This window comes from Anopheles bellator, chromosome 2 (assembly GCF_943735745.2).
Source record: "Anopheles bellator chromosome 2, idAnoBellAS_SP24_06.2, whole genome shotgun sequence".
In the NCBI taxonomy this organism is placed as follows: domain Eukaryota; kingdom Metazoa; phylum Arthropoda; class Insecta; order Diptera; family Culicidae; genus Anopheles; species Anopheles bellator.
Genome location: NC_071286.1, coordinates 48439740 through 48511828, shown reverse-complemented (window position 1 = coordinate 48511828; position 72089 = coordinate 48439740). Strand labels below are relative to the sequence as shown.

At 37.3% G+C, this 72089-nt stretch overlaps 1 protein-coding gene across 4 annotated transcripts; it reads left to right on the top strand.

The window, feature by feature from the left end:
- The first annotated feature begins 38680 nt into the window (after positions 1 to 38680).
- LOC131209244 (homeobox protein abdominal-A homolog) lies at positions 38681 to 59491 on the top strand. Of its 4 annotated transcripts, none has more exons than XM_058202262.1 (9): positions 38681 to 38776; positions 39348 to 39563; positions 39962 to 40130; positions 40196 to 40416; positions 41156 to 41191; positions 44061 to 44108; positions 55063 to 55286; positions 55433 to 55718; positions 57066 to 59491. In XM_058202262.1, exons 3-9 carry the CDS (start codon positions 40042 to 40044, stop codon positions 57074 to 57076), a joined length of 915 nt encoding a protein of 304 aa, XP_058058245.1. In that variant the 5' UTR covers positions 38681 to 38776; positions 39348 to 39563; positions 39962 to 40041; the 3' UTR covers positions 57077 to 59491. The 4 variants fall into 4 exon arrangements, with proteins under 4 accessions (XP_058058245.1, XP_058058243.1, XP_058058244.1 ...); XM_058202260.1 differs by having other exon boundaries at positions 55433 to 55756; XM_058202261.1 differs by having other exon boundaries at positions 38772 to 38824; positions 55433 to 55756.
- Positions 59492 to 72089: the final 12598 nt, after the last annotated feature.

Genomic DNA, 72089 nt, shown 5'->3' with positions numbered 1-72089 from the left:
CTACTGGGTTCGAAAACCTACCAACACAGTGAAGTTGTTCCGTGTAGCATACGATTCCGTATATAATACGTATATAATTGCGCTTGCGCTGTGTGCGTATTGCCCTTGCGTTTCAACCATCTTTAGAAATGGCCGAAGAAGAAGAAGAAGAAAAGAGAAGAAGAAGAGAAGAAGAAGAAAAGAAAAAGAGAAAAAGAGAGAAGCACTCACACTATTGCAATTGTCAATGGTTTTTGTCTGAACTTTGGTTGGAGGCTCGGATGGCGTTAGTACTTACGTTGTACGCTAGGAAGCGCTGTCAACCTGTCAACCGCATAATGCCAACCGCATAATGAAATAAATGCTTCGAAGCCGTTCGGTTTATTCGTTTATTCGTAAGTTTATTCGTTATCAAGCGGGATTTTACATTTCGAAACGGGTGTTTCTTGATTAGTAGAATGTTTCATATCTCGAACATCGAACTGAGTTTAAGGCGATATGCGTGTGAACAGTTCTTTGCAAGAATGTGCCATTTTGACTTTCGCGCAAACATGAAATCGATAAATTACTTTCATCTAACGTGAATTGCATTTGTTTTTCTCAATAAAGCATTTATAACTATGACGCCAAACGGAGAAAATGGAAATCGCCTCTGACAATTCAAATTATACAGAACTATGGGCCGCTTTAGGAGATTTGAACGATTAAGAGGAAAACTACAAGTTCTTTTGATAACTAATATTAATTTGGGCGAAACCACAACAATCTCCGCGCTATGTTATCAGGCTCACCAACCAGCAAGAACCTTTGATATTGCGATCAACGTATTGGAATATTAAGGAGTTCGGGTTATCTGAAGTATTCGAACCGCACAAATAATAGTGAAGTTTGGTAGGCAATGACGAGAAAAATGAAAATATTATGTATCGTTTCCTTGCTTGAAATTCCGCATAGATATAGCCAAGAGTGGTAGCTGAGCACATTTTGCGCGACTGTATGTAGGTTGTGTCCGGATCCCAATAAGTGGTTTCTGCGATGCGGATGGAAAATTTCATAACCAACAATCCCCTCTGTTGCCATCCTCTCGAGACCCAGTGGTGAAAAGCTAGTGAACGTCAAAGAGAAAGGCAAAAGAAATGGGCATTTTCTGCTTCATTCGCACTCTCTTGGTTGCTGTAAAAAATCCAAAGAAGAGAGACTTTCATGAAAGTGATTAGGTTGATGGTGGAGTATTGGGGGATAAGATATACGGAAAAAGACAAGTAACAGCAGATAGAATGTGTCGAAACCTAGGACGAGATGCTATAGTGTCAGTAACGACAATAGATATGGAATTATTATAAAAACAGGAAATAGAATATTATGTTTAGCAACTATTATAAGCTGCGGATAAAAACGCAACAATTAATCTAAGGCTTTGCTGTCACAAAATTAACTCGAACCGTTCATCGAATTGTATTAACTTTGGGTGGCGCGTTAGAAAACGGAGAGATGCCCTCTCACTTGCGTATCAAGGACGCTTTCGTTGCTCAGCAGGGAGTTTGAATAAAGAAAGCAATCCTTAATATGAATATTTCTAGCGGTCGATACTGAAACGCCCTGGCTGCTGATGTTCCTCCCGTTTGATTCTCACCAACCACACAGACACAGGTCAAATGAATGGCTTTGGCCGCAATACACCAGGTGGCTAGATTTTAAGGGTAGAATGGTCCTTTTCTTATTTGTTATGACCAGCCTCCTTTAAATCGGACAAGGCTGCAGTCTATACGGTTGAGTAGCAGACTTTCTGTTGGTTGTTTTGTATGAAGATTTTTAACTGAAGCGTTTGCATCCGTTTGCCCAAAGAATGAGAAAATGCGCTTAGGCCTGTAGAGGTTTGCTAAATGTGTTATACATTTGCTAAATATGTTTTTCTGCTTCTGTTTGATCTGATTTTCATCGCTCCCGCAAGATTTTTCACTCTTCTATCAATATCAGCAGAGCTCAGAGGAACAAATAAAGCTAATTGGAAAATGGAAGAATGTGGTTTCTTCGTTTTATGATTTATTTGAGAGGCAATTCCTTGTAGTTATCTTAGAAGCCGTAGTAGTTTATCGCTTGTGTTTGATGACTAGCATATATAAACAACTACATTATTACATTATTCAGCGTGTAACCTTTGAAAAAAATTTACAATATGTTTCCATTTAATCTGCGATTATGTACTGTATATGTTTATTTATGAAACACAACATAAGGGACAACAGATTAGCTTTTCTTATCAGTTTTTTTTTATACCAAATGTGAGCTGTTCAAAACTCTGATTTGGTTCCATTTATTTAGACATACATATAGAAAATACATCGTTACAAGGCAAATTAAGAAGAATGAATAACATATAGAGTCTGTTTGGTTTAATTGAGTAAAATAAAATGCTCGTATGAGACAAAATGAATGGAATGGGACGATACGAAGCAAAATATGAAAAATAGATGAACTTTTTGGATCATTTCACAGTTTCTGCAGATTGTTCTGATTATGTCGACAAGTACATTGATGCATAAAACATGGATGGATGGATACAAACATGGATAAAATTATATTAAAATTTTCTTCACTTCCATAAAAGTTATTGCATATAAAAGCTGATACTTTGTTAGTGGTAATGATAATGATCCAGGTAATAATAATCTATCTTTTTTCGGAAAGATTTATGTCCATAGAAAACAGTATAGTGAACGAATATTTCGGTAATAAGCTATAAGCTATACAGATATTTTTACTATCTCTGTATAATTATTTATCTTTTACTAGCGTTATATAATAATAATAATTAGTATTATTATTATTAATACTAATAGTATTATTACTATTAATACTAATAGTTTAGTATAATTGTTGCGCAATGCGTCTTTGTACTTATTTTCAAAAACAAATAGCTTGTAATTTTCCGAAATTAGCATTTTAGTATAACGAGTTTGGTGTTTTTCATCTATAAAAATATACCGAATCGTATACACACGTACTCCCTTCTGGTATGCTGTTCAACCACAAAAGAGAGCATCTTCTATAATTACCGATTAAGATGGCACAGGTGCTTGAACAGCAAAGTAAAAAAATATGGGCAGCCATGGAACTACGCTTCTTCTTTTTTACCCGTTTACTTCAATGCTGACGGAAACTGTCGCATTACACAATATCTATCTAATTTTTATCTTGGACGTATGATCGGCTTTGGAATAAGAACTATTTCTAAAATGAGTTATATTAAGTAGTACAATTTAACAATTCGGGGAGTGTCTCTAGGAAGTGCTTGTAAGAAATTTTTTTGTTCATTAGTTCTATGTGTTGGGGTACGCTGCTGCTGTGGATTTTTCAGGATTTTTTTCATTTTTGCATAGAAAAATGTTAGTCGTACAAATAAATAACAGTTCCATGTACTGCACTTGTTTACTTGTATTGACCGCTTATAAATCAATAATATGTACATGCAGATATGCAATATATATATATACATAACTTATACATTAAAATATAATAAATATTTTATGCAGTATGTCCGTAGTTTAGATAATGTACATGATAAAGTTGGCTGCGGTTTGCACAGAGCCCCTCTTACTATCAAACAAAATAACAGTTTCTTTATAATTAAGCTTAATCAAATAAAACATATTTTCGATTTTTCAAACTTTCAATTTTTCATTTTTTATCTTTACTTGGGTACTTGTTGTTATGCATGTGCTGTTCGTTTGTTTTGCAATTCGGTTTGCGTAATTCACATTAACATACAATTAACTCTTTTAAACGCTCTCACTTTTCTACCCTGTCACACTATCCCAGTTGTTGTCTTGTCTGGTCTGGATGTGTTTCTAAGTCGAACTGGTTAGGATGTAACGCACATACAACGGAAGTAGGATATAATAAGGATAACATATGACTATCTGAATCGCTGTCGAAACATTATAGAATATATTCTATAATCGGAAGAGCCTACTGTTTCTTGTTGATCTTTGATTAAAGAGAGTTTGACCTGCTTCATTGCTGCTTCATTCACTCCTCCTACTAGATTATGGAATGTACTTTTAGCCGATATTTTTGGAGAACGTCGTTATGCATCTGTAGCAGCAATGCAAAATTTAACTCTTATAGGCTAACAAAAATTAGTTAATATTCTACAAAATAAAATTAAAAAAATGTAAGAAAAATGTAGTTTTGAATGTAGTATAGTAGAGATATGTTTTAATCTTAGACGAGCGGACCGAGACGTATTTATGAGAAAAATGTAGGTAATGTGTGTCTGTAAACCAAAAAGCGTAAGTTTTCCTTCAAGTGACTGATAAACTATCGGATCGGTGATGTGTTTGTAGTTTGATGAATTTGATTATGTGGACATTGTTGCTTGAAGTATATTTAATTGATATTGAGGTTTATTAAATGTCATTAAATTCTTATTGCTAATACACAAAAATATAGCATTTCAACCTGCGCTCACTACCACTGGTGTTCTTAAACGTGTGCTCTTTGCACACCGTTTTGTATCAAAAGACACATGAAAATGGATACTGTGAACAACAGAGTAACATAAATTATACGTACTAATGCTCGTATTGCTACTGGTAAGTTATACTCTACTCGCGATGCGCCCCTTTTCAAAAACATATTTCTTGAAACATTGTATTGAATTTCATGCGTTTTCGGTTCGTTATACTACATACGAAGGTCTGTTCGTAGTGCAAGTCATTATAAAAGAGTGTCATAGTCCTAGCTTTCAAGAAACACGGCTTAGCCCTGCTCACATAGTTCTGGTCCTCAATGTTAAGAAGAGACCCCGATGACGTGGAATAATAAAACTATGAAAATTATTGACTACCATTTTCCGCGCAGCCGTACTGCGCTGTCGCGCGATGGCTCTTTTCTCGGTAGCACCATTTTGAACTTCTCTCGGTAGCACCCAGCAGTGCCTCGTTTTCAGTTTTTAAGTTATTACACCAGTCATTCGTTGTTGGCTTAGATGGAATAATAATACATTTCAAATTCTTTTGTTCTAAGATAACAACGTCCGACAGAAGTGCTGCAGGATACGGTCGGATTTCCATCCCATCTTATGTTCTCATTAATTTCATGTTTGACTTCCTTTCTTATGATTTCTGACTAGTTGTCTTTTATACGCCATTCCGACTTCGAGGTTTTAATTAGCTCTAAAGTATTACTATGAAGCAAACAAAAGCGTGAACTGTTCGAGATAATTCTTTGGATTGGTTAGAAGCGCAGCTGGTATTTGATCGCTAATTGGCGGACTTCCGTTCCACCAGATAATTGATAGCGCTGACGATCAGTATTGTGAACTCTATACAAGGTGATGTAACTTTAATTTCTCGACTGTAACTAGAGTACCTAAAATAAACAAATATAACTTGATTCAAACATTGTCCTTAGCATTTTATTTTGTTAGTTCAACTCTTGTTTGTGCAACAAGCAGAATTTGTCGAGGAATATTGCTATATTATTTATCGAATCATATCGTTGAACGTATCGTTGTTCGTGCTAGAAAGCTGAAGCATATGAAGCAATCGAATGATTAGGCGCAAACGAATGATCTAAGCATTATTCATCGACACAACGCCTAGATTTTACGGCATTGCCATAAGATGTTTCCGTGCGTGTTCAGATGCAATTCATGTACCGTTTTGAAGTTTCGAGCGATCCACCCTTGTGCTGTTCATGGGAATTTTGGCCCTTTCGCTTTCACCACGGGTTCAGCTATCTGGGACGTTTTTATAACATTACAATTGTTGTCTCCAATTCTTTCCATAGTTCTCAAGTCTACCCCTTTCCATACTTGCTTTTTTGCGGCTCGAACGGGAAGTTTCGGGTTATAAATCAATCGAGAACACCTTATACCCATAGCCACACTAGGATAATTCGCTACGTTGCCCAACAGTACACGAGTTTCGGTTTTCTAGATACCTGAAGGATGGATACTGTGTGACGGGTAGAAATTACGTGCATTACGAACATTGATGCGTCAGTCACAGCAGGGTAGAGGTATTTGACCTTGATGGTAGGGTGAAAGTGAAGAGTTTTTATCTGTTTCTCTGCAGTAAAGGGTTGCCACGAAAAATGCAGCTGAAGATCCTTGAGTTTGACTCTTCCTATATAAATTGTACGGTGAAAAGAAAGTTTTTTTTAAATGGTGAAATTTCTGTAGTGTTTCCCATCTTTTGCATGTGTCACTCAAATGTTTGCTGTTCTACGCAATGTACGTTGGTAACTCATTGAACCGCTCGACAATGTTTGATTAGTTTCTAGACAGACGATGCTTGTTGCAACTCTCACGGCATCTTAAAAGCACTTGAAATTGAATGCAAAAATGTTTGAAAAAAAGGCGCCGTTTGAACGCAATTTTTCTGTTTTTTAGAATAAAATAAAAATAAAAAGTATCATCACACGACATGATAGAAACTGCATTTCATTATTAAACAACGGCATTTTAAACTGTTGCACACCTTATCTGTATTCGTTCAAATAATGAAAGCATGACGTTTCTTTCCAAGATTGAACTGAACTGTTAGGCTTGTATTGTTGTATTGTATTAAAATCAAGTTGCTTCATGTCATGTCCGGTCTATTTGATGAGATGAGATGATAGAACCACAAATACTGATTTTTTATCAACATTCATTTATCTACAACTAGTCTATTAAGAAAAAACATCACAACGACAAATACGATGATGAGACGTATCCATTCAACGTGATGGACAGTAAATATTGAATGTTTTAATTGGGGATAAAGTTTGCTTCAGAGCTCAATGAATACTGTAGTGTTTTAAAGTACCCAATGAAACAGTATATCGGCGAATCTACAGCCAATGTATGCCAATGAGTGAAGAAATCCAAGGATACAAAAACATATTAAAAAGAATAAATGCAATATCACATTATTACAATATGCGCCGTTTTCACTTTCACTTCATTTCACTTTAATATTCGTTTTACTCTTTTTCCAGAAACTCAATTATATCGCAGAAGTCACGTTCAAGGACATCATCTTATTCTCGTTCATATGGATTTTTGTGGATTACTAGGTAAGGTTTTGTTGTTTTGTTTACTCAAGAATGTATATACGCTAAGCAATAAAGAATCTGTAAACATATCTGTGCACTGTTCGATTTCAGATTCGAAACAAACCAAAATTTTTACATGTTTTCCGAACAAAGTGCTAGTTCAATGTAGCATGACTAGTTATGAGTAAACCAGAAGGCCTGACTAGTTTGACTGACTTTAAAATTAAAAGAAAACCTTCCTCAGAAATAAAAACCCAAAGCATGCATAGTAAAATGTACGGTAAAAGATTTATTAGCTAATTTCAAGTAAGTAGCTATAGACAATATTTTGACTGTAAATGTTGGCGACAATCTTTGAACCATTTTTCTGCGTTTTGCAAAGGAATATCAAAATATTTAGTTACTCGTACAAATAATGTTAGAAGTTGGCTAGTCTACTAGGACATTGACTTCAACACCTCTGGTAGCTACAACAGAACAATCCTCACCACAACAATCGTCTTGTGTTGAAGAACTCTTGTGATGGGGAAACTTTCACGAATGTTTCGCTTTTTCATGCATCCTGCTTTGTTGTTTGTGAACTTACCAGAGAAGAGATGAATGGAATGAGCTATTACCGATTGTTGAAGCTTAAGTCTTACGTTTATCCTTTTGATCATGCCATTCATTTCTAATCTATATGACGATACATAAATCGATAGAACGATAACAGTTTTACAGAAACGCTTTTATTTAATAAGAATGAAAAAGAAACTAAGTTAGTACATGGTAAATAGAAAATAGTAAATAAGAGAGGATAAATACACTAAACATATCTAATAAGAAATAGTGGAAGAAAAAAGGAAATGTGTATAAGTAGAGGGCAGCAGAGAGACAACTAAAACCTATTCGAGGATGTAAGTAGGAAAAAGATTACGCGTCTAGTCACGGACCTTCAGTAATTCATTTTTTCTCTTGCTGATTCCACCATAAAACCAATCGAATGTTAAATGATCATGCATTAGTAGAGAGCATCTCCTAGTGGAGATTTTTATTCAATTAGGCATTTTGCTCAATGGTACAATGGCCAAGTTACTTTTCTGAGAGTTAATGTTAAGACCGGAGCAGAAAAGTTTTTGGGAAAAATATTGCGTCTCAAAATATTATTTTAGTAAACAATTTATTAACCAATGTTACAGCTAGGTTAAGCGTTTTCTAATAAAGAGCCATGGATGCACTAATGGAGAATTTGCAATGGGTAACTAAAACGTATGTGCCTCATATTATGCCATCTAAAAGGAATTCATGCATTTCAATTTAAATTTACGCTCAAAATTTAATCTTTAAAAGTACATTCAATATTTTTAAAATTTAGTCTTTTCTTATGGTACATTTTTTCATTAGATCGGTTTTATTCTACTATGCTTGTACGTAGGTTTCTAGCTTCTGAAGTCGGAATTGCACAGTAAGTTGAATAATCAATTAATATGCAAACAAGATGTTTGCAATGTTGTTAATATTTGATAAGATTCCTCTACGGACGATCAAAACACCAGTACGCAAGTACGCAACTGTTCAACTTCGTCCTTGGCTTCCAATGTTTCTGTCGTTTTGTAAGAAAGTACGCGGTCGGTGCCAGCAGCACAAGGAGTATCGGCTTAGAATAACATTTTTTATCAAGCTCATCACAATTATTGCCAATAAAGAAAAGAGTACTTCGGTTTTTGGGGTTTTTCGCTTCTATGTAACTCGAATGTCAACGTTTCTTACTTTAAAGTAAACTTGGAAATTATCGTTTCCATACGCCCAGGTTGGTCGAAGTAACCAGTTGCCAAGCGTTTCTTTGCAACTAACTTTCTCCTGACAACGGTTTTCAGCAGGCTGTACATTTTACTTATCCTTTCTGTTGGGTGAATTATATTGACATGCATGCCATACTTTAACTACTTTAAATGCCTTGCTTTTAGAAAGATTGCCACAATGATAACGAAGAGATGAGAATAGTAGTAATAAATCCCCTCTTTTCCTTCGAATATTAAAGGCATATCCGTAAAACGAAGGGGTAGCGAGTGATATTAAAGCTGTTTAGCTTGCATCGGCGGATTTGCTTAGCAAGAGATCTGAAATATCCTATCAGTATTGCACGGCAGATAAACCAAGCAAAGGACAGCGTAAACTTTGACGATATAACAATGAGCAACAATGCTGAGTGCGGTTGTGGAACGGGTCTTCCATGTGAAGAAACCAAATCGGACGCATACATTCAACAGACAAAATAAACAGTAAAAAACAGAGGAAACAAACTCAATCACAAAAATTTGTTATTCTAATTTACAAATGCAAACTAAAAGGCATAGGAGAAAATCCTGCAGATGTTGATAAAAAGTAGAAATATTTGTTTCATAGGGAGAAAAAGCTTAAAAGGGAATTCTACGGACTGTTTGAGATAATTGGAATATGGAATATCGGTATCAGAAACTAGACGAATATAGACCAGAGGGTACACCGAAAAACTGTCCCTGCAGAAGCATTTCGGGGCTGCGGATAGTCACATTACTTAACATTTGTGGTGAATCTCTTGTTTTTCATTTCCGTAGCTATAGCTAGTTCTTTCTGAGACTGTTGCTTTCTGTTTTGTTGCGATGAGCAACTTCAACGATTGCTTAATTTTCGTTCTAAGCTAACGCACACGTCTAAACATAAGTTGTTTGTTAATGAGAACAAGGCTCAGTAGCTCCAATTAAAGACGCTACTAAATTGACCGTGATTCCCTTACACCTCGAAGCAATGCTTTTATATCTTGGGATCGCTATCCGTAGTCAAAATATGAGAAAAAACGGTCTGCTTGCTATTGTTTTGAAAAATATACCTCAAATGGCAAAAAAATGGATTATTATTGGGGTGAAGGCAAATGTTCACTGGCAATGATGATGGTCAAAATCATCCCTAACCAAGAAGCTACATCTGCTTCTGGCTAAGGAAACATACTTACCCAACATTTTGCATTTCTATGACCAGAAACCGGGAGTGGTAGGGATACTTCATTGTTGCTGATGGATGCTTTTTTTCCTTGTTTTAGTTAGGCCTTGAGTTCCAGAAATTCATCGGTGTCAGCAAATGGACCTACTATTAGATTCAAAGAACAGCAGAGAAAAGAATGCGAATGGATAATGGTATAATTTAAATTTCTTCCAGTTTTTTTTAGTTTTCTTCTATACTGCAACCAACACAAAGTCTCTGGTAGAAATATAAATTAAAACAAAGTCTGACACTCTATTACTTATTCATTTTTCTAGCTTTGATTCATTATCCAAAGAAATGAAAAATGAAATGAAATTATACTGTTTATCAATAATTCAAACCTAACCAAAGTGTTGTTTTGTGTTTTTGAGAAAAATGGATGTGATTCACAAGCATGCATATAGTTATTTAAAAGTAAATTCGTTGGCCTAAGGAAATTGTGTTATTACATTTAGCTTGAGTCATTTTTTGAGTGCTGACTTGCAGCTTTCTTCTTTTCGACCCCATTTCAGATGCTACTGTAGGTTTCAAATCATTTAACCAAAACTACTGATCCTGTTCGTTTCATTCGTCTTAACAGTACAACAACTGTGATAAGTAACTAAACATTTAAAACACCCGATGCGAATGTTTTGACGCCATTACAATGCAAGAGAGTATTCGATTACACACGCTATGCTTTCTATCACAATAGTCCCTGTCACGTACTATCATATTATACTTTCGTCGACCTCCCTAGTGGTGAAGCAATGATTGCCAGCCATGTTCAGAAATAGGCGTAGTTTTGAGGCTCTAACGTTAAACTTCTCCCGTGGGTACCCCAGAAAGCATCTGTAGCTATTGAGCAGCAATAAATTTTACGAATATTCACCATGTCTAGGGAAACATATTGGTTCCTCCGGTTAGAACACATTGGCTGCCCTCATGTTTATCTCGCTGCTACACTGCGATGACTGAAGTCTTCGTGACGCTCTTATAGGTTTCTTGTCGTAGCACATAAATTTTCACTGCTCTCAGACGCATGTCGACAAACATTAACCATACTGGTTGAAACTGAAAAATCGATACAAACAATAATAATATGAGGCGGTTGTCGGAGCCCTGAAACCACATTTCGACATTTATCGAAGGAAAACCGAAATCACCGGTCAGTTAACAGTGCAAAAAATGTCTTCTCCTTAACTCCATTTTCAGTCGCGGCGGTATTCTTTTGGCGGTGTAGTAAAGATAGTTAACAAATGATATCATTACTGTCACCAAGACAAGAACGGCAAACATTAACCGAACTCGCCCTTCACGTGGATCACATTGGATATTATGTACGATGCGCTGAATTTACGTGACCTTGCCAGAATTCAAAAGGCCTGACAAGACTTTCTCACTACTCTCAAAATTGACGACAATTTCGAAACCGGTTATGACAAATTACAAATTACGAGCATTAAAAAAGCGATTTAACAGTGCGCAATTGAAGAACTAGCTGAGCTGCATGACGAGGACCCGGGTGCTGCAAATATTGTAAAACTGACATTTTAAAATGCTCGACATTTTTTGGAAAATAGGCCATAACAAATTACGTAGTCTTCCTCTATATCAACTATTTCCTATTTCGTTAAGTATTTAATGTTTATTTAAAATTTTATTAAAGGCTTACCAACATTAAAGAAAACAGAAACTGTATGTTTTAACTGAAAGTATATCAAAATTGCTGCGTATTTATTTTTATGAAATGACACCGAGCTGAGAAGGCCAAATAAATGAATCAACGTTTCGTCGATATGGCATATGAATCAGAACTTTCTATACTGAATTGCCTGAATTACCTGAATTATTTTCTTACTATGTTTTGACATTGTTCAATACAAATAGAATTCTTTCGAAATGTTGCAGTACCTCATTGTTTAGATGTCCCTGATTATGTGACATCGGAACTATATGCATCAGTTATTTTTCTACCGATGGTGATATTATTAAATTTCATTCCTATGCCATGTCGAGTAATATATTTTCTAAGCATAACCACCATGTAACAGTAAATTGTAATTTCGCAAATTGGAATCAGGAAAATCTCAGAAAATCATGAAAATTAATGGTTCCGTAATGAGTTTAGTTTATCAATTTAATTTCACTGAGGGTAAACTATAAGAAACCGGCGTTTCTTATTAAAATGAGGTGAAATATCTCTTTATCGAATATGATTCTAATGGATACTAACTCTCAAGTGTCTAATACTGCAAATATCAAACATTTCATATGATATGACGACGTTGAGTAACAATAAACTTTCGATTCGCAAAACCTGCCGTAGTTACAAATTTAATCGCCGTTGAAAAAAAACTTCGAAAAATGGCCGGGATAAGAAGGATTGACCCGCTAAGGAATGCCAGCACAAAGCTAGCCTTAAAATGGTGGCCCGTTGCTACCTTTGCTGAACCGTTGCTATGGCGATTCGAGAGAAACACTTTCTTCTCTTTCTCGCGTACACGTAAAGTTATCTGAAACCCCCGGAAAATTTTTTGATTTCACTCTTTCGGCAATGGAACTGCGCAGAACGAACCACTCTTTCGATCGGCGGCCATATTAGCATTGTGTTCAAAGCATACCGTTTTTCAGAAACAATGTTTTCGGCCTAGGTCTCCAAGATTTCCCACAAGCCGAATCGCAAAGTGTGATGATGATAATGCAGTATTTGAGACATAATTAATTTTGCCTTTTGTTCATTTTAAGGAAAGTTATGTTGAAAACTCTATTACAACGGATGTGAATGCATACATCTATTTTCAAAGCCTTTCACATAGGCTAGTGCGAATACAGAACCATGTTTGGCCCCGTCGGATTATTTTTTCTGTTTACTCAAGATTAGATGTACAATAATTCTCAGCTGGATCAAAAAGAAAACAAAGCAGCGAATGAATTTCAATGAATAAATCTTTGTGCCAATAAACTTAAGGTTCAGACTTGTGCTTGAGTCATATCAATCACAATTGTTTTTACAAACTTGCAATCAATTGTGATGCACTTGTCTGTAGCTCTATTATCTTCATAGCTGCGATCAATCAGTTTCGAAGTGGAGTCCAAGTGAACGACTTGAAATGCAAAGATTTGAATAAAGAATAAAACATAAGTTAATGATGATAAGGCTCGATGAGTTCTTACTCACAAAATAGTAAAATAAATTTATTTTTTTGATTATTTGACGTGAACGATTGACGTATTGAACCAAACCATATATGTGGTTTCAAACAAAATCAAACAAAAATATAGCTGTCCATAGGTCCTACAAAACATAATTCATTATAAGACAATTAATTGAGGACCGGTCCATTCTTCTAAGATTACGGAAAAAATGATTGAGATACCCGAAAATGATCATAAATAAAAACACATGCAGTAACTTGTGTAGAACTTACCTTAACATGCACAGAATGTATTAAAATAATGGTTAAGTTTTTCGCAACAAACGCAACAAAAGTAGTGCTAATAATGTAACCAAGTATGAAACCAAGTATGAGTCAGTAACAATTGATTGCCGACTGTTTCGTAAAGTTGAATGAAATGATCCAACTAAATGCTATATTTCCACTAGTACATTTATGAATGAGACGAACATTTCCTCAAATAAAAATAATAAAATTTTAATCATGGATTATATGGCAGCAAGAGCAATTGGTTATCTGTAAAACTACGAAGTTACTTAAACATTTGTAATGAAACTATTACACATTTGCAATCGTTTGGGCGTGCGTGTCGAGTATAATTTACAACCTTAACAGTTAAGCACTAGCTAGTTAAGCAGTTGAGTGCATTTATCATATCGATTAGAATACATGTAAGATAAAAGCCAACTTGTCTCACTAAAACTTTTTTCCCATTTTTTTGACAGCTGTCAATTTGAAATTGAGGAAATTAAGGAAATTAAGGAAATTAAGGGAAAAAAATCTTATAAGATTTCGCAAATACATTATTAGACGGCTTCTAAAAAACTCCGCTAGGGGCGCTGTCATCGATTAGTGAGAAAACACAGACGACAGAAAAGAGCAAACAAGAGAGCAATACAACCGTCACTTTCTTTTGTCATGCAATCTTCTCTCTCTTTCTTTTTTACTCTCGAAAAAAAAATTAAAAAAAAAAATATCCATATCCTTTTAATTTAAAAAAACCAGTTGTGTTCGTTTAGGGTTTTCATCGTAAAGCTTTATTCTCACAAGAATTTCATACAATATTAATACCGTATTAGGTATTCATTTCACGCGTTCAACACCCAACTTGATAGTTTTTACTCTGAGGCACTGGGCACGAGGGACCAATAAATAGAAGTTAGTCTGCTATCCTTGTGGTTGGGGTTCATTTATTATGGTGGATGTTTGCGAACACTTGGTGTCATCAATGCGCCTGTCTGCCCGACCTGGTAGCGCTGCTGGCCATTGCAATTGGATGCTGATGCTGCAACATATTATTCGCTTAATTTTCGAGCCATGTAGCGACAGCTTGATTGCCAATGGGTGCAAATAGCCACGAAATGCTTTGGAAAAGAATAAAACGGTATATATTATTTTGAGTGACGCATGGATATTCGTAGAATTTGAAGAAACAACATCTAACTACATTTTTACCTCCAACCCTGTCCGAATTAATATGTAGCCCGTAGCCTTTCTAGCCCGTTGTAGCTAATGTATCTATTTTCCCTGCTGCTTATTCGATTACTCGTGCCTTTCAAACTATATATACATGTTTTTGCTTGTATAGATGTAAGTATGCTATCGCCAAGTATTGTGTGTTGTGTTACGGTGAACAGCTTCCAGTGATATACTGTAATCAGCGTTCACCCATTATTTCGTTGATGACATTATCAGTAAAATTTCGTTTCGCTGGTCCCACCATGTGGTCATCTAACGATACTGCGCTAAAGTCTCTTCAGGCTGTGCCTTCGCTACATCTTGCGTTGATCAGTTCTCAAGAAAGTGCCTATCTCCTTGACCGATTTGCGTCTACCGAACACGCTCTTCACCAAGTAGCCTGTGGAACCACGAAACTACAACTAGGATTCCGCATCACTTGTACCCAGAATATAGTGCCACTTCGGAATTGGGTATCACTGTATCTTCGCTGGGATCACTGATGACTGTACCGCCTCCTGTTACGTATACTGAAGGTATACCGGATAAATAGCACTCAGGATACATTCAGTATACGTTCATGAAGCGGCACCTCTGCAACACTCGACATCACATGGAAGAAGATTCGCTGGTGGCAAGTGTGTACGAAAGGTACAAATTAAACTCACTCGGTTACTTGAAAACACACTAGAAAATCACCACTTCTGTGTCTCCGCGCAACCTCCGGTGTTCCATCGTTGTTGCACTTACAATACAAAGCACACAAGCATAACCGAACGAAACAACATCGGCCGTTTCCATGCGTTAATCAGTTTCCGTAGTTTTATTTCCTAGTGGATGTGAAAACACTGCATTAAACAACGTTCGATGGCCAATCACAGTTATCAAAAACTAAGGAAATACTATCAGTGTAAGCAAAAACAACAGTGACAGCGAGCCAGTGATCCAAACCAAACCGCCAGTGATGACTGCGATGCGTTCTGGTGGCCGTGTGGTTCAGTTGTGAGAGTGTAACTGGTCGCACCATCGGAGAGCCGACCACCTAAAACGCAACAACACGCGGCAATAGCAGCTACCGGCAAAGGTTACCTCGGCAATCAAAAGACCGCCATGCTTTTCGGTTGCGCAAGGCATTTCTGTTCCTCGAAAACGCGCGAGAGGGACGGAGTGCGAACCCCGAAAAACCCAAAATTCGAGTCGGCCAGCGGATGCGAGCGAGAGGATCCAGTCCTGAGCAGGCGCACTATCGCGGCCTTGGGCCTTGGGCACGGGTGCGACCGAAAGAGAGAGAGAGCAACAGAGAGGCAAGATAGGAAGAGCACCTTCGAGAGATTTTCTTCGGCTGCCGATTTTCCTTTCCGCTGGAAAAGGACTAGAAGGAAGGAAGGATAATAAAAGTGGCAAGGGATGGCCGGGTCCGCCAGTTGCTCGGACCTTCTGTTTGCGAGTCCTTTTTAACTTTAGCAGTGTGTGTCCAGTCAGTTCTTCGGCGGTTCCTTTACGCGTGTGCACTGACTGGCTGACTGGCGTCCGCGAGGGAGAGCTCGCTTCTGGAGCCGTTCTTGCGAAACGCTCCTCCGACCAAATCGCGTAGGTGGCTGTCTGGGCAGGGAACGTTTTGCATTCCGTTAACGTTCATCAAGTAGAAGGGAAACGCTCCACGCATCCTGTTTGCCCCGCGTCACCTCGTCTATCGACAGCATTGGTCTATCGATTCCATGACAGGGTATGGCGTTAATCGGTTTTGCTTGGAGAAACCGTCTCGCAAGGGACAGCACGACCCTATCGCTGGCTGTCTGTCGACCTAGATGCGCAAATCGTGTAGAGCACCTGATGGTTAGCCAAACCCTCCTCCAGCAGTCGGCCCGGGCCATATGAAGTTTGAACCCCAAACTCGGCATTCCACAGTCTTTCGCCCTGGCCGAAGGGTCGTGGTGAGTGCAATCGATTGGAGAGGCCAGATGGGAACTTTACGGCAAAATGAAACGACGGCGGCTATGCAAGCGTCAAAACAGCAGAATAAAGAAAGGGCTAGTTGATGAAGCGTAACGAAACAAAACGGCAGCGTTAGCACGGGTGGCGTGTGGCGTCGGGAGCAAAATATGGTCTTTGCTGCTGGCAGAGCGCTTCGTTCGTCCTTTACTCTTCGTGGCTTCGATCCCGATCGGAAGCCAGCGCTGCCGAATGGTTGTGCGGACCAGGCGGGCTCGGGATTTTTCTCGTGTGGGCAATAATATTAGATTTGATAGGTTGTAGATTTTTTCTCCCTTTCGTTCTCCGGTCTTTCTGGCGAACCATGCTCTTGCGATCTTGCGTTGTGGGCCGCCAGAAGAATGCAAAGCGTCGGAGTGAGGACCATTTGGGGAGCGGAACAACAGCAGCAGCGAGAACGGAATGGGCATGCTGGGATAAGGGAATGCCTCCTAGGGGCATTTACCGCTTTATCTTGTTTGCATTCTGAAAATGGCGACCGAGAAGCCCGTTGCGCGCCCATACCAATGTTTCCTGCAGATTTCGCGTCTGATAGCACCCTGCTTAGTCTTGCTCTCAGTACACGATTGTGAGTGTCGGCCAGAATCGAATGACTAAATTATCAATTTTATACCTCGTTCTCACCAGCAGCGCGAGGCGAAGTTTTGTGGAAGACGCAGAAGATGGTTCTATTCGCTCGGAAATGGCTTCCACCGTTGGCAGAGTGTATCGCAGCCCGCCACATCCAGCCGAATACCTCGTGCATTCGGCATCCAGCATCTCAAGAGCTCAAGTACCGTTTCAGAAACATTCTCCGTCTACGCCCAGCGGGCCACGTATGGTAATATTCCCGAATCGATATTCTCCGTTGCGTGATGTTTTTGACACCAGCTTTTACTAAGAACTTTCCAATCTTCCAACGCGCTCTCTTTTCTCATCTCCGCCACTGACCAATACAAAGAAGGTTTTCACGAATAGAGGCAAAACCACACGACAACACAAATAAAAGGGGATGCTTCGAGATAGAAGCAAAGCTGCCATCGTCTTCTTCACAGAATGTGCACTAATATTCCATACACACCAGGACAAAAGCGCACTCCGTCGCCTGTTTTAGCGACAGCGGCGGTACAAACGTTCAGTAACTAGCCAGTCACAATTTCTATTGTCACGCCTTGCTTCACAACAACTTTTATTGCGGCGTCAACCATGACGCGCCAGCGGCTGTTGGTGCATCTTGGTTATAAAAGCTGCTCATACACCAGTATCCATACTCAGTATCTCCCGCGAAAAAGCGAATGCGATCCTTATGCAAATTCAACACCTCACCGCTTTCTTCACCACTATCAGCCATTGCTATCTGCCTGCTCTTCCTAAACAACTTGGCCCCATTTCCTGACTTCTATTTTCCTTATCAGCTTCAGCTTGAAGCTGGCCGGACCACACTCTCCTTGGCAGTTTTCCTCTGGTCGCTGCCAAAGCACACCGGAAACTCAAGCCGCACCAGAGGATGCTTGGCGCAATTGTAAGAAATGAAAAGAAAGCAATTCCCCCCACACGCCCGCCACCGCGAATTGGTGGAGGAGCGCTTCTCTTCGCAACCCGTGGAACGTAATTTTGCCCAAAAACCGAATCTTTGCTCCGCCCTTCCGATATTTCTTACTCAGGGTCGGCTAAAAGAAACAAATAAAAGAAGTTTAAAATTGGCAAAAATTGGATTTACATAAGTTTTTTTCAACCAGCACACTTTCCGCCTTGGCAGACCAGTCAGCCCTAACGGCCAAAGATTCTACTCCTCTTATTGGCCATCCGGAAAAGGGAGCCAAAATATAAAAACCGTACTTATGGTCACGGTTTCTTTTCCTCTGTGTAGGTTTAGTTACTTATACTTGTTTTTATTCCCAAGGTAAGCTACTCCACAAAGATCAAGTTGAAAGACGTGATTGTATTGTTTCGATGGTTGGTTTTCTTTTCCAGTTTTTTCTGTCGTTTTTAATATCAGGTAAACACACACCTGCGCAAATGAAGCCTACGTTGGGGAGCTTGGGCCGATAGTAATATCGTTCTGAAGATAACTGTGTCCCTCTGTCCAACTGTCCATTTTTACAAGTACTGAAAGTAGAAGAAAGTGTTAAGTGATGCTTTTTGTGTTCTTTAATCCGTGGCACTGTATGAAGTTGATGCTAGGGAAGGCTTCGTAAATCTTTCAATTTATTATTTTTACTGAGATATTCGTCAAAGCGTTACTCTTTTTTTATTCTTGGGACCCAAACAGCTAAATCAATATTTTATTGTGTTGGTTATTGCATATAAAAAGTTTATCTCTTTGACAGTTACTTATTATATTATTCAACTCGAAAATGGTGTCTCGGAAAATAGTAAATTGATGAGCCAAGCCGCTTCAAAATACCAAATTACATTCCTACCTCTCGGAAAGCTCTTTACTATTTTTTATTAGATTATCAATTATCAAAATATCGTGACAAATGGTTATTTTTATGTTGCTAGGGCGAGAGTGACGCAAACCAGATACTGCAATCCGGCTAGAAAATGTTTCAGCCATTCCTCGGCTGATCCCTTTTCTATATGTCGATTCTATCCGTGTAGGTGGACATACTTATTTGGAAAGCACTTTGAATGGACCGATCCAGTTCGATTTTATTGTTGTCCTCAAGTCTATACTTCTATGTTAATTTAAGTCCTTATGCATATGAACAAGACTACTTTTTGGGCGTGATGAGCAAGTGGACCAACCAGTTTTTACACTGTTTTTGTAAATAAAAAAAAGTTGGCATGTTTGCACTGCTGCACAATGCACTCATTATGTTCGAAACTCCGGCCGCGGTCGTCTGTAATACGCGACCGTGCGCAGCAGCCCGAAAGCGACAAATGGGAATTTCCACGTCTAGTGAAACCATGAATGACAGATTGCCAGCTGACATGTAAACATTAAGAGGCTATCTCACTCACTCACCTTCTCTTTCCCACTCTGTCCCGTGGCTCTCCTGCGCATGCATGGATAGACGAACCTTGATGGATGAATGAATTAGCGATGGATGGCTCTAGCGTGCTAAAGACAAACCGTGCGACTCAGTCAGACTTATAGTTGTTTTGACTGCGAAGTGGCGAAGTTGCCCACATTACTTTTATTTGAGTTTTGTTATCAGACTATCGTTATCGTCGCCGTAAGTGAAAACATACAAACTCTAGTGTTCAGCCAGTATTTTCAAGTACATTGTAACAGAACGTGGTATGTGTTTTTCAGCAATACTCACTTGTTTCATGCTCCAATTATCACTATGCACGTATTGTTCCTTGGAAAACAAACTCTTCAAAAATAGAGTGCATGCGCGTTTGTTTGAGAAACAAATAAAAATTAAATCGGATCATTCGCAACATAGCACAAGAAAATTCAATACAAATTAAAAGGACATTCCAAAAGAATGCAATTTCTTCAAAATGCATATGGCTCAGCCCGTCGTTAAAAAAGCCATACGAGTTTATAAAATAAACAATACAACTGTGCACTACAAAATCAAATGAAACCTAAACGCGCCAACGAATCAAGGTATCGATGGTTGCGATTTTATCCAACCGCGAATGAAACAAATTTCTCTCCTTCATGAAATTCGGTTGACGTTTCGGTTGTTTCCGTACTGCGGCTTTCTTTGTAGGAGCAGGCTGCAAAGAAAGCTTACTATCTACTTTGCATGATGCTTTGAAATCAAAATGATCACTTCCACAGTAATGGTTTCATCACTAAGCACAGGAAACGACTGGAAATTTGGTATGTTTACTGTTTTAAAAAGAGTGTTTCGCACCGCCTGACGTAATGCAGATGATAAAATTCGGATTGTTGTTAGAACCTCGGTCGATGTGGGACCTGAACAAACGAGATGTTTTCCCGGCGACGTTTGGTATCGTTTTGATGAAAATTTCCCCCAACACGGACTCTTGTTGGGTCGGAAGATCGTCGATGGAAACCCGTGGAAATGTGCAAGAAAAGTGCGGTGAAAATGCGAAATGTTTATATACGCGCGTCTCACGCACACTTCTGAACAGGTGGTAAATGTGTGTGTGCAAGACTGTTTACAGTTGTATTCGTGAGATGTTTTATGTGAAAACCTGAAGAAGAGTTTCGTATGAAAAACTCAAGAAGAGGTTTTGCATGAAAAACTCAAGAAGAGGTTTTGTATGAAAAACTGAACCAAATTTCGTATGATAAACTAAACCAAATTTCTTCATAGTTACACACACTTTCACGTAGGTGGTTTTCTCGAGGTCCCGGAAAATCGAGTGCTACTGCACAAGAAACATAGATGCAATACAAAATTGCAAATATTTTAGATATTAGAAATGTTTCTTGCGCTGTAGAAGTTTTTTTCTAAGCCATTATCTTTTCAATATACTAAATGTTACATTGTTGAAACTTTGGCATTATTATAAAAAAAACTAAAACTATGCACAAACCGTCAAAATGCAAAAGTCATCTCATCATCTTAAAAAAGGCATCTTTGTTAGTTTTTCATGGTCCATTGGTCCTATCTCCATTCCTAGCTTGGTTTGTACAGACGAAAATGTACACATATTTCTATTAAATTTTAATGTTTTACCTCTCAAATATGTCTAATATTGATTGAAGGTCTTGAATGAATGTGTATACTGTTTCTATTCTACTAGCACTTTAGTAGTAATGCAGAACTTGCTTTGCGACAGAATCGATCATAGCCATTATTGTTGTGGTAAATTTAAAACGAATAAATAAAACATTGAAAAACAAAGTAAAACAACTTTCATGGCAATAAATGGCTGCTGGTTAAAACCCACAGTAAGCATCCTAGGGACGAAATGGTGAAGTAATCTGCAATGCCCCGGTGGCAGTTTGGATGGTTCATTGTTCCAAACGTTTGATTGGCAGACACTGGCTCAGGCAGACAACCGACAGTTTTTCATCAACCATCCCCCGAATATAGATAAGTAGGTGTTTGCCTCGCGATCCTTCAATTGTTTTCTCCGTACCAACTCAGCTGATCCAATCAAAGTAATTGCCGTCATTATTACGTCTTAACTGCTTGTCGTTCACATCGCATATCGTCAGCAAATGGTCTTTTAAAGGATACCTGATACGACACCGACATCAGAAACAGCCAAACAATTGTGAATGCCGTGACACACCCGCACTAGAATGCTTTGATGCTCTGTCGGGCGTGCTTTCTTCAAATGACCCGACGGCAGCCACACAGCTTCAGCTTACGGTGGCATAAAAAGCCGCAACAAGAAAAACCTGAACTTTGTCCAGAATTTACTACTGCTGGAAAATTCTTGCCCCACACGATGGATGGGAGCGAAAAGTTTTCCCAGCCTTAGCTAAGTCACAAACCAACTCGAATACCTTTTTCGAACCGATGGCACGAAGATGAAAATGAAAATCGCTTACCGGAAAAATACCTCATGGTAGAAATTGTGTCCGATGAAGGACCGCTGAAGGACTGCCAACAAAACAACCGAACCGCGTTTAGAGTCAGGTAGTTGTTTGTACTAAAAGTTGCCGGCTAATCGGTCAATCGAGGTGTTATATAGTGGCGCGCTTTACTCTTCCGTGGAATACGGGTTGTAACAGAAAGAGAAAGAACATGAAAATAGCGCCATTGAAATTAGGGCGGGTTTTATGAGCTTTTCTCTGCAAATGGTTTTTAGTTGTACTAAAAGCGTCTCCTATTCTTTCCGTCCCGTTCCGTCGGCCTCTCTCGGCTATGCGCAGGTTCGGCATCCATTACAAATATCCATAGCAACAAGATGGGAAAGTTTGTCAAAACGAGACAAACAGCTCGCACTGCAATATTGCTATCCTGCTTGCGCGTTCAGGTGTAGTCAAAAGATTACAATGGGTCTGCAATGGATGGAACATCGGAAATCGTGCATGCCAATCGTGAGATACCATGATGGATGTGCATTTATGATATTTTAACGTCCGTAAACGAGGTAAACAAGTAATTATACTTCATAAAGCCAATGTGAACTGTTTAAGATGTTGGTTTTTCCAAGTATTTTTATTGAGTATATTGTTGCATTATCTGTTATTGAGCATTTTCATTATTTAGTGTATTGTTGCATTAACAAATACATTACCGGTGTTTATCTGAGTTTCTACTGGTGCAGAAAAGCCTTTATCAAGGCAATATTTAGCATTATATTTAAATGTGAATTCAATTAATGGTGTTCCTATAGCGTATTAGTTCGCCGTCATTTTACATGAAACGGCTATATGATTCTTATCTCCGTTAAGGATGGTATTGGAAACATTAAAGAAACATTAACATTTCGTTAGCATTACCATTAACATCAACGTTTCGTCCAAAACGTCCAAAAAATCAGCGTCCAAAAAATCAACGGATTAGTATTGACGGAAAATTGATTTTGATACATGTTTTGAACTAGCTCGGTTAATTTTGAACACCTTTACCTGACCCTTATGTAACTAACCATCAGCTACAATATAACATTTGCTAGATTACAGCAGACGATTTTTCACGTAGAGGGCAATACATTTGTGTTTCCTGGTTCTTATCTACAAATCCTGGTACTTATCCTGGTCTACAAATAAAACCAGATCGCTTGTGTAGAACATTAGTTTTTCCCTATAACCCCCAAAATCGGTTGGATAATGCTTTCGAATTATTTTTGTTTGAGTTTTTTCAATCATTTTGGTGTTACGAAAGGTGCCGACGGCATCGAAAGAATATTCCACAGTCGTATAATTTTGTTTGTTAATTTTATAATTATTGATTATTTGTAGTCATGTAAGCATATTTCCATCACCAAAACAATCATATATGAGAAATATTCGTTGTAATATGAAGTAATCGGCCTAAACATACGACTGCTGCTGATTAAATTTTGTTGATTGATTTAAGTTTTAGGCTTGAAACATTACATTCCATCAAGTAATGTGTTTTAATGTATGAATAGAGAAAACAACAGCAATTATTGAAATTTTTTAATTAGCTATACCATCCAGTACCACTTTATTACCAATAGTACCAACTTATTCCAGCTATTCAGTGTAAAATACTGAAAATTTCTTGGTCTATATGAAAAATACTTGGCATATGATTTCAGTCTGTGACAGAAATCGATGAATCTTGCTCCCATTGTGAAGCTAAGTTTTTGTTAGGTTCATTTGACGTATGACATCGACAAAATAAGCTCAAACGTTGGACATCCTACGACGATGCAGAAGGTGCATGTGCGGTAAATGGCTTTTTTACCTGTTCGTTTGATTATCGTGCTTGCTAGTGAACCAGCGAGCTGCGGTTAGAAAATGTATCCATAATGGAAGAACAACAATAAACTAGTAAACTAATAGTCCGGTTATGGTCGTAAATAGCCGCTTTTGATTCCAAGCCGTTTATCTTGACTAACACATATCTCTGAAGCACAAAATGAGAGAATCCATTGGCACAATGAAGCGTGTGGCTCACTTCTGAAGTCTTCAGCGGACATAATAAACCAAATGATAGATAAGTATACGTTGTTGAACACGAGCAATAAAGTTTGGAAAACTACATTTATGTTGAAGGTTTTTCTGTTTCATTTGTTTGATGTGTTTCGTAAATTGCGTTGTATCCACCGTAATCGGCAAGCTTCAAACTCGAAAAGGGAAATGAATTATTGTAGTTTAAAACTTCAACCTAACATTAATCCTTATACAGGATTTAGCTTTAATCTTTTAATCCCTTCAACTTTCAACTTCTTAGCAATAGAAAAACCATTTTTCACGAAGCAATGACAGCTCAAAATATACGCAACCCTATTTTTTTATATTTTGGATAACGCGATAACAATTGAGTTAGGCTCAGCGTTGGTTGATTTACTGATCTGATGATTAATTTCAATAGAAAAAATATTATTCGTTATAATCGTTTCCATAGTTGAAAACTGTTTCGGCAACTTTGAGCGAGTTTATTTACTCTAAACATGCCAGCATGAAAACCTCCTAAAACAACGTATCATTGTAAAACACCAAATTATGTTCTGCCTTTATCGCTATATTTTATGCAAACAAATATGTTTCAAATGGTACTTTAAACAAATGTATCAGTAACAAACCTGTATGTCTCAATGCTTAGCTGAGATGGATTTATATTTTATGACATTTTGGTCGATCATCCTGTTATGCCGGTTATGCATCAGCCTTTCACTACTATCTAGATCAAACTCAGCTGAAAAGTATTGGGCGGTGGTCAGCTGAATATTTTTGACTTCAAGTTTGTCTTACCATATGAATATACTGTAAAATAAAACCATATCCGGGGTTGTGATAAACTTTGAAACTTTGCTTTGTACAAATGCTATGGTATCTTCAATCACTAACAGCCGCAAGTTGAGTACGATATTTTGGAATACTGTTCGTATGGTAAATACGTGCCATGATAATTGTTGTTTTGCATGCATTTACAGTTGATAGCATGCATTGTTTGTTGTAGATCTGCGGAACTATTGCTGTGAAACCAATAAAAGCATTGTAACATATAGTCATAAACAATAGTCATCCGAGCTGGAGATTTTTACGTAAGCCGTCAACAAATTAGCAATTTTGAACCATGACAACAACGGCGAATTTAGCCGTCACAAGTACGTCGGTACGCTCTGACCGAGAAAGCAGACATGTCGTATAGTTTGCAATAAGCTTGCGTTCATTCCAACATCTCACAATACCATCAGGCAGCAGCGTGAAAGAGACTGCGATAGGAAGACAGAGTGCATGATAGTGAAAAGAGAATCGACAATATAACTACAAAATTGCATATTTTACGATGCAATAAATTCTATTTCTTTATGTATTTATGTTTGGTTACGAATGTTTGTCCTTAATTTTTCCTTTCTCGCCTCAGTTGTTGCTGTAAGGTTGGGATAAGCAGCGATCGCCGTAAATGGCAGTTTGTGTCCACCGCTTGGTTTTGCTTAAGTTTTGCGCGCCGAAGATATTGAGGATGGCTACGAAAATGAAAGAGTTGCAACGCTCACCTCCCTGAGTGTTGAAGCAATCGGTGTTGTTGGGATGCAATGGTGTTTTCACGGCATTCTCCAATGGTGCTGGAAAAAAGAATAAAAGTCCCATAGAAAAATTCACCCATGTCCTTGAGTTAAGATTGTTATGGATTTGTATTGGCAGGTTCGTAGAGCCAGTAACAGAAAAGTCAAAGAAGGGTTCGTGTTTTCGTGGTAGCATGCCGCCCTGTTGCCCACAATTACTGGCCTTGAGTTCATCGGAATTACCCGTTGTGGTGCTGTACAGATGTCATATATATTACGGCAACCGGCAACACGATCATAAAAGAAATGCTTGAAGGCCGAAAGGGTTCCGTCTTCAAGGCATATCGCAATGTCCAACTATTACCTCGCCCTTGATGCACAATGTGCACAGGTAACAATGCGCTGGTTCGACGCAATCGCCGAAACATACATAATTTCACCAGTAACAGGTTGGCACCGAACCAGTAGGGCAGTAGTTTCGTCGAAATCATCTCAAAAGAAGTTTTGTTTTAATATCATACGAATGAAAAGATAGCCGGAAGTTTCTAATTTAGTTAAAAGGAAGCTAAAAAATACTTAGAGTTGGTTAGGGTCAAGGCATTTGTAAATCACTCAACGTACATTTATAACCGCTGGATGATGAAGTGTCGCACAACTGTAAGTAAAACATGTTAAGAATCGTGCCGAAAGTTAGTAATACTAATAGAGCAATCGAACGATTTGTTATAATTGCATACGCTAAAACTACTTCTATGAACGCCTTATATTTGTTTGTTAAATATCTATTCCCAGAATTGAAATTTACAATTTTCTACTCCTGTGAATACAATTTGAAGTTAAAGCCCGTGAACAAAAGAATGAAATAGTATGATCTTTAAGCTTGAAAAAGTATGATCTGTTTAAATCAAACTGCATCTATATCTTTTTTGTTGCATCTTAATGAAACCATGTGCTGCCTTTACACTTGTTTCGGGATCGTTGTGGCTGGTAGTCTTAGTAAATTTATCATTTTTTACAAACATTTGGTGAATAATACATGAGCGCAAGAAAATGGATTAAAATGCAAAAAATGTACAAATACCTGGGATATTGCCTAATAAGATTTGCTGCCTTTTTTCTCATCGGTTTGCATTTTAGATGCTTCGTTGCTCAGCTTTAACTTGAATAAACAGTATGTGTAGTGTAAATTCTATTTGTAATTTATATGCGTAATGGTTATGAGTTCCTTTCCTGCTTTGTTTTTTTTAAGTCACAAGGATTAGTAAGCGATCAGGCGAACGTACGTAAATGTAAGTCATCTGTATATTCATGCGGACAGTCATCTGAATATCCTATGTGTAGGATGTAGTGACTTGGAACAGCGCTCGAGAAACTCAAGTGCTTCGTTCCATGGTATGTTTACAATTCTTCTTCTCGGAGTCTTACTGTTATGCCAAGATGTTTCTATTTAAAATCGCTGGATGTTTTTATACATGTTATTTGCTATTTGCTTCCTATTCCATCTGTCGTTAAAGTTGCATGATGCATTGGTTCTTTACAGTACGACCATGTAAATATCATTTGTTCTTCAAGCTCGGAGTCGGTGTAATAGGGAATAGGGAAAGCTCCTAATATTTAAGTAAGTTTTTCTAATCAACGATCTTATCATTCATCTACTGTATTGTCCATTCTTCTATTGAATTCATCCTGTTCCACGGAATAGTTGAGTTTAGAAATTTGTAGAAATTTGCACTATTTTAGATTTACATACGTCAACATAATCATTCTAGGTTTATGGTATGCTCATCTCTAAAAATTGTTTACTGTTAGTGCTTTCTGAATGTAGAGCAGAAATGTTTTTGAAGCTTAGGTTCTATTCATTTATTTATTAGATTCTGGCCGTATTTATTAGAAAGTATACCTGTAAGCATGTTGAGAATTATTGTTTTTGATCCGGATAGTGATCAACTTACTAGCCTTTTGTTACCAATTACCAAGCCTTTTGTTACCAAGTTGCTAGTGTATTTCTAGCTGTAAAGTGTGTTCCGTTTTCATCGTCAAGTTTTGTGATTCGTAAAATCCTTTTGAAGACATAGTTCCATTGGTCATCATACTCAAAACTAATACAAATCAATCCATTGCTGTCCACTATTTCCGATGTTGTTCGATGGATTTTTAATGTGATAATTATTATTTCTGGACTAATAACAACGAAATAAAATGAAAAATGAAAAACCAAATTAACTAAATTATCAATTATCCAAAGTGAAATGTTCAATAATCGATTGTGGCCAACCTAGTGAGCAACAAACTGGGAAACGGATATAACAAGCGGGGTTGAAACTCTCTTGAGGAAATGTATTGACGAGTTTAACCGAAAGCAAAATGAAGACTAGGTTTCAAAGGTTCCTTTGCGGACGACAAGATTCTTGTCATGTAGAATATTGAAATGAGTGAACAAAAACACATTCAATAAAATACTTTTATACACATTGTGTATGCAAAATATCTATAACGATAAACATCGTTAACGTTAACCTCTCTATCGTTAACATAGATAAGTTCATCATTTATGATACAAACAAAGGTTTCTTCATAGAATAATTTTTCTCAAACACTGTAAGATAGTATATTCCCACACAAAACCTAGGAGGGCCAAGCCAAAAACCTAGGAAGGACTCGATTGGAAAGTGATGCTTGCCGTTATGAATCCGTTTCTAAAGCCTATGAAAGCCTGTGTAAAGCGATGGGATCTTTCTGAGGATGTTTATCTAAACTGGTAAATATTAATTAAAACATCGTCTCACTTTGCGAACCCTTCACCACTTCAACCTAGTTGTGTTGCTTAGTTACAACACAATGAACAAACTGCGAACAAGATCGCTTTCCTCCAATAGTCAGTCGATGTTCTCTTTTTGAATTTGTTTTTGAACGACCATATCATATTAAGGTGATTTCAATTTTCGAAGGTTTCTACCCTCCTTTGAACCGCTTCCAACCACCGTTCGCTACGTCAATTTTGGAAAACGGCTTTGCTGCTCGGCATGCTGTAGAATCTCGTAAAAGTTGCAATATATTACTTCCGATAACAGAAACCGCAATCCGCAGTGTGGAGTGCTTACCGTACTCGTCTCGTTTTCACGTCTGTCGGTCACTTCACCCCGAACCGACAATCGCTAGTATCAAATTGTATGAAGCGCCTTCCATTTTGCAACCAGAGTAAAAGGCTTCCCGATGTTCTACTTTTCTGTCTTCCTTGTTGTCCTCTCACAAAAAATTCTTTCAACTTTCGTCACGAATTACAAAAGCTGAGAAGTACAGTAGAGAGAAAGAGCTAAAGAAATCACCAGCACACAAAGTCAATCTCGATACAGTTTGCCATGGTTGCTAGCGGAAGAAATAAACAGAGAGTTTGGCAAGGCTGGCTCTGAAAACGCAGGTTTACAAAACGTTCTTTCGCAGAAGATAATGAGATTTTCGTGTTACCATCGCGAAGAAACGAACGCTAACAAACAAAGTTTCGGCACCCCAGCGGGAGCATAAGGATTGCTCGCAGGAATTATCACTAACAGAGGTGGGAAGTGGTTTCACTTGTTTCGTCCTTGGAGCAACCAAGAGAGAATGTTACAATTTTTGAAAGAGCAAAAGAAAGAGGTATATGAGGAGTTGATTCTTTCTTTTATAAATATCAAGCTATGGAAATCGTAAAACCTTTTGCTCCAAGCTCATAAGAATGGTGAAAGATGTTTGAATTTCGTACACTAAAAAAATTTCCCTTAAGGTCAGTTTTTCATACTCAGCTCACTTGGTAATGGAGCTAGGTGACACGTTGGGCGGCCGGTGGAAGTACTCCACAGTGAACCATAAATATTGGAGTTTATGGTAATTTAATTCTTTTTTCCGATTCTCGCTCTATACCCACTTGAGCATGCTTTTTTAGTTCATCTGAATGTGGTTCAGAATCAAACCGAGTCAGCAAACGCACTCTATTCAAGGATCCCCCCTACTGTTTCGAAGAATTTCCGTTTGTTTCTGAAAAATCGCTTTATTGGGAGTTTCAAGATCGCATTATAAACTCTACGAGTGGAATTACCCGTATAAAAGATGGCAGGGATTTAGAGAAGTGTAAGGAATGACCCCGTTGATGATCAGTTAATAAACCCGAGAAACAGGCGCATGGAACAGTTCCAAACCGTTATGTCGTTAAAATTCGCGAAAACATTGAGCTTTGTTAAAAAAATTGAAAGTTCATATATTTTTCTATAATTATATGATGGTGTCGCTTAGTTACAACGGGATAAGCTATGGAGCGCAAAATTGAATTATTACTAATTTAGCAGTAATTATTATGAAACAAAGCGCATTAAAAATAGAATTGTAGAAAAACCTGGGTGCTTGTGCTTTTCTGAACAGGACAGACGGCATTTCTCATTAATGGCACAAATGATTCGCTTATCAAATGATTTAAGATTATTCGTTTCTATGCTTAATTTGAGTAATTCCACTTAAAAAAAAAACAAAAAATAATTATGAAAATACTGAGAACGAAACAACGAACCACCAACAACGAAACATATTTCTTCAGATGATCTTCCTGTTGGTAAGCTAACTATAAGCTCTTTAGTGTTGGCTAACTAAAGATATGATAGATTTCTGCAGGCAAAGAAATAATAAAATTCATTTTATAGTTGGACGAACTAACAAAGTGCAGGCATTCGAAACATTTGTAGAACAATTTTATGATTGATTGGTTCACGATCGTTCAACATTAGGAAAAAATAATTAGCGGCGATCAAGCTAATTGGCTGGCATAACGAAGCATTCTTCTAGTGCGGTTGATTGCGGACTTTTTTAATTTATGCTGAATAAGTCGGTCGTAATGTTATTCAATTAGTTCTAATAAAAAACTAGTGTAATTTTTCTTGAGAAATGCTAGTGAACTGGAAATCAACTTCTAAGTATTCACTGTCTACTGTAAAACAAGTTAATCGTAAAGCTGCATTATGCTCTTAGATAATAATCAACGATCGTGGTTGGGAATGCAATTATTAGTTCACTGCAAATCCAATATTGAAATTTGCACTGTTGGATTTAGAATCAATCTTTGCTGGATACATACCTACATATCCACGAATGTCACAACCGCAGTCGCTGAAGGTTGCTTCCACTACTGCACCTTGTTTGGTAGCCATTTGGTTTAATAAACTTATTTCAGTAATGTCAAAACTATAATGTGTTATTATTATCATTTGATTATTAAACAATTCAGCTTACTTTACGCTGTAAGTTTAATAGTTTGAAAACAATACTTAAAACATACCTTTATCATGTTTACCGTTGATTCAGCTTGCGTAATCATTTTTGTGTGCAAAAACAAAAACAAAACTTCGTATATTTTCGGATCCATCAAAAGAATGTCAATTGATCAACGAAAGAAAATTATGTAAAAACTCGTTGAGTGTTACGAATTCCCTTTCGCAACACTACGAAATTGTTCCCTAAGTTTTTTTTTCACTGGATCGGTGTTTAGAACGGTTCTACTGCGGACCCTCACCATTTAGAGGCGAAGGTGTCTAAGCTACGTTCTGACTACGTTGCTGCTGTCATTACATTGCAACATTAGTTCTCGAATCTTCTAGTTTCGCCAAGTGATTTTGAACTGTTTACAGGTTCTCATAAATATTGTTCTAAAAGCAGCATCCAAAACAAGAACAACATGTCTACAGAACATGCTCTTTAGACTTTACAACGATGGCGCAACGCAAAAGACGGATAGTTCGGGTCGCCTTGTCCGTTTCTTTAACGGAACTTTTTCCTTCATAAAGCAACAGTGCTGTGACACGGCTTTCGACTCGCGTTCGAACCGTATTGGGTATTGGTTCGCGCCGACTCACGAGATACCCTGTACATATCCTGCGGGTCAAATAGCACTAGCTGTGTTAAGTTAAAAAGCTTGAGGAGACCGTACTGGCAAACAGGTTGGCCGCCACAATCGATAGCCTACGGTAGGTCTTGTTTATGATGCCCTAATTTGTGGGGTACCCACCATTGATGGACGGGCTGACGCAGTATCCTGCTGCAAATCCCGTCGCATATCACTATTGTTCTGCATAGTACTAGAAATACCCTTAGAATCCCAAATACGTCTAGATGGATATCTCAACTTTCTTTCAAGTGTTGTAAGATAGATAGCCCGTTGCAAGTTGATCTTCCACGCACACACTTTGTGCTTTACAACCACCCGTCAGGCTATGATGAGATTTAATGCAATATTTTTTTTTAAATGTGTATAACATTGAACTGTACTAACATGACTTCTTTCCTTTTACCACCTAGTGGTGTGTTGTATTTTGTGCTCTCTTTCCACACTGTGTCCTAAAATTAGGTAATCACTAATAGGATGTTGAAGAAAAAGGAAAATTAGAATCGTTCAACCATAGAGGAGGCACGGTTATTTGAGAATTGGTATTCAGGCATGTGTGTTTCCGTATAATGTGTGGTACATGAAACTTGTTCTGATTAAGTGAAAACATTGAAGCATTCCGTTTTTTACTTGAAAGGCAGCCAAGGATCGAAATCGGATTGGAGAAATTCGAATGAGGGAGACAGTAAGATATTATCGATATTTTTAGTACGAGCGACGGCCATTGTGGTTCTAATTTACAATCCAATAACGTGATCTTATTCCATGCGTTTTTCTTTTTCTCTCGAAGCCTTTCTTTCTCCCTCTGGCAAAGAGAGGATAACTTTTCCGATGAAAACAGGAGATTTGTTCTCACGCATGCTCTCTTTTTTGTTTTCCTCTCATTCTCTTCAATTTCATAGAGAACAAATTTGCTCAATGCTCAATCTAGCTCACGATAGCAGCACACAGGTGAGAATGTTGCCGAAACAGGCTCTCTTGTAGAGGAACGCCATACGCCATTACGGGAACAGGAACGATAGTAATGGACTTGATGGCTTCCGCATTGCCCGGACAGTTTCATTTTGTCATACTCTTAGGCATCTAATAGAACATTACAAATGTTTTAACGCTATGCTAATTTGGATGCATTACTTTTTTTAAGAACCAGACGTGTCGCATTTTATGACATATAACACGTAAATTACAACCCTATTACTATCGCAATTAAATCGTATCATCTTGCCGTAGTCACTGATGTGGTGCCTCTATAAACAAGTGTCTGTAGCACTCGATACTATAGCAGTCAGATTTCGATATTGACTAATAGATTGAGTAATCGATTTTGATTAAGCAAGCAATATACGATACATGAAACGTCATTTCTGCACTATCCTGTTAAGAACTTATGCATGATCTATTGTATATCTATTTGAAACATATTTCTACGATACACCTTTTATACACTGCTTTGGCGGTTCGTTTCAATTTTTAATATAAAACAACGTTAACCAATTATCTACTAAGGATCATCATTACAAATAGTTCATTATTGCAGAGGTCATTTCTAGCAGAACGGGAATGATGTCTAATAGTGGAATAATTCCGTAGATCAGTAACACAGTAACATAACAAAAAAACACATTTATTGAATATCTCCACCTGTATCAAAATATGTTTGGCTTCTCGGTACTAAGTTTCCTACAACAATGTCAGCATACCAAGAGAGTTCCAGGAGAACGACACAATCGGAATGACCGAATGAAACTATAACCGAATTGTCGATTTAATGAACGAACATAAATATTTATAAACGAAAACGAACTAACATCGTTTTGTTTTCAGTGAGACTGCCGTATTACATGATTTTGTTTTATTCGCATGGGCACTATTGACCATAAACAAACAATCGTTTGTGCGGCTTGTGGATTGTATGATTTAGAAGAAAATGCCTTATAGAAAGACACTAACCATTATAAAGACTAAAACAAGTGCTTCGAGAAGCAGTGATTTGTTATTGATTGCTGTCCTATTGCGGCGTTTTTCGAATAATGTTTCAAGAAATCCATTCCAAGCTGAATTAATACATTTGGTACACATTATTTCCATCTTTTGAATGGTCTAAGTGGTTCAAGTAATTAAATTTCTACTTAACAGACCAAAAATTTGTTGCAATTGAGCAATATGGAATTATAATTGTTTGATTTCTCTTTTCCAATGCTATCTCTTTGCCGCAACTATCTTTTCATTAATGACTTATATTGGACCTTCATGATTGTATGCGCTGCAAAAGGGTGATGACATCAGTCAACAAGTGGGATAAGTATATTTAAAACCAGTCTTTCACAATGTTGCCTTTGCGTTACAAAGCGTTATGTCCGCTGCACCGAAGTTACAATTGAAGAGTTGGTCTCACATGCACAAACACGCTTCAGTCATGCCCCATTTATGCAAGGAACTAGCCAGTGGCATATCCCACGATGCAATTTTACATTAGTATTGACGGAAATATCTCTTTGCAAGGTCTAACTAGACTTTAGCACAAGGAATGTTTACTTGTCACTGGTGTTGAACTTCACAAAACTGTTCTGTCCACAATTCATTCTAAACCGTCGTTTGGTAAGTAAGTCAATAACGCCCCAATATTATCACAGTTTTCTTTCAACGGGCAGAGTGGTTTTGAGAGAAACAACGAATCGACGAATCAGAACTATAATACTGGTCAGGCTACTGAATGAAAAACAATCCATCCACACAACCAAATCGGAAAAAACAATCACCAAACGAGTTGAAAACGAGTGTGTGTGCCGTTACCGGGATAAAGTCGTGACATTCCAAAGGGGCCAAACCTTCATTTTACGACTCACGGATCGTAAAATATTATACAGTGCAATAAAAATTAACCATTGAAAATGTCGGCGTGATAGTCGTTGGTTTCCCTCATTCAGTCAGCCCGCTCAGTAGTATGCGTTTATTTTTCTCTGCTTTGAATCTCTTCTCCGATTTTCTAGCCTATCTCTATCGTTAACCGCTCACATATCACATGTCACATATTCACACGGGTATGCAACGTATGCAATCGGGTACTGCAATTAGTTTTCGTTTTAAGATGTTCTTTTGTTCGATCAGTAATGTGTACCATATTTGCAACAATGTTATGAAGTAAACCGAAAATAATTTTCTTGAAAGCTGTAATGTTATTCTTTTATATTTGAAGAAGTGTTTGAAGTTTGTTAGTTGTTTGTTAACGTGTTCAATTCTAACTGGAAAAAAGGAAAAAAAAGAATTTTCACTGTTACACCTAGAATGAGAAGAGCTGTGCAAAAAGGATAAAGCAAGGAAGCTGTGGCTGACTTGCAAAAAAAGCTTTGACCGTCCTTTCATCTTCCTCCTATAGTTTCCAGTTATTGTCACCAGATGTCGTTAATTGGGCAAAGCACATTCGCAACATTTAAGGATTTAGGATTTAAGATTTATATATATGTATATATTTGTATGTATATATTTGTTTCTTAGTCCTAAAAAACGGCTGCGCAACATTCTATTGATTAAATCGATTGACTAAATAAACTTAATAAAACTAAATAAGAACTATGCATCACGAAAGATACCTTCAGGGCGCGGAATTGTTTCCGAGTTTACTCGGTTAAGAAAAATAATACAGTGATTGTGTGAATTGCGTGGAATTTATTGGATTTGTTGTATTATTGTTAAAGGAGTGAACAAATTTATACATGAGAATTTATAGCGGATTTTCTTTTAATTTCTTCTATTTCTAGGTACCCGTGGATTAATTCTTGGCTGGATTCTGTCAATGGTGTGTAGTGTTGATTTTAACTTGAGCGAATATCAACGAATATCGTCATTATATCGTAAGCTCATTCTACGTGATTTGATTCGTTTAGAGTGTCGTTTAGTATCGAATCGTTTATGGTTAAATCAGTGTACAAGTGCAAATGTATGTATAAGAGTTATATCCGTGTTCATCTCACTTAGTTTCCTGCTTTTCCAATTGTGTTAGTATAAGTTATGGTCTCAAGAGGCAAGAGTGCATACATGTGATGATAATCAGTCGGTTAGTCAGTCGTTTTTCGAAATCCAAAAAGTGTTCTTTCTTATGCGTTTTAAGGTGAATATAGTTTATTGAAATGCGAGAGTAGATGGCATAAAACCAATTTAATGGAATGTGTTAAAGGCGTACGATTTGATTCCTATGAATGTTACGGTTTTCGTCATCCTTTTCCCCAGGTGAGTTATCGCAACATAAATACATAATCGCTTTCTTGAATCGCTTTATAAATAATTAGCTTTCATTTAGCTTCATTTGATAGCTATAATAGTTACCATACCTATTCATTTAATTCGTCACTACTGAAGCATTTTGATATTTGTGCTATTAAACGATCAAACCAACATGTAGAGGGATTTATGTTCATGTATTGGTTTGTTTGTTTATTTTGTAGCAGACGAAAAATACATTTTTCAATATTTTCAGCAGCTCCATGAAACCCTGTGAAACATACATTATCTGCTAATGCAGATAGTTCCTTAACGCAATCTTTTATAACATAAATGATCGATTATCTCGTTTTACAGTGTAATTATCAATCGCAGATGATGGTCTACGTTTCTTTGTGTGTTTTTTAATTTATTAGCCTAGCGGTCTGATTCTTCCGCTTGTTTCGTCATCTATCATTTGGTATTTGTGATGTTCCATCGCACCTTCAAGCCTCGTTATAAACTCTTTATTCTAATGGTAGCCCGTTTGCCTCATCAGGCTAAGGTGTTACTCGTTGTGCTAAAAAAAAAACAATTAAATTGAAGATAGACGAATAAAAAATATATAAACATATCCTCTGCATCTTCAGCTTTTTTCTTTGGAACGGAACTTCAAGGGGCTGCCGGTTTTATGATTGAAATAAAAGTTTTACAGTTTTTAAATTGTTTTATGGGCCTATTAATAGTTGCTTCGCCGTTCATTCTGCTTGGAATAGGCTGGGGCTATGTACAAGAGTGTTTTGGGTCGGTGATGACCTAGTGTCAGTGTACCATGACACTCGCGTGTGTAATGTTAGTCACGCTTTTGCAAATTTGTTGATAATTTATTATCATATAAAAAGGCTCCCCAACGCTTTGAAATTCAGTGATTGATTGTGGATTTACTTTTCAAACTGATTTCTTGCTTCTATTTTCATGAGTTTCCACAGACACTAATAAAACCAAGCCATACATGGATCTTTGATTAGTCGAGTAAAGCCATTCTACAATTTCTTAAACTTAAAACGAACCAATTGTTAATGATTAACAGGTTTACAATGTACCATTTGTGTTGTTTACAAATGCTATGTAAACTTTTGTCTCTGATATGTCCACATAAAGCGTGAATATATATTCAATAAAAATAAATCCGGATAAGTGGGAGATATGGCATAGTCTGCAGAACCGGAAGACTGAAGGCAACCAAGAACCAGAACTAGAATGTTAAATGAAGAAGATCCGGAGTCGACACGCCGGATTCACATTGTAATGATTTGTTGATATGACCGCAATAAAAATATAATCATATTATATATTAATGTATAGCAAATTAGTATGATATCCCCACATCTTCACAAATTTCAAAGTGAGTCAATTCTGCAACTAGCCAATGTCGAAATTTCTTCGAATCTGTTTGTTAGTTTTCAAAAATATAGATTAAGGCCAACAAAAAGCATTTGTATCAAAAACTACATATCTCCTAGGTTTTCTAATTTTACAAGATGCAATGTTTGCATTACGTCAACTTTCTGAATATATGCACAATTTCGCTGCAGTTCGGTATTACTTTAAAGGAGAGAACGGATCCTCATGGATGGCCGAGGAACGAGCTCAAATGGTGTGCCGCGGATTGATATAGAACACGAATTGTGCAACTTGAACAACGCATCTGATGCTCGAGAAAAGGAGAGAAAGTGCCACTCGTGGGAGTTATTTTGTGAGAATGCCTTATTTAGTTTTATTTTTCGTTTTCTTTCGAAACCGAGGTTGTTGCAGATACTGCGCATCTACTTGTAGTGGGAGTGGGAACGAACGGGTGCTCCGCGAGAATTTCCGGAATGATGGCCAATCCACTCGCACTCGCGCAGGTGAGCAGGACAAACAGTTTCTGTCAATATTCCTGATTTCGGAAAATCTCTCCTCATAAGAGCCGAAAGTGAAGAAAGGTTAAGATGCTTTTTAAATCCCTACTGGCTAGTATAAGCGCGACAGAGATCGCAATACTTATCATCACTTAGTCCAAGCAAGCAATCTGGTCGCGCTCTGATGAATTCTAGTGGAGGAGTCCGCCGCAACCGCAGGCTATCAGTCTTACTGTCGCGAACCCGTGGAGCTGTGAATGTTGTGTTTGGCTTGCTCGCGATAGCAGCGAAAAATATTAATGCCTGCGCCACAGTAATCGGTGCTACGCAGTTCCAGTGCATTGTGATGTTCTACGTGCTAAAGTAATGAACTATTTGAATGATCATCGTGGCCTATTTTGATCGGATTTGTGTCATTTACTCAGTTTTCTTGAAAACCAGAAGTTCTGTAAGGGCAGTTTTGTCGCTGTAAATCTTGACTGAGCAGTGTGAACCATTGTTACCGTTTCTTTCGATTAAAATCGCAAGGTGAACCGAAGAGCTGAACGAAGTTTGCGGAATCGCTTCAAAAGGGAAACAGTTTCCTTCCCAGTGACGGATTTTGAGTGCCCACGGCAATTCCTACAAGGAGCAAACATTCCTGAAGCAAACACGACTGCTAAAAGAACTCGGAGAGCCACGAGCAGGTGTAAGTGAGACAGTAAAAAACAGAGACAGATGGTGCTAACGAGTTCTTCTCAGAAGTGAGATGTGCGCTACTGCTCACACTGCAGATTTATAGTACGAAAAAGAGAGAGCACCACAGAAGTGAGAATGTGAGACGAAAACCTGAGCAGAAAGAGCAAACAGGATCACCGTGTCTCTTGTGAGATTGTGTGCGCCTCGCGAGAACGTTGTAGCAAAAATAAGAGAGGAATACGCTCTCACGCACGAAAATAGGAATCATCTCTCGCATTGAATTTCTTTCTCGTGTATTGCCTTGTTATATGCGAAACTTTTGTATTGTGTCATAAACGAACTACTTGTCATAACGTAAACAACTTCGGACTTCTACGATCGAATTTTTATTATTATAATATTAATAACAGTAAAAATAAAACAACACTCCGGGGTGGGTGGGCAACCGGAGTCGAGTGAGTGTTTTGCGCCTTTTGCTGAAAAGGCAAGCCGGCGATTGACAAGTAAACAACAAGCGCCGCATTTTCAGCATTTCAAAGACTTTTGTGCGTTCATTTTCATTTTTACGTGTTTCACAGTTTCATATTAACGTAAGAACATGTGTCTAGTTGTGAGGGTTATGTGAAACCGTTCAGTGTGTTTAGTGCTGGCCACGGTGATTGCTGCAGAATATGGCTCAACTAGTAAAGCATTACAAGTTTTTGCGCAATTATAATCAGAAAATAGGCTCAACATTAATCGTGGTATCGGAACAAAGACTCGAATCTTTATGGCTTCAAAAGAATCAGTATGAATAATCGCACGAACCCTATTATTAGTGTGAGAAATGAATCCTATTTAGGAAACATTTCCAATAAAGTTCCAAGAAGAACCCTAAAAATGTTCACTTGCACAAATGTTTGATACTCGAATTTTGAGCAACCAATTCTTGAAAATATCAACTATATTTCCTGTACCGTGTGCCTTTTATCCTTCTGTTTTGTTATGGAAGTTGGTTTTTGCTACGTCAAATATAATTTTTTTTAGTGCGAAAATAATGCAGAATAAAACCACAATACGATTGTTCGCGGGGTTTGTCAAGAGTGTTAAAAGTGCATTTAGGTAAACAATCGCGGTGATAAAGTGAGATTGAGTCGTGTGGTCTAGTTAGTGTCTTTCTGTGATAAGCTAATGTGAAATAAATGTTGCATCACAAATTGGTGTTTCAGTGATATCAACCTCCTTTTTTGTGGCATTCTCTTGGTGAGTGATAGTTTTCTACAATACAATCTTCATAGCACAACTTACTTTTTACTAACTCGTAGTTTTTGTGATTTTCTACTAACTTTTAACTAACATTCAAAAGTTGAGACACGACTTGTTGATCAAACTGACAAGAAGCCGCATCATTCTGAAAATTCGACACTAGTTGTCCGAGATCGTATAATCGAGTTGAACATAAAGACTTACTAACACGGTGTGAATCGTCAACGACTGCGAGAAATTAGACATCAGCTAATAAGCCGCATTGATAGTCCACCCATGTGATGCGGTCATGTCAAAGTTTATAATCGATAGTATGCTCCCGAAATACGCTCAGTTCCAGCCGTTTATTAGCTCACAGATTTCATCACAGTCCGTTTCCAACTCGAACTCGACAGTGTCACAGACGCCCAATTCTGAAGGTAGCCCGTTGACAACCGGTAGTGAAGGTAGCCCGAACTCACCACCAACCAGCAAAATGTATCCTTTTGTATCGAACCATCCGACTACACACACTAGTTACTCGACGATGCCCGGGTTTTCCGGTCTGGACGACAAGTCTTGCAGGTAACAAACCTAATTGATCCGCAATTACTGTGTACTAACTTTCTATCACTATTCATCCATTGTAGCAGTAGGTACACCGACAGTGTGATGAATAGTTATCCGCCCATGGGTGTCCCTGGCAGTGCCAGCATTGCACAGTTTTATCAGCAAGCAGCAGCTGTTTCAGCCGCATCCGCCGGGGTCGGTGTTGACTCGTTGGGATCCGCCTGTTCGCAGCTTTCTTCTTCCGTCGGCGGTGGACAGACTGGACTACCGGATATTACAAGGCATCCGTGGCTAGTGACTGGTGAGTGATTATTCTACTTTTACTTAAAAATGTGAAACTATACTGATGTGACAACTTTAAGATGAATTTTACATAATAGGGTCAAATTTTACATAACATTGAATGAGATCGGATAGTGTTCAATATACTAAAATTTCATTGTTTCTCTTTACGTGATACAAAGTTTCTGTATTAGTGTAGAGTTATGATCTAAAATCATCATCCTTAAGTGTATCCTACCATCGATTGCCATTTGGTACCGTTGGTTTTTCATACTACTCTCAAAAACTCCTTGCAAAATAGCAGCTGGAAGATATTGTGAGACAATATTTAGTTAAAACATTACAACAGAGCTTCTAAACGATTGATGTTCGTTTGACGTTTGAACACTCCTTTTTAAGCCTTTAAGTCAAAATAATCTAATCTTTCAAAAATTGTATGTATACAGATAATAATTAAAATTCCCCTTGTTTATTAGCTGTCGTTAGACTAATGTTAGAACAAAAAATTTTTTTTATGCTTGTATTATCAAATGTTCATAGAAAATTTCGTGTTTTGGTCTAGTTGGCTGCTAACGTTGGTCTTGATCTGCAATACCGTAAAGTTCATTGGAGACTAGTTGATACAGAATCTATTTTAACAGCTAATACAACTAGTAACTTGAGTTGATTTAAAACATTTCTACTTTTTCTTATCGTGGCTTTTACTTTTAACTTTTTTCCATGCCCTATCTGCTCATTGCCTTCCGCGTGTCTTGCAGCATCGCAATCAGCTCTGCAGAAATTTGCCAGCACAGGTCAGTATGCTATATGCTCTATGTATATTATGATACTAAAACTAACATAACCAAAATAATGGCGGATGAAACGGTGTTATGTTTTCCCCACTGTTAGTCATGTTGTCTTTAGTTATTCTTTTGGAAAAAGTATCACAATCTGGTAAAAACTCATAGCCTTCCAGAAGCCGATAGGATCAGGTGCATTTTAGTAGATGGAAGACCCTATTGAAGAATGTTTCCCTTGGCAATGATTTGTTTCTGGCAGGCCTAGAACTTTAATTGCAATTGAAGCAGCTCTTCAGAGCCCATGTGCTTGTAATCACACAGAGCGAAAGCAAACAGAATAAACTGAAATTTAAGAAGGGCCAGCCAGTAGGTAACGGTGTGAATAATAAATTATGCGCATTCCTAATACTGGCTGCCAAAGCTTCATCCCTAAGCAAGAAAACAGTTTTACAGTAGTGTGCGTGTTCCCTTTTTGCATCGATTTTGATTGCAATCATTTAGTTGCACTTGTGTTACTGACGGAGGGCCAAGGACTTATAACGGCATCCGTCGAATCGCAAACACTGAAGAACTTTTCGAATAGGGTGATCATTTTCTATCTTTACGTATACTCCAACCAAACCCAACTAAATCTAGGAGCGTTCTGTCTTGCCTGAGTTAACGTTTGTCGTTCTCGCAAGACGTACTAAGGCATTATCATATTGTGTAGGGATGTGTTGAATATTTCATGCAGCCCACCTTCCCCATAGGATAGGATAGGATATGCGTGGGACAGAAAAGCATAGCAAATGAGAGGCCGAGTGAACACAGGATTTAAAAAAGGCCGTTACAATACAGGGTTGCAGCCAACCGAGGGGCAAGTGGTGGAGAGCTGCTATGATTCCATCCACGATCTGGCCACGATACTTGTGAAGCTTGAAATGGCCATCCAGAGACACGAGCAATGCAATTGCTGCCTGCCACCAGGGAAGATTGAAAGTTAAGCCTTATTTATTCAAATTTATGTACAGAAATTTTAGTTTAAATGAAGCAGGGAATAGAATTTCAATTCTTGAATTTATGGCGATTTCGATTTTAATGTTGTGAGCTTGTATTGCTTTTCTGTCTTGATCAAAAAACCAAAACATATGCTCCGGGGTACCGTCGGTTCGCATTTGAACAACATCTCACCTCAAACTTCACTGCCTCTTTTGCAATTACATTGATAAGATGTTCAAGTGAAAGAATAGTACTGGTCATAGCAAAAAATAACCACATTATGCAACGATAGTTCAATTTATGTTTGTTTTACGAAGTGTAAAGTGTACGTAAAGAAATTCGAAGCATACGTAGTTTACTCATTGTATTGCTCATACGTGGAAGCAAAGTCAATTAAATTATTGAGTACATTTAACCAACATCGAGTCGACATAATACCCTAATACCTGTGTATCGCAGGTTCGATACTTAAACCACTTAGGTGGAGGGGGTGATGATCACCAGCCCTTTTAAATTGTAAGACAATCGCTTCCAAAAACTAAAATGATTGCCATTATCTCAGGCATTATATGATTTGTACGTATTATATACAAATAAAAATAAACCTACATTAATATTTGTTTCTTTTTTATTTAAAGTTACTTCTTCAAATTTTTCTCCATGCTTCATGTTAAATACATGTCTCATTCCATGAGAATGTGTCCTTCAACGCAAATTCATCAGATTGCGTAAAACCCTTGCTCGACGCTTTCTCTTTTTCAAAAACGCATCACACTTTGACGGTTAAAGAACTTTTGTCCAAGGACCGTTAGAAGGTTGAAGAAACAGTTCTTTTTATTATCAAAATTAGAAAGTGGCATCGCAGCAGGACGTTGCTTGAAAATTACCTATTGACAAAAAGGGCGAAGCAACTCAAGCACAACCGCTTACGCGTATAAGAAACCCAAACCTTTTTACACATGCCAGCAACCCTTTTGTGTTAGAGCATAGTCTTCGAACCGTTACGGGGAAAGTGCACAAAATTTGCTACACCCTTAGGTGTAGCAATTCTATACAGGCCACACGATGCGATCGTTCCAATCCTTCTTCTAATTCAATTCCCTTAAACAATTTCAAATTTTACCTTTCCTTTACCGTAGGATGCTGGCAAAATGTATCTGCAAATTTAGTTCATATAAACACTAAAATAATTGGAATGTTGGATAAAACGGTGGTCAATTTAACAACACTAGACTGAGTAGAACAAACCTGGATCATACCGAAACCATGCACCAAGTTAGACTTTCGTTTATCGACATGCATCAAAATCACACTCAATAATTTGTGAAAGTATGAAGAGTATTTGGAAGTAATACTCACAACATCCTGTAGCTGGCCGCTGAATTGTGACTGACTCATTCACATGCTGTGAGTAGCACGGCCCAACACTATTGTCGAATTTTGAAAATCTAGCCTGTCATGCGCCATTGAACCATGAAAGTAGAGTAACTAAGATAGTAGTTACTTAACAGTTGTATCTGTTTTCTAGTATTGTGTGATTGTGAGTTATTTCGTGAACTCAAACATAAAGAATCATCTTAAAAGGCTTAAACCACCAAATTTATGAAAATAACTTGGGTTTCAAGTTTATCAATGTCAATAAAAACAAATAAGGAAACAAGCCAAATTTTATTTTTCAAACCAATTGTATCTTACGCTTTCTAACAGTGCTTCTTAACGGTGGTTCATAGCTCAGTCTAAATTTGTCCAATACTTTCTACACTACGATTTTAAGTGTTATGCGTCTGATATTGCTATATAATATTAACCGTTCTTTATACATCAATAAACCGTATTAATTGATGTTATAGAATATTTTATTAATTGACTAAATAATTTGACATTTACAACTATGTTTTTGCAGATTGGATGAGCAATCCCTTCGATCGCGTGGTGTGTGGTGATTTTGCTGGTGAGTCTTGTAGTAGGATATTTATTCATTCATTGGAAGTGTAAAAAGGCAACATTTTCCGTTTGTAAAAACTGTGGTTTGTTCTCATTACTACGTTTGATGTTGCAACAAAGCGTAAAAAGTTTTATCTCACTATATTTATCGGAACAACCTGGGTTAGGGTCTTTTCAATTGACAAGCTGACGTCCTGGCAACATGGTACGGCAATACATGTTTCAGACGAAGCAGAGGACGAAGATAGAAAAAGAATACTCCAAACATCCATGTATGACGACGAACGAAAAATTTGTAATAAATTTACGTCAGGAAACATATAGATTCAACAAAGGCCAATTTGCCGCCATGGTTCGTTCCTTTTTTTTAAACTACAACCCGGTCACATTTGAAGTGTATCTCTCTTACTCTCCGAGCATAGCCTGCTTTTGTTTTCGCATCCAAAGTTTAGCATCATACTGATAGTCTGCAACGTTGGCATAGACTTGGCACATCGGGTTTGATCTGACTTCAGATAGCTGTTTAACTGGAAAACTCAACCGGTTGGCGGCTTGAGTTGAGTCCGAGTTGCAATGGTGGTCGTTCATTCCTGTGGTACCTTCTTTTGATTGCATTTGTTGACGCGCCAGCAGAAGGCACGTAAGATGAAGGTAGAAGTCCTCGTCTGAGAACAAAAAAAATCAGTCAAAAGTCGGCGGAAAATCTGGCATGTAATCCAGGGAACTGGTTTTGTCTCCAATAGGTGACACATGTACTGATTTATGCTCTAGATGTATCTCGATGTTGCGCTATCCCAAAGCACCATTCGGTATAAAAGAGAAAACAAAAATGTCAGAAGTGGAAGAAGAAAACAGGAATGTCATACCAATACAACCCTGTTGCACTAATTTCTATCAAACTCAACATTTTGTGTGGATCAGAGATCTGCTATGGTGTGCGTATGTGAAACATTTCACAGCTGTTCAAAACTGATGGCGGAATGGTAAAACCGGGTAAATTACAGGACAATATTTTCTTTGATTCGTTAAATTGAAAAAAGAAACTTTAAGACTGAATTTCCAAACTGAATTTCTGCATGCAAAAGAACAATTCACTGCTGCACGATTGAACATAACTTTTCGTCTCAGACTTCAAATCATTCTTGTCTGTTTAGTTGGTCAATTCTGTCACAGAGCTTCATTTGTGCTGCTACCATTACTTTACTCACTGATTGGCTGATTCATTGATGGCAATGTGATTTTCAATTGGTTGCCAATTGCTACGAATATTTGTTAGCAAAATGAGGTAAATTTTATTGACTTTAAAAAATAAACTACAGAAATACGCAAAGTCCTTCTTCGTATAGGTTGTCTACACGTCTCAATCATGCGCCATGAGTGAATTAACTGTTGGATTTTGATGTCTCAAGACCCCCATGGGATGGATCAAGAAACTGTTTGCGGAAGCCACCGCTACCAGTAGAGAAAGTGTAACAATGATCGTGTTCATGGTCGCCATAAATCTTGCTTGGCTTGATGCGCCGTAAATCACGATTTTATACTCTCTAACATTGTACGTCTCTAGAGTTCTGTCAAAGAGTACAAAGAGGGGAAGTGGGAGCGACTGGTTGCTTAATGATATTCGTCCACTTCAGGGCCGAACAACATTCAAGTGCGTAACGATCTTTTCTCTCTAGGAACTACAGACTAAACCGTATTCAAAAGCGTTTAAAGTAAAAACGTTATACTTTAAGGCAAGCAGCAATCAGGCAGTTAAGTACAATGGTTTCCAAATTAATTTACCACATATCTCTTTAAAATATTCTGGGATATGTTTTACATATTCTGTTTGAGTCGCATCAAAAATGATCGTTGGTTGTCAAATCACTACTAGCAGTTGTCCAAAATGTTCGAAAAGTTGTTTGAGAACTTTATGCATTTCGGACTGTTTTGAACGCGGACCGTTCATACGATAATTTGCTGCAACACAATAATGCACAATCATATCAATAATCTGAATCCGTTTTTCTTAATCGAATGATAAATTCCTTACCTTAGTTTTGTTGTATATGAAAATAGGAAACACCGGTCGAACACGTGCAAATTTGTTTAAAATACTTAAATGGGAATAGTTAGTCGAAATGCGTTAATGCGTCCATGAGATGGGTTACTAATTTTTCTTAAATCACATTCCGAATTCTTTCGCCATGTAGATAAACTAATGTTTACAGTTTGGTAGTACGTTCGTTTGATTCGTACGACAACATGGTTCTATTTCCGATTCGTTGTTATTTGTTCAATTTGTCGAAACCCTTGTATCGCCAAAAATATTTTACACATCCGTGCATAATGTTATGAAAATTTAAGAATATTGCATTGCATCTGCAACATTCTTATTTTAAATATACTGAAATTGAAATCGAATTTAACACTGAATATCAATTATGTGGTAATTAATAAAATAGTAAAAAGAGGATTAAATAAAGTTCATTAACTTCATTTAATCCTCTTTAGTCCTTATCAATGTTTAAAATTATGTTACAAGACGAAAGATCCAATAGCATACAGTTTCATATGTTTTGCATGGTATGAATATAAATGCACGGCGATAATAGCGGTAAATAGGCATGACTATTGCCATAATTGCCAATAAAATCCGAACCACCAAATCATGCATGCAAACATGTGAATAAGAATGGCTCAAAAGCTACAAATCCTATAAATGCCTGCGGTAATAGGGCCATCAATAGAACTTAATGTAATGTAATTCACGCTGGTAGAAGACGGACCACAGTAGCATCTTCCAATATATAATCTTTGCGAAAGCTAATGTCCGCAAGATTGATAGCGTTGAATCTAAGCTGAGAATCACACTCACACTAGCCGAGTGATAACCTAAGATGCGATACGAATAGTCTGCATGACATCGATGGAAGTGAAACAAACACATTGCTTCTCACAACGTGATCGTCATGATCATGGCGTTTTTCGAGAGTAATCTTCTTTCTCTCCGTAACGACAGCTGCATGCAAATTGCTTGCCTGGATTGAATGGTTAATGGTTAGCTACAAAACGCTCCGCTTTGTGAAACCGCAAAACATAGCTGTTGAGAATTGTAGTACGGAGAATACAAACAGAAGCTTCATGAAAAGGTGTTATATTTGAAGTTACTGTGCTCACGAATTCCGAACTTCCGTGAAATTCGTCGAACGTCGAATTTTCTGTAAATCAACAGAATTGCACTTAAATACGTTTAGGAAATGGCTGTCTCTAGTTAATGGGGCAAAGTGGTCAAGCTCCGCATGGTCAGCAGTCCGATTGTTGTCCATTTGTTATTTTAAGCGTAGATAGATACACCACTTAACTATATATCTTCGTCATCCTTCATATTTCCACGACTAGATGAGTAACTAAAATGAATTTCTTCGTTTTGTGTTATGCGAGGTTGCGCCTCGCTATTAGTCATTTTCCCACGATTGTGAGGAACTATAGATTGTAGCAATATGTTTTTTATTCTTAATCGGAAAGTATCCTTTGGGCAATTCAAATAAAGTGTTGAATTTGTTGCAAACGATCTTTTCTATCAATAAGATTTAGAATACTTTAACGATTGATGTAACTGTAAGATTAAAACCAAACGTGGCAATATCTTTCTCAAATAACCCAACTTATTTGTATTTTTTATGTTACTTGAATTTAATGCGATGGCCGAATATAAGATCTAACAATTTAATTATGGAACCAATTTAACCAATCGAATTATGGAAAACATATCTGAAATTTATCTTCATGTTTATCATAGCAAATTTAAGAATTCACGAAAACGTAAACCACCCTTCCCCTCCAACATTGTTTTAGAATAACTTTACAAAAAAATAATAATAACTGTATTTATTAAAAATAATAACTAATATTATTTACACATGTAGTGGGCAGTTTCTTTGTCCGGCCGAAACAGATGCAGAATAAAACTAGCTTGCCTGTGGTTTGAATCAAACAGGCTCACGATTTAGGTACAGCTTCAGTAAATTTTTTCCTTGAAAAGTTATTGGAGGAGTATAGACTATCGACTACATTTTCGCTTCTCAGACAAGTTATGTTTGTCGCTTTTATTTCTATCTGCCAAAGGCCGCACCTGACAAGCGTCGGTTTTTGCCGTTTGTTGCTCTTCACGCTACCAAGTGGCATTTCATTATATCGCATGCGCATAAAATGCAATCAATAAAATCTTAGCTTCTTTGTGCTTCGAACAGTGAGCAGAACAGAAATCTCGAAGTGAAGATGAGAAAATGTCGTAGATAAAATGGATGTATGTATTTGTGTGAGAGAAAGTTAGAGAAAGAATGAGAGATAATGTACTTCTTCCCAAAAAAGGTTGTTCTATGATCCTCAAACTATGTTTTCCTCAAACGGAATCATTTAAATTATATAATATAATATAATTATATAATGCTATACATTGCCTGTACAAAGTTGTTCTACATTGGCTGCAGCTCTGTTGTTTCTGGATGTTTGTATTGAAATTTATCTGTAAAATGAATACAACAAGTAGATTTATCATTGAGTCAGTCGTTATTAGTCAGTCGTATTAGTCATTTCCAATTCAATGAATTCAGTTGTTCTAAACTGGATGAAGCGTTTGTATAGAAAAATCTACGATTGATAAGACTTTTTGCACTTGCTTTTTTCGTTACTTGCTCAGTCTTTGCTACTTTGTCCTTGAACATCCTCCCTCGTAAAAATCGATTTCACGGAAGTTTCACCTTTGCCAACCCCATTTTCTCCATTTTACCGATCTATGTGCCGAGGGAAATTTCTTGAGCGCCACGCCCTTGTGCAGCATTTTCCATTTAACCAAACTCTGTATGTGTTTATACTTGCTGCTCGTCGTCATTGAGTTCTCTCGATCTTAATTTCTCTCTTCTTTTGCTGTGGGCAATGATTTTTCGGTTATATTTTTCTCGCCTCTCCATAATGTATTGTAGAAAGCTAGGATAATTCTCTTATTTCGCCTTCATTTCTGGGATTCACTATATTTTCTTGTTTTACTCAAAGTCACACAATGTATTTCTGATTGATGTTTAGATATTTCAAATTTTGGATTTATATTAGAAAAAACTGTTTTTATGTAACGTTTTCATTCATCATTGACAATCTATCATTACAGTATACTGTTTTATTTCAAGTATTTTATATATACAATAAACTTTTATTCTTTCATATTTCATATACTTGAGAGTAGAGCTTTGAGAGTACGGCTACCAAATTGGCTTCGATGTTGAGTCGACATATACACATTAATCATAGTTAACCAACATCATTGAAAAAACGTTGAAATTCATTCATCTAAGATACTCCATTAAAAACACGCTTTTGGCAATAACGAGCTTTCAAACTGTGTAGGTATTAAATTTGGTAGATCTCATTCTCGCCTTTGCTTTTGTAACATTACTTTTGAATCTTTCATCTGTTTCCGAAACCAAGACAACAGCGGTTTTTAGCCGTTTTGCCGTTGGCTTCACATCATTACATTCGGGTATACGTATATCATTATAATTTTTATGACCCGAGTCAACAGTAATTAATCTAATTTTTGACCATTCTTTACTACATGCCTCACGGTTTGTTGGGCAAGGGCTTTGTTGAATCCGCAGTAACAACAAACACAATCACCATGCTCCTTCCACTATTCTTCGGATACTAGCGGAAAGTAATTAATAATGCAACACGACAAACCCGTTGGAAACAACCGCTGCATATCAAACCTTTCGTTTCATCATTGTGGCGCTGTTGTGATTTTTTTTATTTTCTCTAATAAGATACTGTGACACATGCAATTATATGTCAACCCGCTGCCATATAAACTAGTTCACCTGCGCTACACCATAAACTACAGCACGACTGCCAATATCGGTGGTTTTGTTGGAATTTTCAGCATATGAACATGCTCCTTCTGTCAGTACATGCATGGGAAGGAGTTTAATTATAAGCAAGTCACGATTTGGGATTAGACAATTTTTATTTTGACATGAAATCGACTCTTCGGAAATCTTTTCATCCATTCCGTTTAATAGAAGGAAGCCATTTTGAATAAGGAGTTCGTAGTTTCCGGAAAAGAAGTCGATCAATAATCTTCGCTGCGTGCAGTAAGCATTGCAAGCGGTAAGAACAGGACTGGTGTGGAGTGACGCTGTTGTGTTTAAAATAAAGTCCTCCTTTTGTGTTTGATACCTCCCGTCCCACACAATCAACAGCAGGAGTTCAACTACAACAGCCAAGCGAAATGCAATCATCATCGCAGTCTTCGACGCAGTCGCAATCGTCGCAGAAATTACTCTGCTTCAATATAAATGTAAATTCTTGTCTCCCTTTCTCTTTCTTTCTATCTATCACATAGCTACTCTGATGGGGGTTTTGGTCAGGTTCTCGTCAAGAGTTTAGCTAAATAAGGAAATATACTAGCCGCACAGCGTCCAAGCTTGGACAAGGTTGTTCTGATCAATATCAATCGTCACGACGATCGAGGAACCGTGAATGGTGTTTCCTGGAAACCAGATATCTTCGCCAGAAGGGTGTGATAACATGACACCACGAAACGAAATGTGTCTGGATGGATGAGTTAGAAAATAGAACAGTGTAGGATAAACGGGAAATACGGTAGCTGTCAAAGTGATTGGTAGAAATGCTTCGTAGATGAGAGATGTTTGCGGTTTTGATTGTTGTGTGACGTTGCTTAATTTCCTCCCAACGTCAAACACCACTATTTATGGCCAGTAAAGCACCCTCTTTTAAATATGCGCAGACAACGGAAGAAATACTCAGATAATGAAATTCCTCACAAAATTATTTGGGTTGAATGGTTAGAGCGAAACAAACTAGAAAATGGAGTGGCGTTTGCAATACTCAAAGCATAATACTCTTCGCACTCATACTGCGACGTACAGAAGCATGCTCATAGAATATTCTGTGCCGTGCGGTGAACTTTCCCTGGTTGCGATGAGGATTTTCGACCCCCTGTTTAGAAGAGAAATGGTCACCTTCTAACCATCGTCCTACCATCGTGTAGCGGGATGGGTGTTGGCTTCTTCTATTTCATTGAACAGTAAAATGAGTAAAACTAGAAGAAACACTATTTTCAAGCGCATTTGGTTGTCGCACGAAGTGTTAGCACTAAAACGCATTACATGCAATAAACATCGTTGTGATTAACGAGAAGAGGTTGATATTTGTTAGAAATGGTTGATATGTATTGTTATAGTCTTTGTTCTCAACTAAACGAGGTTCCTCCGTGCGATAACAAATCAAAACGACCGATTTGTTTGAAGTACAAAACCAGATGAATCCCGAAATGTGCTTCATTGTTTAATATGAAATTATTTAATTTGTCGTTATATATAATAAATAATCTAGAAAACGTTTGCGGAAAAGGACATGCTAATGTCCTACGAAAACATAAGGTACAAGATAATGCGTATTAAATCGTTAGTGAAATTGTAAGAAGGTAATAAAATCTCTGCAAACAAGAGACGTGTTTTAAAATTTCGAAGTCAAATTGTCTAGTGTGATACGAAAATTATAGCACATTGCAACAGTTACTAAGCAGCGGGCTATGGTTTTGATAATAGTATTAAACAAATATTAATCTAATTGGTATAATAATTTCGAGTACTTGAATCCAAATATTTGTTCGCAAAGTGCATCACTATGGTAACGTAAAATTATTTCCAAATTTAGCATTAGTGGTTCGAAAAACAAGTCTACGTTTATAAATACCAGTGTTTTATTTATTTTATTTATTTATTTTCGTGTTTAATTTTGTCCATCACTTACCTGTGGCTTAGAAAGTACACATACAACAAATAGCAATTGAAACAACGTATCAAATTTTACTTGCATCGACAAACAATGAAAATTCTTTACCTTTTGCTCAGTAACATATTTGATTTGTATATATATCAATATACGAGACGAAGAGTCTACCATGTCGTATCAATGCATTTAGTTATAGTTTCTAAATCTATATCAGCATTCAATCCGTCCAGCGTTATGCTCCAGAAGTGTGCACAAACTAATACATTTTTTCAAGACATGTTTGTTTCGTTCACACTTTGTATGTTGCGCCAACAAACGCCTCTTGGGAAAGCGGTAAAAACGGTTCTTCAATACAACTTGCGTTGCACACGCTATTGCTCAGTCAACCGGATGCTACAGGCTTGAGAAAAAAAGCTATTTATAAACATCGGCTTTCCCTCCAGTGATTCAAATAGATTGGTTGGATTTCAAATTACACATAATTTGATGATGTTGTCCGTCTTGTGATTTCTTGGCCTGTAAACTGACACGTACTACTCAAAATGAGTTGCCATTGGTCGAATGAATGCCGTATATAACACAAAACATTCTCTCAAGACAGTTTCAGACTGTTACTGTTTAAACAAGATCACGAGAACATAAGAGCAAAAGCAAATGGCATAAATCAGTGATGTAATACAATTCGTCTTGTCAGCAGCACGTCGATCATTAAGATTTTTTTCTTGCTGGCAGAAAAGTACTTTAGAAACACCTTCTATTTATGTTCCCGAGCCCCAAGCAATAACCAAGCAAACACAGGATTCAGGCAGTCACTTCTTCCATGGAACGGTGTCTAGAGCAGCTCTTGTTAATAAACATGTTACTGGTCTATACAAGATACAGTGTTGCTGCGCATCGTTTGCATCCGGCCCAAAAAAATAAATAGCTTGAATTTGTTTGTTGATCATATGGTAAACGGTGTGTGTTAAACGTGTTTATTGTTAAACAATTCGATTTGCTCCATTCTTTCGCTGCTTCCCTGTGGTTGTATGAAAAAGGAATTCACGGCTACTCGTTTAGTTACATACATAATGCCATGTATCTGGTTTAAATGTTGCCATTCTCATTCGAAAAACTCTAAAATCATCATTTGAATCATTTGAATAATGATTGTAAACTCGAAATCCTAAAATGGTGCAATTTATGCGCAAATTGTTCAATGGTTCAATGGCGCCAATTAAGTGTCTCCTTTTAGACATTGCTAAAAGCAAAACTACTGAAAGTTTCAAATAACACTTCATGGTTCATACTTTTTGCAGTGACAATTGTTGCCGCAATTGACCGTAATCTACACCCACGGCGACCGTATAATCAAGCGGGCAAATGGCGAATTATTCGCGCTCTTGGTGCGAGGCTGTGTTTTATTAATAAACGTCATAAACCTATTACAGCAAACGCAGGGCAGCATCAAACCTCGTGCTACTAGTGGAGATTTGCAAAGAACGGAATGCGGGGTCACTTCTGCTCACGATGATCACGATGATGTGATAGATAGGAAAGGGAGAGAGAGCCGAATAAGAACAGGACAGAACAAAACCCAAATGAAGAAGAGAATAAAATGAAAAAAAGTGAGAGAGTGAGAGAAATACAGCGTCAGACAAACGTGTTAACGATTGTTAAAGCTGGGATTGACAATAATCAGTTTTATGATAATGGCCGTAAAAACTACAATGTGGACACATAGCTTTTATGTTTGTTTTACCACTTTCTATTTATGGAGGCGTATACGGAGGCTCGTCTGCTCGTCCTCTTTAGCATATTTGCTGTGTTCCAACTATTAAATAGTATGCAGGATATGCATGAAAATAATGCATTTTCTTGTGTCAAGCGTCACACACTTCAACGAGAATGTTTCGAATTCACTAAACTTTGCATTGCAACGTGATCGAAACACTTCCAAAATTTTAAAGCTATATTTTTGCATAACTACACACATTGGTACACAACGGTTTTGGTTTACATGCAATGAAAGTTCTGGAATGGATAGATCTCACATATGATTATAGGTATAGGTATAGGTATAGGTGTATGATTTTCCCTGAAACAGTAAGAACATTAAACTTATTTTAAGTGGAGTCCGCGGGATGGTCGTTTGTGCAAAAATCACATGAGTTTGGGATCCTGTCGTGACGAGTTGCTAGGCCTACATTCTCCCTTTAGTTTAACCTTTGAACGCCGTATAATAACTTACTAATAGTGGAGAAGGAAATGGAACATTGCCCCACTGCTGTAGTGAAGTGAAACGATAGATTTTTCGTAAGAAGAAGGATATAATCTGAGCGATAAGTTTTCGTGTTCCAAATTACTAGCATCGTTGCTAGAATTTAATATCAGACAGTCATAAATAAACACCTCCTGCTTCTCGTTGTTGTCCACGACCGAGTCCCTTGTGGTGTTAAGTTTCCCGTATTTTTTCCAAAACCCCCCTATGTCCCAAGAAAGGGACTTTGCTTTCTATTTTCTCCATCACGCCTGCCATGCTTAAGCACGATTTTCTACGTTATCCCGATAATTCAAAGGCAGAAATTTACGAGCACCATATTTCATCATCAGAGAGAACATTCGGGTCTTTCGTTCCCCCTGAGGGTTGAATCTTTCAAAATGGTTGCAAGCATTCTAATCTATTCCTTGCGAGGAAAATTACATTGACGGCCATTGAAAATGTGGTGCTCTTCGTCATCAACATTAAAAAAGGGTGTCGTAGATTTAACGGCTGGTTTATATGCTGATCGAGAGCGTTGACTAGTTGGGTGTGATATCCGCCATCTTAAGTCAATTAATTAGTCCCTGGGAGCCGCGTGCGTTTCAGTTCCAATTTTTTCCAATCGCTTTCGCAGCAGGTAAATATTGAAGAACAAACGAATTCAACTCATATTGAAATTGGAACGATATCGTGAAAATCATAACAATTGCTAGCATTCGCGCTGCAATGTATCAAGAAATTAGGGTCGATGTAACTTATATTACGATACATTTGATTATAATAATCACTACATACTCATAAGAGACGTTTAAGAAAGATATTTAATTGGGTAATGTCTTCCTAGCGTTGATTTGAATGAAGCAGAAGGCGATCGCAGAAAACCAGAAAAGAAAGTTCTTGTTTTCAGATAAGCTTTTCGTCGTTTTAGGTCCGAATGGATGTCCTCGTCGGCGTGGACGCCAAACATACACGCGCTTTCAGACGCTTGAGCTCGAAAAGGAATTTCATTTCAACCACTATCTAACCCGGCGACGTAGAATAGAAATCGCTCACGCACTGTGCCTCACCGAGCGGCAGATCAAAATCTGGTTCCAGAATCGCCGGATGAAGTTGAAAAAGGAACTGCGTGCGGTCAAGGAGATAAATGAGCAGGTTAGTTACAGTGATATGAGGGTCATTTCCCCGGCGTTCTCAATTCCTTCGCCAACCCTGTTTTCGGTCCAAGATACAGCGAGAATCAAGCGATTCGTTCATGGCGACTCATGGTTTTGTCATTCTTACCTTTTACTCGCCAACAGGCTCGTCGCGAGCGCGAAGAACAAGACAAGATGAAGAACGAATCACTAAAGTCCGCCCAGCATCACAGCCAAAAGCAGAGCCAACAAGAGCATGCCATCGTTGGCTCGCAACAGTCAAGTAATGGCACGGGAGCTGGTGGCGGTGGTAGTGGTGCAGGCAATGGTGGGGGCACTGGAAGTCTAGGGAGCCATTTACACCACCCTTCGATCGTCGCGCAAAACGATCTCAAGCTTGGATTGGGCGGCATGGGCGTCGGCGTGGGAGGGAATCTCAGTATGATGGGAGGTCTGGATAATAAAACGAATCAAGACATCCTGAAAGCAGTTAGTAAAGTTCATTCCTAAACCCTCCCTTACTACAAACCTGTTTATAAAAAAACTGAGCCTTTGGTTTTAAAGCTTTCAACAACTTTCAATTGCATTTTGTACACCTTTCTCATTGCTCGTTTTTAATTGATTACACAATTTTATGTGACAAAACAAACCAAATCTGAGCAAACCTTGGTTCATGTTTTTCGATCCTAAGCTCCTAGCATCCAAGCTACCATTTTTCGAAATTTCCGTTCTCAATCCTTTCCTTATTTGTGAATGTTTGTGTGTTTTTCAAACGTGTTTCAGTAGAGCTATTTTGGCCCTGTTAACGAGTTGTTCGGTTTTCATTTCACCACGAAGAAAAAAGATTGTGTGAAAAAAATTAACCAACCGAAGTTGGTTAATTTTTTTCACACGTAGAATATGATTTTTTAAACCTCTCGTTGATGCTTTGAATTCATTTATCAAATCTAGCTTAGTCATTGAAACACATACCATATTATTTTGTTATCGCATTAATTTTTGCTTATTTTTGTCTATCATCGACACTTTGCCAGTCCTAGATGATCTTCGACTTTATTGATTTTCAATGTCCTTCCATACATCTTTGATTGAACTTGTTTTATTCCTTTTCTATGTATGGTATTTAGTAGAACTGTTATCTCAAAATTGCGTTGCGTTGATTTATTTGAGATTGAGACTTGTACGAACGAACATATTGCAACCTTTCTACAGTTATTTTGTCTGGCCACAATTTTCATACTTCTTCTTCTCTAACTATCTTTCTTGATCCCTTTTCCTTTCTTTTTTCTTCTTTTTTTGTGGCCTCCTTGCATTGTTATTCCATTGATGCCTCCTTTGCATTTGCCATGACGTGGTTGTTATTCTTCTTTATTTCAGGTAATGCAACATAATAAAAGATGGGATTAAAATATTTTATGAATATTATCGCCATGTCAAAACTATGAAACTACAGCGTTGATGAAAATTGTGCGCAAAAGAACTGAAATAGTAAACCGTAATGGATGAGACACGATTCCATTGAAAAAATTTCAGACAACTTAAAAAGAGTCCGATCAAACTTAAATTAAAAGTATTGATAAAAAACAAAACACACGAAAACGTACATATTCCTTCCTAAACACTTTCTAACAGCTTAAGGAATGGCAAAAAATTTAAGCTAACTTTTCTTATATACACAATTAAAATACTAAATCATTTTACTTTTTTCTTTCTTTTTTTTCATTTTTTAACGTTCGTTTTTATTTTCCGATACTGTTTCTGTGATGGTATAACGCAAACAACTGTTTTGAACTTGAAGCGCAAACATGAGTATTAGAAGATAATTTGTTTTATCTTAATAAATTGAGCAACACATGAGCACAAAGGCGCACTCCCATCACTACTTTACTTTGCTCGGTTGGAGCTACAATGACGATACTCATCTCTACTGCCGCCGTTCCCGGACATCATTTGGCGAAGAAACCTCGTACGATTGTCATCCCATTGAAACTGCAAACATCTTCATACTCGGAAGCGATACTATTTACTGATTGAGGAAACTCAATCGGTATCATCAACGGCCACTGATTCAGTTGTCACGAGCAGAAAAAAGAAGCTGGCAAAAAAGGCAATAGCTAAAAGTTTTTGTTTTATTTGAAAATGTAATACATCGTTATCTTTTGTTACTATTTTGTTACTGAAGTTCAACTTAGAACGATAAAAAATAACTTTCGGGCGAGCATGAAGGAGCGGAACTGAAAAACAAGAGGGGAATAATGGTAAACGTTGACATACATACGCTCGTGTTAGTGCAAATCATACTGTGAAGCTCAGATAGTTTGATGCAAACTGAATAGTAAACCAAACATCCCACACGCGAGGTGTTAGCAAAACGTGAAAAATATGAACAAAATACAATGCACACAACCAGAGAAATACGTAACTCCATGATAGTGACATGTTCTTACAGGTTAAATAACGTAAAAATTAAAAACAAAATAACAGGACGTAATTAGAAAGCAAAAAGTATGAAAACGAGAAAAATTATAACAAATATACGTACTAGCTTATAAGGATCTAACAACTAGAGAACTTTATATACATATTTTTCCTCTCGTCTCAGCTTTGAGAAGATGAATTATTGTATTATTGAGCAATCAGATCGTTTCCTTCTGTCACGTTGTACCCAGTGTTCTTTCCCGTTTTTAAGTTTCATACTTGGTTTTATAAATACACACCTATTATAGTATTTTAGATATTACAATAATGTATCCCACTAAGCGAAAAAGCAACCGTAAAACTAAATCTTTTATGTATTAACAATTTCTAAATAGTGCTACAATTAATTCATGTAAGAGTGATCAGTCCTTTCATTTCGAGAGGGCCATTAAGGCGCGTAACTGCGGAATTATTCATCTGCAAAAACTTCACCAGTGAGTCCACATTTCTGATTGAATTGTTTATTTAAATTGAACGTACTCAAACTAATCATTATTGTTTAATTCGTTAAGAAACTTTTCCATTATATTGTCTATTTTAGCATCCCGTCCTTCATTTTGGCTCAGATTTATATTTAAGTCTTATTAGTTAGGTCAATGAACTTATTTTGAAATAATTAGTAGCAATAAGTGTAGTCCAGCAAAAGAAATATAGCCATCAAGAAGTCACAAAAACGTACGTAATCAATGCTGGTTAATGATATCGAGCAAAACGATATCACGCTCGATCGATTGTTCTTCACATACGTAATTAAAACTGTAAAGATTTAATAATAGATTAGAATATAAAAGCTACATTACTTCATCTGTAACTAAATCCCATATTCTGTGAAAACTTGCCTGAATGTTTCCAAAGTACTGCTATGACGCACTTTGAAACGAAAACAACCTTGATTTACACTGTGGACTTAACTTTTCTTTTCTCATAGGGCCAACATCATCATCATCGCCATCCCATCAAACATGAACTCCAACATGCTAAAAAAATGCTGAAACAGTTTCACTCAATGGCGGGCATTTCTTGACTGGGATACATTTTGATTAAAGCATAAGTAAAAGCAAATCTGTCCAGTTGTAAGTGTGAGCAACAGTTATAAATATATTACACATACCTATTAATAGATTTATTGTAATTACTGATTATTGTACCAACAAAAACCTAATGGAAATTATAATATTGCGGTGGTTCAAAGGGACATACGACCGAAAATAAATGACATCCACTCGACTGAGGATGATACCACCCCTAAAGCCAAAACATGTTTTCACATCTACATTCTGTGACTTTCATGTAAATTTTATAAGAAAGTAAAATTTAATTCATCGCAACACTTCAACAACATATCTAATTCAGTTTCATTGTTATTTGTTAAACATCTCTCTGTTTTGTTCATTAATTTCGGTGTTTACGACATATTTAATTGTTTGGCTGCTGATTCTTTGTAACGGAATATAATAGTTTTTGGCGAGCATCGGGCGCATTTTGAATGGATGTTTTAAGTAATTCTAAGTCAAACGCTCGATCATTTTTTCATTATGCAACATTTATTGAAACTTTGTTTCAAACATTAACTATAGAGGTCTGTATGAAATACGGAATCGGGGGTTAAAGCCACTGATTGCTCATTGGATGCATTTCAAACCAATTAAACTAGGTGTAGCATGGAAAATCTTAACTTGTACATAGTTGCTTTTAAATAACTTTTAATTAGTAAGCTCATAACATTAATCGTGAATGGGAAATAACATACGTAAATTAGTCAAGAAAGTGAACTAGATTTAAATAGAACAAGTAAACTAAATAATATGAACGAACAAATAAAATATTAAAATTCAAAAAACATAAAGGTGTTAAGTCTCTTATTTTCGAGTGTTTTTTTAAAAATCTCTGGGTAAATTTGTACTTGATCTCAAGCGAAATAAAACTTTATTCGTACGAAACACACGTGGTTCCATAACGAGAGACATAGTAAAGCCGAACAACATATAAACAAACGTTAAAGTAACGTACGGATATGGTTATACCTTAGTGATTGTAAATACAAAAAAACGTTTTACAAAAGAAAAAGGAAGGATGAAGGAGATTGTTTTTGTGTTAAATTCTACCGTAAATAAACATAAAAGATTGTACATGCCCAACGTCCATTGCTATATTGTCTTTATTTATGTTGGTTTCTTCTAAAATATTATATTTTGAAATAAACATTGATATTTAAAATGGCAAGTTTGACAAAGTGAACACGTGCCGATCGATTTCCAGAAATCTGCATCCAACTGGACGTACATGTAACAATACTTACTTACTTACTTAATCCGGTTACAACCGCCGAGCGGTCTTTACCTACTCCAAGGAAGCTTTCCACCGCTGGCGGTCGAGAGCCTTCGTCCACCACATTGGAATGTAACAATACTGTGTATAAAACATTGATTTCAATTCTAATTCTCTTTGAAGAAGAACTGATCCTTAAACCTAATATTAAAAAGATATTATAGTTTTATTGAATTGTTCTTTGACTGTTACTTTGAATAGTTCTATTCGTTTATTATCATAAAAAGATCAGACAGTGGATACATATGTATAGTTGGCGCGAATTAGAACAATGCTGAACGGAATATTACTAACAAACTAACTGTACTAGACAGGGGAAAAAATTTCATAAGTTACCATGAATGCGTAAATTGCCATGAATGGTATTTTTTTACAATCTTTGTTGACAAGGTTATGCCGTTTTCGATTTTAGAATGAAAGCCTCTGCTGCGGTTATTTTTACATTTAGTCATTATTTCATGTCGCCATATCATTCACATCATTCATCCATATCTTTTACGCTGTTGTAATAGACATATTAAGATTCAGATTGAAGTTCGGACTCGGAGTTCGGTTCGGACAAATGTGTTGCATTTATTTCTGTTTTGTAAAGGTTTGCGCGTGTGTCATGGTTGAAGTGGAGAAGTAACATTTACCTGTTTTCTTGTTCGTGTATTTTTGTCCTGCGAGGACTGGGTTATACAAAAAAACGCTGGTCTCCTGCCATGTTTTCAACGCTTTCCACACTAAATAAGAGGTTGCAAAAAAATTAGCACCTGCCTCAAAGTCTTGCCATACGTCGAGAGAAGACGTTGAGACGAGCTGAAACGTTGATCAGACGAGTTTCTTTCCAGCGATGTAATGAAGCATACGTCTTCAACTTGAAGATGGAATAACGAAAATGAAGTCCTTCTTTTCCCGAGTGTTCTTCATGACAGTATTACACTTGTATGCTTCCGTGCCGCTAGTTGTCGTCTCGCGATTGTCAGCTATTGCCACAGCACGACCGTCAACTGCTGCTGGCGGCCACAGCAAGACATTGATAGTGTTTGGTATTGTCAGTCCAAGTCTTTTGCATTCACCTAAACCTCACAAGGCTTCTTAAAAGTTTGCTGATGAACAACATCGTTCGAGTGCGAAATTCAGTGGACACGCGATGAAAAGCCCGTGCGCGACCTTGTTGACCTCCAAACTGTTGTTAAATAAAATGTGGTGGAGCGTCGAACGCAAAATTAAAGTAAGAAAGCTATTTCGCAATATTTTCTACTGCGAGACATACGGAGCATCCCTTTTTCCATCCCCATGCACGGGCTTTTGCTGTATATCATCCTTTATGAAAGAGTATTAAAGGAGGAATAATCGTTTGGGCGTGTTAAGCGCGTCGTATGTCAGCCGTTTTTTCCCTTTAGTTCTCTGCAATTTTGTTCACCAGTGAAAATGCTTCCAAAAGAACAGTTTATCCTTAATGCAATGCGCATACCAACATTCTCTCCCATCAATTGGATTCGATTACCTCGATACTCCCTTCGTGTGGAATAAGCACGTTTCTACTCTCAGATACTCTATATACCTTCTTCTCGCACTTGCCCGTGGTTTTCCACATGCGTCTTTGGTATTCTCCCTCTATACCTTTCTGCTTCGCTCTCACGCTTTTTATCAGGCGGTGTCACGAGACCAGTTCTCTCTTGGTAACTATGGTACAACCACCGACCCGAAGCATAAACGAGCACATAGCAACTTTGCCGAAAAACTGGCACAAACCCACCGAGCATATTATTGAAGGCAATCGACTGGGCTGTATTCCTCGGGGCTATATAGACAGTGTTGCCAGTTCCATGCGCAACTTAGGTGCAGCAACTTTTCTGGTTAAACGTTGAACGTTTTGGGGCTTGCACAGAATCCTGTATACTTCGTTCTCGAGAAAGCAAAATATTGTTTAGCTCTTATTAAAATAATGGACGTACGGCGTTTTAAAATGAGGCATTTTGTTTCTCCTTTCGAATCCCATTACAGATGCCTGGTAGTTGGACCTTTCTGGACCGTAGTCCTCGTCTTCCTCTTCGTGGTGATAGCCGCATTCCATGCCGTTCTCGCCCGCACACCGGACACAGCTAACAGCGATGATTTTTTGACAGCTCCAGCAACCAACGAAGCGTCGAATTCGATGGCTGCTAACTTCGTGGCTACGTCCTGGTTGCTACACTCGGCTCGCAGTATTAGCTCTCGCACAACGAAACCATGGCGGTGCGGTGTTTGGGTTGGACGCTGTTCACTGTTCTGCCAAATGCGGTTTTGCGGTGTCCTGTTATAGCGTGCGTGCATGCGTGTGCCGTGACGACGGGGCACGATATTCGTGCCTCGCATGTCGTGTGGAATATGTGAATCTGTGGCATGTCACGATCAGTGTTTCAAGTGTTCGCTGCGCTGCATCGGTGCTTCTATTAGAATGCCTTCAAAGGTTTGTTGTTGAAAAGTAAAGAAATGAGATTTGTGATTTCTGTGCTTTGTGATATATTTTTCATGTTGCATAGCGTAGTGTAGTGTAAATTGTTGTGATAAGTGCTATGGACCTTGTTGGTCATGTGATGTCGTATCAAAATCATGAGTGATGTCTTTGTGGAAAGTTAACCGTATAGTGTAGCTGCGTAAGGCATCCAATCTTGATGGCAAAGGTTAGATGTTATGTTTAATCATTTATTTTCAAAAGAAAGATTATTATTGATCGGAGATTTTAGATTATTTTATTTTCTTTATAGAATAAGATCAACTAAAAAAGGAGTTAATCATTGAACGAGAAAACTTACAGTTTTCTTCGTATAACTCCGTTTGAGTATTATTCATAGTGATTAAAGAACAATAGATAAAAAACACTTTACAACTAGTCAGTTTCAAAATGGAACTTTCTTTTTTATGGTTTTATGACTTGATTGAGGATTTCACTAAAACAAACCGTATAACCTAAGGTAGATTGTTTCGGTTTTGCTTTCATCTTCTCTTCGGGCTTCAGTCATTTAGGAAAGGTATGCGAAATTGGCAAAGAACGCAAGCGTTCTGCCCGGAAGGGGTCTCACTGCAAAAGAGTTTGCCAAGTATAATGGAACGTTTTTTACAGCCTCTAGGTAATATATTTCCCAGCTGGTATCAATGTGTTCAGCTTTCTACCCTTTTCCATGGAACAACAGCATGCCATTTAGAAAGTTTTTCTACTCAGGAGACACAAGGCAAGGACGCAATTATTCCTAAACCGCAGTTTGCAGTTTTCCCCAAGCTGGCATTATAAACCTATTCACTGAAGGTCATTTTGAACACCAGTGTAGCAAATTAGTGAGATATGTTTTACGTTACTGCAGTGAGAAATAGGAAAATAAGTTAACCGTTTATCAAAAATGAATATGTATTTTCAACATGTTTGTTCTTTATCAAACTATTTCGTTTTCTGAATACTAACTATTTTCTTTTTTTATATCTCTTTCTGTCTAGGTATGTGAAAGTGCAAAACGTATTTTTCATTTCACTATCGGACGTTGTAAGTAGTTTTCTTGTGTGCTTAGCCAATAGAAAAATGTGATGGTTTGTAACACACGATTATATTCTTGGGTTCTTTGGATTATATAGACGATCAACTAAACACGAATACACAGCGTACGCATGAAAACATGATTGGCCTTTGTCCATATCTTATGTATAAATAAGAAAATTGTCAATTTTATCTGCTTCTCACAAATTTTCCTTTCTCGCCAACTATTTTCTTTTGAGAATAATGAATTGCCGACAGTGCTCTTTTAGCGTTTTGACATCGTGTAGTATCGTCATTTTGGCATATTTGAAAAAAAGCCGACGGGAAAAATCGTTCTTCAACTAGATGAACATTCATAAAACAACCTTTGGTTTATAAAAGTAATCGGACAACGGCCGAACGATTCCGAAAAATCTCGGGTTACAGCTCCGAAAAAGAAGACAATGAGACTAGAATGAGTCTTAAAATCAACAAAAATTGGCTTCATGGTATCAAAGAAATAGCACGAATCGACCACTATCACTATGCCTTTCTGGTTCACGAAGAGTAATATGATTTCGCTTCCATCGCTCAAAACAAAATTTGTCAAAATATTCGGTTATATAGAATTTCTTAACCGAATGTTTATTCTGTCATCTCATGAAAACATGGCCGTCGAATAAAGGGCGGACTTTACGAGCAGCAATAGAGCTATTGCTCTCGCTTTATTATCTTCCCATTTCGCTTGCGCTGAGTTCCCTATTCTCTCTGAGTTTTTGCGCCTCTCAAAATGGTTCTCAAATGGGAATGTAAGTACATAATGTTTCTATTATATACATCAAGTTACTGTTTCCAAAACTCCTTTTTTCTAAGTTCATATTAAATAAACATTTTGATATAAACATAACTGGTTTGATATAAACTTTTGCAACCGTAAAGCGAAAATTTTTTTAGAATGTCAGAATTATGGGACGTTTCTTGCTGATCAGAAATCAATTTTCTCCACAAATATAACAAAATCGAATGTACATAAAACAATGTTCTGATTTGAATCCAAAGATGTAACAAGAATTGGTGACACTTAAACGCAACACGTAAAAATCATAATTGTTGGTCGGTTGGTTGGCTAAAATTTATTGATTTGTTCGGTCTCGGCGTTTAAACGGATCTTTAAACCTGAAATAGTTTAGTTTAAAATGCTTAGTTTCGATCGTAAAACATCATGACATTGTCTGCATACAACACAGAAAAACATGGAAAAATCGTATTTCGTTTTTCGTTTACGAGCTCCAAGTTATTCCCAAATCATCATCACCATCAGCAGAAAATCGCCTTAGCTTTTTTTTCGTTTTCTTCCATGCTGATAATAAAAGTTGTAAATTATTTTCTAGCACTCATATTTTCCTATTTTCCTAGCATGAACGCAGCCAAAGCTGAGAAAGCTGAGAAAGTGCCATAAAAAAGCTGTAAATCTTTGCACTGTGGGGAATTTGTGTGAAAAGGCGGACATATTTGTTTTAAGAAATAATCTACGGTCTTTTTCTACGTTTTTGTTTTCTTTCCCTGTGTTGGTTTAAATTTTACATATGATGTGTAATACACGCGTAATTAAATTAACCATTGACCATAAATTGAATTGTATGTTTTAGTAGAGTGCTACACTAATTCCCAATAAAAATGTACCAGCAATGTCAAACGTGAATATTTGATTTTTCATATCAAAAAAGGATCCATTACCTTAGCTGTTAAAGGTTGGTTAGAAAGAGTAATTTTTTATCACTCTTTCGACTTTGACAGATGAATTTTCTGAATTTACGCAACGCAAAAGGCTAAAAGTTCAGATTGGTATCCTCACTTGTTAAAGTAATTTTAATACCGCCTTTGCCACCGGACCTTGATTAATACCAGAAATGAACGACAAAGAAAGGTACTAAAAGTGACAGTGAAATAATGATAACAGAAAAAAACGTATTTGTTATAATTTGGTTCATCGTGTGATTTGTTGGTTGATTTGATGAGCATCTAAAGAATCCAAAATTTAAAAAAATATTTTTATTACTGTTATTGGTTTACAGTGTACCCGCAGATTGTGATGAAAAGAGATAGCAAACATGTAAAGCTCTTTGAATAAGATGTATGATTGGCGCTAGAAATTTCACCGGGACAATTTCACTCCGCCATAAAGTTTTACTTTCTGACGTATAGAGGTCACTGTGTTCCGAAGAATTGAACGAATTTGAATTTGATTTGAACAATTAACTGGCCTGAAACGATTCAGATTGAACGATTAAACTCTGTTAATGAAACGTTGATAATTAATAATTATTCACCCAATTGAAGCAGAAGCATGTAATGCCTTGTGAATTGACGTTATATTTTATTTAAAGCAAAATCATTACACATCGAAAACTATGGATGTATTTACTTCTGCTCATTTCGTTCAAGCAAAACTAATATAAGTCGTTATTTTTTGTCAAACGATTGACGTCAGCTAATTTCCATCGATAAGAAAAAATCATTTCTGTTCATTCAAATCAACAGCTCTTATTTTATAATGGAAATTTCCGTCAAAATATTAATGTTTTGCATCTTTCCAGACTTTCGTCTGACAACGACGAATTTATAAAGCTTGATTTCAAGAAAAATATTTTTAAAAGTTCATGGGATTGGAGCTTTTGATTAGTAGCTGAGAATAGTTTATTGTGATTGGTTATGATTATGGTTATGGTTTGACTTTTTGTTGACAATTTATATAAACTCTCATCAATAAAAGTTATTTACAAATGGGAAAACATCTTTTTCTGCTCGTTGGTAGGGATTTTTCTTTCATGTCATCCAATTAAACAATCTTTGTTACTTGAAACGATGATAATTATTTTAACGCAACACGAAAAAAATATTTTTAAACAATAACAACACGTCTATTTTAAACCTTGAAATACTTTTACTTGCGATTTTTTTCTACTCATCTGGAATGCTTTCATCTGGAATCGACTTCAGGGTATCGAAAGCAGCACTAGCCGGACGGACGTAGAATTTGAATTCTACACTAATTTACAGAACCTCCCACCATTACTACCCCTGGAAAGTTTAAACTGGCTTTGCAGTGGACTGTTCAAATATTAATAAAACTCCACCGAAAACATACCTCTGCTTATGTAAATTGCCGTTTCGCTTCCATCTTTTCTTTTCTCCCGAAAGCCGATGTGCGTTATCTTTGTGCAAGAGTGGGGCGTAAGAAATTTCGCACATTCGCCATGCCAAGGGCGTACGAAAAAGAGATTCGTTAAGATCCCATTTGCAAGATTCTTGGGTTGGTCTTCGGGTATCCTTCCAATGGCAAACACAGAGACGACCACACTGCCATTAAGGACACGGTTCGGAAGCAAAAGGAAGCTGAAATATTTATCCTCATTAAAAGACTTGCTCCATTTAAAAGATTTATCGTAGCAATTTCCTCGGAGCAAAAATAAACTTTATTATTCAGTGGGGGAAACCGACTGGCAGCGTAAGGGATCTTGGAAAAAACCTTCTTCGGAAAAAGGAAAGAACATCCGCCTTGACTGCGGCAGCTAGCGCTCAAAGGCAATGCTATTGTTGCTGACGTTGCTGATGCTTGATGTCGATATTGTGCCACCATGTACCACCGCGAACGTCGGTTCCAGCTGCGATAATGTTCCTTCAGCGCCATTCTCATCCGTCGCCCGCGCATTCCGGTGGGCGGAGGGACTTTCTTCGTTGTTCTCTATTTCCCACCCACAGGACCCTAAAAGTAAACAATACGCCACGCCAGTGGGTTTATAAACATAAATTCTGACCCTTTTCCTTCCCACGGGCGCCATGCTGGGTGCCGATCGCTCTTTTTGCACTGCTTTGCGTTTTTTGCGTATCTTCAAGTGTTTCGGAGTTTTTTTGGAATACGATTTTCGAATCTTAAGAGTTGCAGCTATGCTTTAATACGACTACTAATAACGAACTGTCGAAGAGAACAATGACTATTTCATTTACTTTAATTCTGATATCAACATTATTGTTAGCTTGATGTTGTACAGCAAACATAGTTTTCGAAACATTTTTATGTTTGTTTCTATTTTATTCGCTTTCATGAAACTTGAATGAAATAATGTAATGCAGCTTTGCAAAAACGATTAATTTTACTCATAGCACATGTGATGCGTTGCTTGCAACAATGTTATTTTCATCGATTACCTCTTACTTCAATCGTTCAGTTCAAAAGTGTAAACCTTTCATCAACTTAACTGCGGTGGCACATATTTTTTTATGAAATGCAGAGGAACATCCAGCTATGAACATCTTGTAAAGTTGGGTTAAGATTGTTTCCTTACTATTGTCAAGCAATTCCAATATATTTTGTTCCAAGCAAGTAAATGTACCAAGTAAAACTATGCAGTAGTCGATTCTACAGTTGTTACTAAATTAAAATAATAATAGGCGTAATTCCATATTGAAGTAAAAACATTATCCTGATCTGAAAATCTAACGGAGCACCGATAATAGTTCGATTGTTTAAAACGCCAGTTCGAACTCTGGTAGTTCGTAAACTTTATAGAGATAAAATAATTAGATGATATTACTTCTCTGCCATCCCAACGGATGAACTAACAAAACATATTTTGTATGTAGTGATGATACTCTGCATATCATGGACCAAACCATAAAAAAAATTGCATACATATTGTACTCTTGTTCATCGAAAACTAAAAAAGTGTACATCGAATGGCTTTCAAATTTTGTTCATAAATGGCATGGAATGATGGTGCAGTATGAATTCTTGCTTTGAAAGAACATTAATTCTATTATCTATGTAACAGTCATTTGAATGGACCGTGAGACACCTTACAATGAAGCAAGCAACATAACAGTTTAGAATTTTAAATTTCCTCAATTATGTTCGGTGAATTGATGCACAAACTCCTATGTAATAGCCATATGATGAAGCTCTTACTGACTAGCGCTTTTTGTGATCATCATTTACGTGCAAGTAGTCCCCAGTTCTTTCATTCGTCCTCCAACCCATCCCATATGTCCTTAATATATGGACGAATCAAGGAAGAGTAAGCGAGAATAGTACTATCATTAAAATTGTTAAAAAGAAACGGCGATGATGTGATAAATAAATTACATTTAATGGTGCAAAAGCACCATTAACTCACCCTGGTTAACCCAACAACATTCCAACGACATTGCATTATTGTAAGATGCAAAACAAAACTCCCGTTTCTGTAGTCCTGCGGAAGAATTGAATTGTGGGACAAAATGTTCTAGCTTCTAATAACGGTCAACGATGTCCTCTTCTCTTCTACAATTATCCTACAAACACTGAGAACACCATGAACATTAATTGAAACAGGAATGTGCAATAGAAAAGTTGCATTATGTGAGGTTCTGCGGAGGACGTAGGACATCCTACGTAAGACATCCATACAGAACGTGGCCAATATGCATTATTTAATTATACATTGACGGACACAAACATACAATTCACTTAAAAGCCAAGGACGCAATTAAGAAGAGAATTGAAAGGGCTTATTTTCATAAGTGAAGTCGAGTCGGAGTTGATCCAAAGTTTGATGGGTTTTGCAACTCGCTTCCTTTTCGCTCATTATGCGATACCGTTTAAATTAGCAAAAGTGCTCTGATCTTCAACATATACGAAAACCCGGTAAACAGTTGATAATAATGTGACAAACGATTGGGTCGTGCAAATTATTTTGTTACACCGCTTATTATGAGTATTACATTAAGCAGAACACAGAGAAAAACACTTTTTTAAGTGTGTTAAATGTCGGCTGTAAGTACAAAACGTTTAACAAGCGATAAAACCTTAACCCACAACATTCTCTTATCCTTTCTTAACACAGCCTCCTGTCTGTCTGAGCCCGATCATTCTGTAACAAAACCAAACTGTTACACAGTGATATATTATATTCGATTATATAATGTATATCGATTGTTACATTTTGCCGCAGTATTTTGTATCGTGTACCATATGTGTATCATCGCAACCAGCTAGTGTAAACGTTTCACGCACGAAAATGTAGTGAAAAGAGAGCGGCACAATAGTAGTGGAAAAAAGTATCGCACAAAACATATCTTAAGGGTTAAAACAAAGGCAGTAACGGGCAATCCAACACGTTATCGCGGCAATATTGCGGTTGTTTTAATTAGAGTGATAGTTAGTTAGGTGTCTCTTAATGGGTACTCGCACATGTGAAGAGTAATGCTTTATGGTTATGTGTCTTATTGGAGAACATGAAGAGCCGCTAGGCACGCGTGCAATGGGATCGCACATTCTCCCCTTATTGTAATTTAGCTCATCTGAATTACATCTTTGATATATTTGGCACGATAATCGATTATAACCTTCCCTATTTCCTGCACTTTCGACTCTAGCTGAAATAATCAGAATTTTCAATCTAAACAATCTGAAATTTGTCAGTGTTTTGGAAGAAATATTTGAAAATTTTATTCGTTAAATTTTATGTAAATTGTTGATTCTAAGAAATCCATATCGGCAGGCCTTATCTTACAGGCCTTATCAGACCTAATAAAAACTGCACTAGACTGGTTTTTTATCCCAAGCAATGATATCAGGATACGCAGCAGCGAACGCTCCTATTTTGATCTCCACAACTTGAATAAGAAAAGAAAATTACTTAGCTTTACCTTGTAGTGTAGTGTTAATAATTTGTTCTTTTCAATAAACTGCAGTATAATTATTTTATCTAGAAGTTCGCCGTTTTGTAACGGAAGTTGGAAGCTACATCAGTATAGTCGGAAACAGCTATGGTGCGCCATAGTTATGGCACCTTAAATGTTAAACAACTCCGCCATTTCTCAGCCTATTTTGACAAATGAACAAGATTTATTTAGGGTATACAATGTAGTTTATTGACAATACACTTAGAATACAATATCGGTCAAATGACCGCCTCCATAAAACACACGAAAAGCAGGCATATTTTATTGTTGCTGGGCATTTTTCATTGTATTTGACAACATTTCCGGCATAATAGCAGCAATTTCCGCTGTGATATTAGCTTTCAGTTCTTCAATGATCTTCGGTTGACTGGTTTACACATTACTCTTCAAATAGCCCCACAGAAAGAAGTCAGAATAAGTTCGGCAATAATAAGCACGGACAGTATTTACAGTTGGCATAATTGAATGATTATTTTCAATGTACAGTGCTACAATTTCAGTCCATTGTTTCGGAGAGTACACAATGTAATTTTTTTTTCTGAAAGTCAATGCTGTATCTACTTGCACAAAAACATCCGATGGCGAACTTATAAAGGCGGTATTTTTCATTTTCAGAGGTGTTTTGCTACAGAACACTTTTCATGAAGAGTAATTGGAAATCAAGTTAAAAAATCAGCACAGGAAAATTCACGTAGTTTGCAAAGCGAACACAATTAGCCTCAACCTCATCCGTGCTAAACGACTAATCGTGTCACGTGAAAACCGACCAAGGCATTTTCACATCTGCTCAAGGAATGTTCCTTTTCCTTAGCTTCATACGAGAAGCACGCTTCAATTGTATTTCCTTTTCAGAATACCTAAAAGAGAAAACTTTCATGCTGCTCCTTAAGGGATTCTCAAATTTCTTATGATCGTGGCTTACAAAAAACGCAAAATTTTCCGCAGGTCGTTTACGTGATGTATACACACCGCGTGGTCCCGCATTTAGATGGTCTCCACAAGGCGAAATCAGTAACTGTTCCAATCTGCGCAATGCCCGCCCATCTGTGCTACAGCATATCATGGAGGATGCGCAATGCTTCTGAACCCTAGCTCTCGAAGCGCGACCAATGGAAGTGCTCTTGCTAAAGCTAGATTGTTCAGACTTTCGAACAGCTCAAAACTATCTAAATAATGACGTTTTAATCATACTTCTAATCCATCGAGATGGAAAATCGGCGGGGATTTTTTTTCTAGAGCGATTCTTCAGCGGCCACAAAAGAAGGACCAAACAAAGCTTAGCATCAAAGGAACACTCTAAGAACTCACCCTGTAAAAATGTAATACTTGAGACCATAGCATCAGCTTGATACCCGAAAAAATCGACTAAACAACGAAAGTTATGCTTGGCGCATAATCACCGTTTGGGTCAAAAATAGTGGAATATGACGAAATATCCTTTACCAGATATTGTTATTCCACCTTCTTTCTAAACATTTGAATGCAAGAAGTAAGTTAATAAGTTAATTTCATAAACTGCTTTAAGAATTTTATTGTTAATAGTACATTGCTTGTCTGCAAACTTTTCATAAGAAAAACTTTTCAATACTCTGAATATAGATGGATATTCCTACAATTTATTCGTTGACGAGCAACAATAGTAACAATGCCAATCCTGAACCTATGAATTGGTGAATCTTATGGGTTTTCCTAAGAAAGAGCATGGTAAAGAAATATGTTGTCCCAGTGTATCGTGTTTAACATACTTTTTGTCGTCAAAACCACGAAATAAGTTTAGATGGAATTTTTCCAATAATATTATTTTCCTAAAATACGTTA

Coding starts and splice junctions, on each gene's coding strand:
- LOC131209244 (XM_058202260.1), top strand. CDS start 40,042: ATGTATCCTTTTGTATCGAACCATCCGACTACACACACTAGTTACTCG. Junction 40,417..41,155: donor GCATCCGTGGCTAGTGACTG/GTGAGTGATTAT, acceptor CGTGTCTTGCAG/CATCGCAATCAGCTCTGCAG. Junction 44,109..55,062: donor GGTGTGTGGTGATTTTGCTG/GTGAGTCTTGTA, acceptor TCGTCGTTTTAG/GTCCGAATGGATGTCCTCGT.